This window comes from Stegodyphus dumicola, chromosome 5 (assembly GCF_044657685.1).
Source record: "Stegodyphus dumicola isolate Sdum_Otavi_A_Nest chromosome 5, ASM4465768v1".
Classification (NCBI taxonomy): domain Eukaryota; kingdom Metazoa; phylum Arthropoda; class Arachnida; order Araneae; family Eresidae; genus Stegodyphus; species Stegodyphus dumicola.
Genome location: NC_140772.1, coordinates 106892192 through 106964280, shown reverse-complemented (window position 1 = coordinate 106964280; position 72089 = coordinate 106892192). Strand labels below are relative to the sequence as shown.

Sequence of the window (72089 nt, the reverse complement as noted above, 5' to 3'; positions counted from 1 at the left end):
CAAAAAATAAGCTTCGAATAGGATGAATATTTGCACATTCTACTGAATTGTTTAGATCTGGAGAATGTCTTTTACTTCCAGATTTTTTATCTTATGTCTGCATAACCTGCATTTATTCCATTCGTCTTCCTATTACTGATAGAAAAATTACATTTTGCGTGAGGGATTTGGAATACCGAAGTTCATATGAATGTTGAATAAAGAGAACAAATCCGGCATTCTATCGTAATTGACTAATACTCTGAATAATAAAATTTTAAGAAAACATCAGTTTCATTCACGTGAATAAAATACATTTTCCAAAAACGTCCGAAAAAAATCTATCACGAGTGTCAACATAAAAGATCTACAAATATATTTTTAAGTATTTAAATAACTCATAAGCTGAAGATAAACCAAGAGAAAAAAGTATCGAGAATTCATTGGCATATACCAACAGCAAAGATAAAATAGTTTCCAACAGCAAAGAGAAAACAGTTTCGAAATGTCTAAACGTCTACTCTCAAAACGTTTGCGAAAAGACGATGACATCACAAAGACATAAATTTTATGGAATATGACATTATTTAAAAAATTTTCGTTCGAAATTTTAGTTCTGATATAGGAAAATACACATTAAGTAATTAAATGTGGGTATTCGTGTACATGTTTTTAAAAAACAAATATATAAATTTTTAGGAAAATTTTGCATATTTTTCTATTTTGGTAATAATATTTTTAAGTTAGGAAAATATTCTGTACTGAACATGTGTGTCTACGAAATTCTTTGGAAAAAGTGGAAAGTAAATAATCATTTCGATACTTCGCTAGGAATCAAGTGTTATTGTTAAAAAACGCTTTAAAAATTAACCAAGAGGACAACAAAGTACATATATAAAATATTTTGCTAATCGGTTATGAACTTTTAAATAGGATATATCCAGAATCTTCAAAATTAATAATGAAACGATCAATTTAACCCTTGAAATTTTACTAAAGAAGTCTCTGTAATGGTAAAATGCTGGTTAAAATTGTGCTAACAGAAGGAAAAATATGCTTTTTTATTAAATATTCGCATGATATGTAATAAAAATGAAAGCATGGCCCCGGTTCAGCAATGCAATACAAGGCGTTAAGGAAAAAAGTTTCTAAACTGAGTTTTTTTATCACGTACGAAGTGTATTGAAAGAGCGAAAATTAGTAATATATTAGCAGTGGATTAGGAAACAAATTTTCAAAGATAATACTGTGGTATGAAAATTAATCAAAAAGTATAATATGTAAAACTTTTTCTTCGTAATAAGTTATGAATGTTTTCGTTTCAGTGGAATGAAGTTAGAAAGTACAAATTTTGTAATGAAACACTCATTTAAGCTTTTAAGATTTTATTAAAAGATGCAATAAAACACATTCACTTTGAAATATAATGCAGTAAGGCAAAATATAACTCTGGTTCATCAATACAATATATTAGTTATGTACAATTAATTGTTCATTTCGAATATGATAAAGAAGAAACTTTTGAGTCAAAGAGAAATATATTTACAAAATAATGATTCTTATTTTATTATTAATTTAAATCAAATCTGATGTTTCTTATGAAGATGAGGTATTTTCTTAGACATGTTTCTAAAGAAATTAGTATATAAACTTTTAAGAAAGAAATATATTTCACGAGAAAAACGTCTATGACAATGCAAGTCAGTCATTGTGGTGACTTAGAGAAAATATTCCAACTCTGTATGAGCTGGGTTAAAAGTCTCTATTATCTACATACGAATACGTCAATGTCAGAGAAAATTAATCTATCCCCATAGAATACTAAGATAAAAATTACATTTCTTTTCTTAACTTCTGGTTTAGCGTGATAGTGAAGTTAAATCTTCCAAACGTGTAACAAAATTATTAAATCGAATGATATAACTATTTAGTAAAAATTTGTTCTCAAGACTTTACGAGGCACTGTAAACGATAAAAAAGGAAAATATTTGAAAATTCAATGATTTGCAGTGGCAGTAAGGTAAAAAATGGTAATATTCAAACTGTTCTAAAGGTTACCAATAGGGTGTTTCACAAAAACGGTTTATGAAAACACGAACACATCACAGCCACCCACAAATAACTTCTGTCAAAACTGAAAATTCTACACTCAAAATTTACTTTGAATTCAGGAAAAGAAACTTTAGGGAATTTCGAAATGAAGGTACTCATGTAAACTTTCCGGAATGAAATGTACAGTATTTCAGGAAATATTCATTTAACTTCTAACTTGTTCGTAATTTTGTTAAATCATATGTAATGAGCGTATGTGAGACACGAAAATGCATTCGTATGCGAAAAAATAACAAACATTTAACTATCTGACAATGAATCAAATTTCATTTGAAATGTAATGGCATGAAAAGTAGTATAATATATCTGTATGGAAAATCTTGATGATAATTTCTGGTGTGTTTTTTTCGAATAAAAAAAATAGTTAAATGCTCCTAGGTTAGTAATGAACTACTAAATTCGGTCAATTTTTATCAAAAACGCCGGAAGAAGTTCTCCGCACTGGTAAAATATTACTTAAATTCTCTAGCTTTGAGACTTCCCGCAGACACTGGCAAGACCAACGGCTGTCTGGTCAATACAGGATAACTATGTGTTTAATAGGTTACTTCAAAGCTATGAAAGAAATAACAGTTGGGTAAAAAATATGGACATTTTCAAGAAACAATTGTTCTCTTATGTCCTTTTGGCATTATAGTTATAAACAAAATGCAAAAATTTAGTAAATACGTAGATAAATCTCAGGAAAAAATGGTAAATTAGCATGAAATGTTTACTTGTTGGGTTTATATTTATTTTAACTAACATTTATTTTAAGTTTAAACTATCTTTCCTGTCAAGCCTTACTTTCCCCCTGGAATTGCCAATGCAAGAGTATGTAAATTTTAGTAGAACGCGCAAGAATTCAAATTGTCAGCGGAAGTAATCTGAGTTAAATAGAAGGGAAACGAGTTCGAAAGTGTGCTTTTCTTGCTTCACGAGCGTGGAGGTGGCTAGTTAGAAATTGAAGAACCACGCGTTTCGGCCTGTGTGCTTGCCTCGGCAGATTGTTAATCTTTCAACGCAATATTCAGAAGTTTGCTGAATTATCAGCGGTATCTTAGAACGCGGTGAGGTTAGTTACGTTTAGAGAGCCTCGTAGTTAGTCACTTGTTAGTATTCTTTTTTTTTTTTTTTTTTTTTTTTTAGTTTCTTATTTTTATTTTACCGCAGGGTCGGCGTAGTTTCTGAGCGTCAAGAGCACGCATTTGTAATTTCTAAAGTTGAATAAAAAGGGATTTAAACCCTTCTCAAGACTTTGTCTACTTTCCAGTTCTTAGCAGTCACCACTATTGTTGCGTGCAGGTTGGAAGCGCGCAACATTACATACTTAAAGTCTATGTAAAGTTGGAAAACAGTGATCGTAATACATTTGAAAAATAGTTCATATACAGTGCATTAAAATTTTGCACCCGATCTATGAATTCATGAAAATCAGCCCAAAAAGTCATTTATCACGCTCGCTTGCTTGCAGTATATTCTCTTGTCGTTTTAATCTTTTTGCTTTTGAGTTGTATTATTTCTGAATCTGAAGCTTTAAAACACAAAATCACTCTGATTTATCAACTTGCGTCTAAATGTAAAGTACAGTCAACCAAAATGGAAGATTTTAGCATAAGTAAATGTACTACAGACAAAATAAAATTAAAAATTCATCATTATTTTTCATGCTCTGTTCATGAAACTAGTCCTGACTTAAACCATTCGGAACATTTTCAGAAAACATATTCATTGTCAATGTATTGTTCATGTTTTTGCATACTCAGATACTAATTTTGTTTGAAATATGGGATATTCTTATTCCATTTTATATTTCACTGTTAAAGTCTGGCTTGGGAAAATTGTTTTCCTTGGAAATGGCATACTTGTCCTATATGTCTGTGACTGTTCTAATAAATTACATTACTAACAAGTGTGAATAAAATCCCTAGTTATACAGGAATTATCTTGAATGTTTCCTTAATCTGAAATGCAAAATGTAACCCATGTGCAAAAATAGAGCAAGTTTATCTTAAAAAAGTTCTCCACGAATACATCTTTTTCTCGGTCCTTACATGCTTTTCTGTATTTATCACTCAAGTTCATTGTGTACCTTTCTTTCATCTAATTTGTGAAGTATTCCTCTTTGAATACTAACATTTGAATTTGTTTAACTGATTTTAAAGTACATGTATATTTTGGTCAATGCGTGGGGGAAATGAGGAACTGTGGCCCTGAGTGTTCTAAGCATTCCATACTGTATTTTTCTTAAGAGTACAGCTCAGTTAAAAGAGAAATGTGTTTCGTACTTTGTGAAAATTTTATTTACTTATTATGTGTCATGCTCATGATAAATAAAGATGTTATGCATGTGCGCAGGACTGCGTGGCTCCAATGTTTAATTAAAATAATGCTTTTAAAAAAAGTGTGGTCTTTCTTATGACATATTAGAAATGCGTTAAAATTTTTAAAGTTGGTGACTATAGTAGATCATTATATGGACTTTCTGTCATTATTACCTATTTTGTATAATTATTTGTGTGTAATTTTATTTATTATCTATGAAAGTTCATTAGTAAGCAATGTCAGTTTGAAATTTCTATCTTAAAATTATTTGTGTTAGGTCTTTTATGTTAATTACTATGTTAGATCATAATTTGGAACTCTACTCAATATTTCGTGTAATGTATCATAACTATGTAGGAGTCATTTGTCAGGTATGATAAATTAAATTTCGTTCTCAAAAGGCTATAAGAGTTCAGTGCTAAATAAATTATTGACAATGGGAAATATGGGTATATTTAAGTTAAAATACAATGAATACGTTAAAAATATTCCAAATTAAAAAATTTTTATATTCCAAATTGGGAAAAAGGCGATAAAGTTTCATTTTCATGGCTGAATATTAATGCCATGTGTATTATAGACTTTAAGTTCTTCACAAAATGTGACTATAATTCAAATTTAAAATAATTCATTACAATGTGGATATTCTTCTCTCTAGTTAAAATATAATTCAATCTTCTGTACCTTGTTAAGAGAGTTAGGCTGTGATAAGTTCAAATAGAGTAGTGTTTAGAAAGTTCTGCGGTAAATGGTGGAATAATATTAAGAATCCGAGTGACGTTTTCACATGAAGGAAAAATCAAGGTTCAGTGTATGTTTCGTGGTTTAAGTAGGATGTGTGCAAGAAAATACAAGATATTTTTCGTAAAATATTTTAAAGAGTTAGCAAAATTTGTGTTAGTAGTATAAATGAATCTTACTGAATAAAAGGGAGTGTTCAGAATATATATGTATAAATGTCTGTAGAGTAAAATAAGAAGAAATGAAGTACTATTGGTATGTATCTAAACTTAACTGGGTAGAAATGCTCCATGCATTGGTTTGAGTTGGCTTCATACCATGAAAATTTATTGCTCCTTGTAAGATTTGTTTTAAAGTTAGTAAGTCTTACAATAAAGAAACATGTGTAAGTCTGTATTTATTATGGGAAAAAGGAATCAGAAATACAGCATAAATATGTTTTATAAGTTAAATATAAGGGTAAATGTGTAAATGGAAAGTGTAAAAATTACATTTGTCAGACATAGTTTGGTGAATCCTTTAAATAAAAGTAAGACGTGTAAAAGGGAATCAACAAAGTTTTGTATAGTTGGCCAAAAAAGTTAATACAGTCATTAATAGTTAGTACAATGCATTAGAAGGAAAAGTTCTGAGTATCTCCAACTTAGTAGTAAAAAAGTAAGAAATGTAGTATTCCAGTTAAACTATATAGAAAGAGCATTGTGTATATTGGCTTAATGTTACAGAAAATATTATCTAGTGAAGTTATATGCATGTAAATTCCAGCTTAAAATTTCAAAGACAGAGAAATGTAGGTAAGTTTACTTTTAGAGAAATTCAAATGTAACATCGTATTGTATTTAAAACAAGGGAAAAAGTTAAAGGTAAAATAAAAAATGTAACAAAAAAAAAAAAATTGTGTAAACAAAAAACTCAAAAAAATTAAAATTATGAAACTAAGTATTACTTTTGTAAAAAAATTAAGTTAAAAATGTAGTAACACCTTTTTTTAAAGTAAAAAGCGAAAAGGAAAATTAAATTTCTAAAAATAAATATTACTTTTGTAAAACCAAAAAAAAAAAAAAAAAAAGTTTAAACAAAAAATTAAAATAAAGTAAAGTAAAAATACGAAAAGAATAAATTTTGGAAAGAAAAAAAAAAAAAACTTTTGCAAAATAAAAAAGTGAAAAAGAAAAATTCAATTCGTAAATAAAAATATTAACTTTTGTAGAACCAAAAAGAAAATTAAATATAAAAAAAAATTAAAATAAAGTAAAGTAAAAATACGAAAAGGAAAAAATTTCGAAAAAAAAAAAACTTTTGCAAAATAAAAAAGTGAAAAGGAAAAATTCAATTTGTAAAAATATATATTAATTTTGTAAAACCAAAAAGAAAATTAAATCTAAAAAAGTAAACTTTGCAAGATAAAAAGTAAAAAGAAAATTTAAGTTCACTTTTGTGGAAGTATACGTCAATTTGCGAAAGTTAAAAATAAAATTTATGTTTGGGAAAGGAAAAAAAAAATGAAATAAAAAATTAATACGATAATAAATTAACTAAAAAAATAGTAATAAGATGAAAAATGAAAACAATTAAAAATATCTTAATAATAATAAAAAATTAAACTGTGGGAAAATCTTACATTTAAAACAGCAATGAATAAAGTAATGATTAAAAAGCCAAAAGAAATTCTAGCCGTCGTGTAAAAACAAATGAAGCGCATACTCAGACTTTCAGCCTTATGTCATCAATGGTGCAAAATGTCAAAATGCGAAAGAGGGTTTCAAATAACAAGTCTGATAAGAGGACCGGGTAGCCGAGCGGTAAAGCGCTAGACCTCCCATCCCAGAGATAGCGAGTTCGAATCTCAGCCGTGGAGGTGTTTTTAAAGTACAGGGAAAATGATACTAAATTCATTAAAAATGGATTAAAATATAATGGAATCAATTAAAACTAATTAAAACTAATGACGGATTAAATAATTAAAATGTATCGTATAAAAATGAGTAAATAATTAAAAGTAATGACGTATTAAATAATTAACCACGTATTAAATAATTAAAATCAATAAATTAAAAGTGGTGTCCTGCCAAACACGTGGTTAAGAGCTCGTTGCCATAAACATAAAAAATAGTGTCGTTGCCACAAAAAATAAAAACTTTGAAAACGTAAAATCGTTGCCACAGAATCAAAACGAAAGTTTGATGATGTCATTCCATCACGTGATACAAGATGGTGCTGGTGTCGTCACTTCCGGTTCCAGGCCCCTCTGGATACTGCCCACGCCCCTTTTCTGTGACGTCACTTCCGCCGCCCGGTTACCTGCGCTTACTACTTAGGTATTTCTTTCTTCTGATGAGGAGGAACCTTTAGCTGCCCTTGAAATTGGTTGAGTGTTTCAATATAATTACGCTAAATACAAGGTTGTTTTTACGATTTTGATTATTCTTAACATGTTTTAGAGTATTTTTATGGCAGATTCAGCATTTTAATATTATTTGAATTATTTTCTTATTACGAATATATTCTATACATTATATTACTCTAAGTGTTTTTTAGGGGGGGGCGCCAAAAAAGTATTTTGTCCCGGGCGCCAGTTATGCTCGCTACGCCACTGAATCTCTTACATTAAATTATTTCTGTTTTTTAAATTACATCCCATTATATATTTCAATTTAATTTATTAACGTGTTTGTACTAATATTTCAAAGTTCTTTGAAGTACATTTTGTGTCCTGAAAATGCCAAGTATTTCCATAAAAAAATAAACAGGCATACAGAATTCTTAATAAACAGTATTATATGATTAATTATTCGTTTAATATTTCATTTAATCGCTCTTAACTTATTTCATGTCTAAATTTTCTACACAGAAATCCTTTGTCTAAATTTTATTATCTTTTCTCGGACGAAAATTTTCAAAGAGGAATGAATTAAAGTCTTAATTTTGCAGAAAACATCTTTGAAGCTAAATGTATTCTAAGAAGTAAAAAAAATGTAAACAAGATTTCCCCCCTCCAAAATCAATCATTTCAACTATTCCAACCGTTCAGGAAAACGATAAACATTACGAATAACATTATATATACTTTAATAAAAGGAAATTTGTTCCTTCTTTTTATAAGAAAAGGAACCCATTTTCTTTTCTACACTTTTGAAAGTTGACAACGTTTAAAAAATGATAAACTACGCCCGCTTTAAAAAAAAAGATTCACTACAACAACTTAGGCATTTTGCGTACGTATAATCCATTCTTTTCGATTGGGTTCAAATGACGGATCTGACAACTCAATGTGCATGCGTGGTTAATGTTGGTGCGAATAGCTTAAGTGGCTAATCTCACCGCTGGTGCGAATAGCGTCGGCCAAAAGAAGTCCGGTTAGCAGAAATGTGACCTGTACACAAGAGTGGTGCGACTTGTAGGCCTGCGACAACAGATCTATAGACTGCGCGCTCAGCGCGAGAGCGTAAAAATCCTTAACAAACCCTTCTGGATGTCTGTTAAAATCTAAAACCTTTAAATTTTTTTGGAGTATCTAAATTTAGGGTGGGGTGGGGGCTCAAGAAAAGTTTTTGCATAGGGGTTCAAGAGTTCTAGCTACGCTACTGCCACTAATGGATACTTTTGAGAAGTAATATGAATGAAGGTGTTGCTTAGCTAATGTGTAAGTAATGAATTGAGCTGCAATTTGAATGGCCTTGATACTGAAAGATGCTAAACAAAGGTGAAAGTACCGTTTTCATTGCGACCGGAACGAATTAATGTGATAATGATATGGAAATTTATTTAGTCGAATATGGGAAAACACGTGACTTTTTTATTAGTGCAGTGTTTCTTAAGGCCCGTCCACACGAGTACGCTCACGACGTAGTTGACGCAACTTTTTGACGCTGGCGTAAATTCGCGTGACGCAGAAGACGTAAAACTGAGTTGACTGACTGACTGACTGTTCCTGTACTGCCAGAATACCGCACAGAGTGCAATGTGTCCGGCTCTATAAAATAATGCCGCAAGGGCGCATCATGTGGTATCCCCGAAGGAATCCACGTGGTCCGGGCGTAGTATCCCCGAAGGGAACTAAGCAGGTAGGAAAGAAAGGGGACCGATACATCGCTAGGTCAGAAATAATCTGATCATGGACAAATTTAGGTATACAAACAGATACCCAAATTAATTGAGATATCTAAAACGCTAAATAAACATATGTACGGTTATATACAAATATACGATGATAAGATATCACACTATGTGTTAAGTCGGAAAATTGGAGTCTTTAACGAGGTGGGCCGCTAGTGGTCACTTGTCGCAATCTTCGTTCAGAATGACATAATCGAAGGTATTAAATTTCTGCTGGTGAGTGCAGTAGAATGCCTTTGTAAAAAAATTTCTATTTACTTTCTGTAAATGTGCCTCAATTGGGTCGACTTTCAAGTCTCTATGCAATGTATCATTTCTAACAAAAAAGTGGGCATTTGCTATTATACGGAGTACCGTGTTTTGAATCACCTGGAGCCTGTGCAGATCTTTTTTTTTTTCGCTGCACTCCTAGCCGGGGAAGCATAGGAAATAATCGGCCTGATATTCATTATGTAAATGAGACGTTTTTTACGTAGGTCTAAGGTGGAAAATTTGTTTAAAAGTGGCTTCAGACTATTAATCACACCGTAAGCTTTCTTAAGAACATTGGTGATGTGGTCATTACAGTTCAGCTTATTGTTAATCATGACACCCAGGTATTTGGCCTTATTAAAATGCGGAACTTCCTCATGGAATAAATGAAGTTTTCTTTTGAGAGGCGTTTTAGTATGGTTTTTTCTGATTACTAAAAGTTGGGATTTCTGGGCATTAATGGAGATTCTCCACCTAGTACACCAATTCTCAATTTCCGGCATGATACTTTGTAGCTTCTTGACGCCGTGATTAACATTGGCGGACCTCACAGCTAAAGCTGTGTCGTCCGCGTAGCATCCTAGAAAATTGTTCCTGTCTAGGTGGGCCCTAGGGAAATCGGCAACGTAGAATAAAACTGAGTTCGCTCCTGTTAAACTTTTACGCCCAGATTAAATCTGAAATTAACCGACTCAATAAGAAAATTAAAAAACTAATTGACTTGCACAGGAATGAAATCTGGGAGGAGAAGATTTTAAGTCTCAATCCTATGGGCGGCTCACTTTGGGCTTTTATTAAAAGTCTCAAACGTAATACTAGCAGCACTAGTATTTTCACTGACGACGACATCGCTATTACGAATAAGGACAAGGCTGCGGTTCTCGCAGATTATTTAGAGCAGCAGTTCATGCCAAACAAAACTCCACGTGACATTAATTTCGTTTACGACTTTTGCTACAAAGTTAAAGATTGGCTGAACACTCCTATCGTAAGAAAACAAGTAAAATACGTCTCCCCACTGGAAATTAAAGATTTAATTAAGACACTTAAGGCCCGCAAAGCACCTGGGCATGAAACTAGTATTAGTAATATTACCATCAAGAGAGTACCCATGAACATGATTACGAAGTACACAAGTATCGTAAACGCCTGCCTCAACATCAGGGGGCTGCTTCCCCAGTTGCTGGAAGCACGCTAAAATTATATTATTGCCAAAACCAGGAAAGGATACTACCCGGCTCGAGAGCTACAGGCCCATTAGCTTACTCTCAGGGCTAGGAAAATTTTATGAACGAGTTATCCTAAATCGGCTCAAGCCCTTCTTAGATGTACTTCCGCCCGGAAAGTTCGGATTTCGCGCAAAATTATGTACTTCTAAGCAGCTGGTAAGGCTTGTGGAATTTTGTGGAGATGCCTTAAACCACAGACAAAATGTTGCCATCCTCATGCTGGACGTGGTGAAAGCTTTCGACCGCGTCTGGTATGAGGGGCTGATTTACAAGCTTATTAATTTCAATTTCGAAAGGGAATGATTGAGCTCATTATTTTATTCATCACAAATAGAAGCTTTTCTGTCTCCATCGGAAAAGACACTAGAAACACACGTCTCTGACACTAGAAAAATTAATGCTGGTATACCACAGGGCAACATTTTAGGACCAATTTTATATTTATTATATGTTGCAGACTTCCCGCGCGACCACTTGGATAGAAATAACATTTTAGGATGTTATGCAGACGACACAGCTTTAGCTGTGAAGTCTGCTAACGCAAATCATGCTTTAAAGAAGCTGCAGGACATTATGCCCAATATTGAATCCTGGTGTACTAAATGGAGGATATCGATCAATGCGCAAAAGTCGCAACTACTTGTCATTAGGAGAAAACATACACGGACCCCACTCAAAAGGAAACTTTATCTTTTCAATGAACAGGTGCCGCAAGTCACAAAAGCCAAGTACCTCGTCACTCGGGGTAGTACGGAATCAAAAACTAACTTGGAATGACCATATCACTAATGTCAGGAAAAAGGCTTTCGCTGTAATCAACAGTTTAAATCCCCTTCTTAACAAGTTTTCAAAATTAGATCTGCGTCGAAAGCGGCTTGTGTATATAATGAACATACGGCCTATCATTACATATGCTTCGTCAGCCTGGAATTCGGCTGAAATGAGAGACCTGTACATGTTGCAAGTAATTCAGAATAGAATACTTAGAATGATTACTAACGCTCATTACTACGTCAGCAACGCCACTCTACTCAGAGACTTAAAACTTAGTACAATTGAACAGCATTTGCACAAACACAATAGGAATTTCTTCGTGACAGCTCTTAACTGTGCACATTTGTCCAATTTAAACATGACATGTTCCAATTTAAACAAACATAAAATTATACAATTCTAGACGAGGACTGTGAAATTCGATCACTAGCGGCCCACCTTGCAAATGACTCTAACTTTCCTATTTTGATTAGTAGTGTGCATTATAGTGCAATACCCTGTATATAGTGTACATATTGTATATATTTTTCTGTTATATTTTTACTCTTTCTGTATTTGTATTGTACTGTTACTTTAAGACATTGTGCTTTTTCTTCAATTAACTTAGGACGTTCCACTTGCTGTCCATGATCCCGCGATATCTCGGTCTCCCCCTTTTTCCACCTCCTCCGCTCCCTCTGGAATACCACGGGCAGATAGTACCATAAGATGCGCCCATGTGGCAAATTTGATTGAGCCGGAAAAACTGCACACTGTGTGGTAGTCCGGAAATAAATTAATCAGTCAGTCGTTCAGCTTTTACGTCCGTAATGTGAACGAACAGCCAATAGCCGACCGAGTTCTTATCACGTGTCATAATTAGAAAACCTTCTTGCTTACCCGTTTCAATATGGCGTCAGAACCACACAGAGATGAGTTTTTGCTTAGAAATATCATAAATGTATACAGCAATAAAATAATCAGCATTGTTCACGCCATCTTCAGATTTCTCAAACCGTATATATCGGTATAAATTAAAAATTTTCATTAAAGGGGAAAACTGTATATTTATAAAGCAATGATCCGACCAGTATATCCATGTGCTTCACCTGTTTATAACACCCTAAGTAATAGGAACCTAAATAAATTACAGTTTCTAAGAAATCAAAGTTTCTGCCTTACAAAATTCTCCCTAATTATTATTAATATTCGCTATATCATGTGTAATAAAAAGCTCTATAAATATCCCAATATTAAATACACCAAAATCTAACTTCAGCAATATAACAACTTCTAAAATAAAGCAGTTGACTGTGAAAGAGTATTCAATAAAATACAATCACGAAATTTTGGAGGAAAATTACAACTTGGATCATACGGCAATCATTTATTGAATATGTTACATTATTTTTCAAAAACATTGCTATCACAGATAGCTGAGTGGTCAGCGCACTGCATTGCAAATGAAAAGGTGGCGAGTTCGAAGCTCACCCGTAGACAGTACATAATTCAGTTAGCTTTTCTAATTTTGAAACGTGTTGCTTATATTTAATCATGAATCCTTATATTCTTATTTTACTTTTTATTCCTATTGTTTTCATTTCTTATTTTACTCATTATTATTATTATTATTGTTCTTAATTTAGTTTTAAAATGTGCATTGCAAATAGAAACCCTTATGTAATGATATATCTGTATCTCTTTACCATATATCATCTATAAATTATCCCTTAAATTTATTTTATTGCATATTTTATCATGCACATAATTTCTCATAAACTGTCCAAAGTTTGAACCTCATTCTAAATTCAAAAATAATCAAAATCAAGTGTCATTCACTACAAGTTCACTACTATTTGAACTTGAGTGGATGAATAAAAAGTATTTTATTAACGACTGAAAATTTGAACAAGATATACGGAGAGTGTGAGCTAATAGTAGGAATTTAATAATTCCGGATATTCATTTCGCAAACGAGGCAGTAAAGGAAAAAATTCTCTTTGAACAGGTCGCTCTAAATAAATTTTTCGGATCCATTCTCGCCATTTTTTTGCGGTTTTGCCTCTGCTTAATGAAGTAAAGTTTCAGTAATAAAAAAATCATCTGATTCGGACAACCTGCCTCAAACATATAGAAGCACAGCGAAGTAATAAGATACAGCTCCGTAGACGCTATATTACAGCGCCACGTGATTTTTGCACAAAAATAATTCTATTGGTTAAACGCACTCTTCGCAAGCGTACTCGTTTGAGAGTAACCATGTACAGATCATAGCTCCTACCCTCCCGACTTACTACCCTGTAAGAGGGTCCCCTGCAGTACTCGATCTGGCTGCTTTCTATAATATTTTCTTTAGGCATGAAATTGAAGTGATACAAGATTTAGACTCTGATCACTATCCTATTTTGATAACCTTAGATGTTCAAAATCGTTACTCAAAATTACAGGAGCGAGTCTCAACAAATTGGGACGATTTTCGATTTATTTTGGAAAACACAGCACTCCCTCCCATACAAATTTCTAGCAATGCAGACTTTGACAGGCAGATTAAAATCTGGAGTCTTTACTTACAGAAGCGAGAGCTGCGGCTTCAAAACCTATTCAGCACCCTGGTGCTAGACTCCCACCTGAGACTAAATTCAAAATTAAGCAGCGGAACTACTTGCCAAGAATCTGGTAAAAGTCGCGCGAACCCAGTATCCGCGTCCAATTTCGCAAGATACAAAACGAGATAAGGACTGAAACCCGCTTATTGAAACAAGCGGAGTAGAAAAATTATATTGAGTCCCTAACGACTGTTAACCAGAGAACAGGGGCTCCATCACCTATGACATGATGTCTGCCTTACACGGATTAAAGCCTCTGCCTCCAGAAGCTATTTATTATAACTAAGCAGAATAAGTTTACAGTGGCCTACAAGGCCTTCAAGAACACAAGGACATAAGTAACATAGTCATTAATAGACCCTAAGAAAGCATGTTCCAAGTAGTACCTATAGCATTCAAACAATAAACCGAGTATACTTTCATAATTTGTACTGAAAATACGAAATACTTTCAAAACTGAGTCCAACTAATTTAAATAAAAACTATGGTACAAACAAACAAACAAAATATAATACATCCATTACTATATTATACACAATTAATTTCAAGTAGATTCACAATATCAAGAAGAACTATTCAATTTAGAAAAAATGCATAAAGATAAACTAAGACAATAATAAACTGCCAAATAAAATTTCTTCATATGGTGTATGGTGTATTTAATTACGGCAAAGCACACTAGGGCTATCTTCTTAAGGGGAGGGATGCCTTCGTGGAGTACTTTCTAAGGGAAACTGGCTCGTATACACGTTACACATGGGGAAAACCACGAAAACACCCATGCAGCCAGCCCGTTCGCGGGATTCGAACCTCGGACCGAACTACCAGTGTTCAGCGACTTTACCGCTCGGCCGCTGGTGGGCCAATTTCTTCATATGAATTCAGAATTAAGAACCAATAACTTTGATAACTGAACAATATTATCATAAAATACACTGAACCTGAGATATTATTACAATACAAAACATAAATTTGGTTTAAAAACAAAACCATTCCAAGTAATATAAAAACTCTACATCAGGTTTGCTGGCAACGCGATAGAAGTACAGTACAAGAATAATGCCAACATAAAGATATGAAAAATTTCCAGTTCAAAAACCACATTCATTCAAAAATAAGTCAAACATTCAAAAATAAGTCAAAGAAAATTATTATAAAATACTGCCTTAAATGCACATTTTACAATAGAGAACTCAAGTAAAACCAATCAAATTCACAAAAACAGGTCAACTATTCAATTCAGAAAAGTGCAAAAAGGTATACAAAATAATTATTCTAGATTAGGTTTGCTGGCATCGCTAAGACAAATGCAATACTAGAAAAATGCCGACATACAATTTTACAGAATTTCAAAATCAAATACAAAATGCATTCAAGATTAAAGTAAAGAAAATTAATATAAATTAACTATCATGAATGCAAATTTTTATAATATAATGCACAATTAATGTCTATCAAATTCACCAAAGCGAATCAATTCAATTACAAAAGAATGCATTAAAATATGCAAAATAATTAAAATTGTCACAAAAATTTTCTGTTAAATTTAATTAACAATTGCAAAACTGAACAAAATAATCATGATATATATATGATTAAGAACGATTTCAGTATCATACAACAAATACTATGTGCGTAACAAATAAAAAAACCGACTATTTGTACAATATAAGAAAGTAATAGGCTACAAGTAACCGTTACAATTTATAAGAGCATAGATGCATTCAATGTCAGATACGTTTGTTCTACGTAAAACCATTTCTAATTTTAAATCAGTAACATAAGTAGTGGAAACAACAAAACTGAACAATAATAAGCATCAAACACAAAAAGTTAAACAATTACCATTATGCAGTAAAAATCTAACAGTCGCTGAAAGTCAATTACTCACTCCCAATAGAGATGATCTGAGAGAATTATTTACAGAAAAAATTTAATTCCTAACAGAAAAGCATAATTTCCTTAAATTTCTTACTCTCACTATAGTTTTTTAATATCAATTCAGCCCATTTTGGCCTGTGTTGATCTAAAGGTTTATTCAAGTGAAGTTTTTTAGTAAATGGACAGTGAAAGATAAAGTGTTCAGTGTCTCTCAACTCCCCGCAAGAACAAAGCTCAGTCGAACGTAGTCCAAATCGAAAGAGATATGTATTAAAAAGTCCATGACCAGTGAAAGATTGAGTATAAAAATTCGATGTGCTTCTTTGACTGAGTGAAACTTTTGGGAAGAAAGAAAAGACTCGTCTTCCTGTGGAGTCATTAGTCCATCTTTCCTGCCATTTCACAAGCAGTGCATTTAAAGTCTTGCTCTTCAAGTGTGAAAAAGGCAATTTCGTTGGATTTTCAATTCCGTTGATATCATTAGCAGACCATTTAGCTAAAGTATCTGCTTCTTCGTTGCCCAGTTTGCCAACATGAGCTGGCACCCAGGTAAGAAGTGGTCTTTCAGATGAATCAAATCTTAGCAATTTCTCTTGAATAACTTGTACAATCGGATTTCTATTCGTAATGTCTAAGATAGCCTGCAGACTAGATAATGAATCACTGAAGATCTTAGTCTTGCCCGACAGATTTCTTTTAACATAAGTGAGAGCAGCGTTTATCGCTAAACATTCTGCCTGAAAAACAGTATTTCTGTTTTCAAGCCTTCGAGTCGATGTATATACCTTTTGAGTATTGTTAAATACACAAAATGCACAACCTGTTCCACGTTCAGTTTTAGAACCATCTGTAAATAGAGCAATATCGTTATCTACTGGAGCCGTATAGTATAAATCGACTGCAGATTTGAGTTTTAAAGAGGCAGGATGGCCAAGATTAGATGGAACACGTAGTTCATAATCATTTACTAGTGATGTTGGTTCCATAAATCCCCATTCAATCGTAATCGTAGGATCCGTCCTAAGAAAGAGTCTCTTTGAGTCTGCAGATCTAATGGAGGTATACCCGCCAAAATCTGCAGTGAGGCTGTCGAGGTTGTTCTATAACCTTTGGAAATAAGTAATAGCTGATGCCTCTGTATTCAATTCAGTAAGCCACTCATAGTTTTGTTCCTATCAGAACCCCAAATGGAGACTCCGTACAAAAGAACTCTTTCAGCGATTGTTTTATACCACAGCCGCAAGATTTTTGGGGAAGTACCCCAATTAAGGCCCATAGTCTTTGTCATGCCATTCGTAAGAACGGCACATCTCTGTTTAAGATGTTTCACATGTGGAAACCAAGACAGCGTATTGCTTATAACAAAGCTTAAATATTTCAAGGTGTTTGCACATTTTATGGGCCTTCCATGGATTTTTATAGACGGATTTCGACGCATTTTTCTTTTCCTACCGATAAACAAAAACAAATCGATTTGGCGTGGCCGATTACACAAACATTACTAGCTCATTCCGCTCCTTGAAACGGCCGATGGAGCACAGATGGCCTACACAGACTCAGAAAAGGCCGAAGCTATTGCTGACAGCCTTGCTACTCAATTCACACTAAACAACGACTCCTACTGTAACCGCCCGGTTACACAGGGGCGCATCCATTCACGGGTTGAAGACTTTCTATCACAACCTTTCACGCCTGACCTCAGGCTAACTGATCCAACTGAAGTCATGGTTTACATTGATAAAATTAAACCTGACAAGGCCCCTGGCATAGATTCATTTTCGAATCGCATGATCAAAAACATCCCCGTAATGTTTATTGTCTGGATTACGGTCCTTATTAATTTAATGCTCAGGAGAAGCTATTTTCCCGACTGTTGGAAAACTGCAGCAGTCGTGCCCATTCCAAAACCGGGAAAAAATTTAAACTTGCCCGTCAATTACAGACCAATTAGTCTGCTCTCGTCTCTCTCAAAAATCTAGGAGTATGTCTTGCTTGATCGCCTGAATGAATTCTGTCGAGATCAAACTTTGCTTATCCCGAAACAATTCAGCTTCCGACCTAAACATTCCACTGTACACCAGTTATTACGTGTAGTGGAATTCATTCATGAAGGCTTTCGTAAGCGAGAGAAAACTGGTATCGTCTATCTTGACGTAGCCAAAGCCTTTGATAGGGTTTGGCATGACGGACTTATCTACAAGCTCATGCGGCTTGGTTTCTCGGCTCATTTCATTAAAATTATTAACTCGTACTTGACCGGACGAAGTTTCCGTGTGCGAGTTAACCACGAATTCTCCACTCCCCGCCCAATCTATGCCGGCTGTCCACAGGTCAGTCTCGTCGGTCCCTCAGTTTTCAACCTCTACGTAAATGACATTCCTAAGGCCCCTAGTATCGATCTTGCTTTATATGCGTACGATACAGCCATCATCGCACAACATTCCAACACCTTCACGGCAATCTCTACATTACAGAGATACCTTTCAACCTTAGAACTCTGGCTCGGTTTGTATAAAATCAAAATCAATGTCACAAAATGTGCTGCTACTCTGTTCAAAGAAATATCCCCCGTTTAGATAACTTAATTCTCTTCGGTGAACCTATTCCCTGGGTTTCTTCATATAAATATCTTGGTGTATTACTTGATTCAAAATTAACTTGGCAACCTCACATTCAAAAAATCATTCCGAATGCGACGGCTGTCAAATCCAATCTGCGCCCTTTCTTCGCTTTAAATAGCGACCTGTCAATTGACAACAAGATTTTGCTCTACAAGTCTATCATAAGGCCTGTTCTGACTTATGCATGCCCCATTTGGGGCCCATCAGCACTGACTAACAGAAAACATGTCCAAACGTTTCAATCTAAATTGCTTCGGAAAATAATCAAAGCTCTGTGGTATATAAGGAAAGAAGAGATTCATAATGATCTCAAAATTATGCCCATTAATCGCTTTATACAGCGACTTTCGGAAAACTTTTTCAAAAATATTCAACATGTTGCGAATCCTTGCTGCATATGATACCTGTATAAAATATATGATCCTGCAGTCGCCTCATCTAGGAAGAGACCGAGATCGGTTCTCAACCCGTATTATGCTGCAAACCCATTTAAACGGGCAAGGTATGCTCACACTGACATGCATGTGAATAATTACTTCTCGTTCCTTCTCCTTCCCGCCTCTCGAGTCTTGAATGTTTAAGTCATTGACCAAAGGAACCCCTCCAGCTTCTTTAAGAAGAAGCTTTACAGTCGCAGGCGACTGCATTTAATTTTTAAATCTAAAGTATGTAATGTTGCGCGCTTCCAACCTGCACGCAACAATAGTGGTGACTGCTAAGAACTGGAAAGTAGACCAAAGTCTTGAGAAGGGTTTAAATCCCTTTTTATTCAACTTTAGAAATTACAAATGCGTGCTCTTGACGCTCACAAACTACGCCGACCCGGCGGTAAAATAAAAATAAGAAACTAAGAAAAGAATAGTAACAAGTGACTAACTACGAGGCTCTCTAAACGTAACTAACCTCACCGCGTTCTAAAATACCGCTGATAATTCAGCAAACTTCTGAATATTACGTTGAAAGATTAACAAACTGCCGAGGCAAGCACACAGGCCGAAACGCGTGGTTCTTCAATTTCTAACTAGCCACCTCCACGCTCGTGAAGTAAGAAAGCACACCTTCGAACTCGTTTCCCTTCTATTTAACTCAGATTACTTCCGCTGATAATTTGAATCCTTGCGCGTTCTACTAAAATTTACATACTCTGGCATTGGCAATTCCAGGGGAAAGTAAGGCTTGACAGGAAAGATAGTTTAAACTTAAAATAAATGTTAGTTAAAATAAATATAAACCTTACATTTGCCGCTGCAAGAATTTGGTAAACTTGGAAGCAGGTCCTAAAAACGACCTGTTGAAAAGTTTCCACAATTCTGAACTAAATTTTAAGAGCCTCGTTTACACAAAAAAAATCTGTTATCTCACAAAAGGTAGAATAAATTTCTGTAGATACTTATTTTAATTCTCTCTTCTTACAGCAACCTTTCCTGGACTTCAGCAATCAATCTGTTCTCTTCCTTCCAGCATCTGGAAGGAATAAGTATCAATATCTTTCTAAATACATTATAATTTACACTTTCTTGACACTGAATAAGATTTTGTTTTTGAACGATTTATTTTCCTTAGTTACTGCTTAATTCACATTCATTCAAGTATTCAAACATGAATTTAACTTTACTCTGGCTCTCCACCATGTGTGATGTCAAACGGGAATATTCGTGTTTTAGTATTGCAACACAATGAATTGTTAGAATTCAACGATCAAATAGACACAACTTACTCGACATTCTAACACTCGATGAGCTACTTTAACATTCTTAAAATTCAAGTGTAGGTGGAGAACCCTACAAAACACATTCATTCTAAATTCGAACTCATTCATCTTTAGACATGCAGGCTTTCGCTCTAAAGCATGGTTTTATCTACAGTTTAATACTTAAATTTGAATTCATTGCTTTTGAGCATTTACTTTTAGCATCTAAAATTTTATGCTTCTGGACTAAATTCTACTTTTACATAACTTTCAAGTATTTACGTATATTTACAAAATTCTAATACATATGATTTTTACAATTTACCATAAAATGAATAAGAGAAAAATAAATTTTTACTTTACTCATTCTTCGCCAAGCTGGCGGCACTGAAACTAAAGTTCTTATTAATACAGGAATACGAAGTTATTTTTATCTTCGGCCAAATTTTGGCTTTAACATAACAGAATTAGTCTTTCGACCAACAGAAACTGCTTGTTCTTAGATTTTATACTTAAAGAAAATAATACTTTTGCCTTAGCTAAATAAAGTAAAAGAAAACTAAGTCTCAACCGAGACACATGGACTTCCGTCAAAACATAGAACTTCGTATTTACGCATAACATTTCGGAACAAAAGAAAAAAATTTTATAGAAGATTTTAACTTATCTTTGAGTTTTCGATGATTGGAACTCCGCCATCCTCTTCTGGCAGAACTGCTCGCACGTTATAGGTTTCATCGACGTCAGTCTTCTCCTTAGTGTCCTCCGAGTGTCGTCCACGTTGCTTTTTCTTTTTCGCCCTCTGCATGCTGGCCTCTTGGAGTGGTAGTCGTCGGGTTGCTGTCTTTTCCGTTTTTTCCCTGGACGGCTGGTCTTGGCGTCCTCCGGTCTGGACTCATGCTTGAATTTCTTCTGTTGGTTGTGGTCTTTTCGTTCCTCCTGCTGTCTTTTCGTTCTCGGGAACGGCGGCTTTGTTTGCACCTGACTCTCTGGACCTGGAAGCGTTCTCCTCGATGTAGAATTTCTACTGCGATACGTTGTAAGTGGTGTTTTCCTCTTTACCAAGGTTTCTTTACGCGGCGGCTTTGCTTTCTTGTATTTCTTAAATGCTGGAGTCTGAAAGTTTTCATTTCTTCTTTTCGGTACCGTTGCATGGGTTGTAGAAGGGCTAGGTTTCTCTTCAGTTCTCTGCTTCTTGGATGGTGGAACGGGTGACGTTACTTCTGGACCTTCTACTTCTTTTACGCTTGAGTCCTGCAAGAAACTTTTAAGGATTTCAAAATCATTTTGATTATAATATTTTTTCACCTGGTCGGGACTTGCTTTACAGATTTCCCCTCTCTCGTTTTTAAGGTACAATACGACTCCCTTGATTTCCTGAATTACATAGGGGCCTTCAAATTTTGGAGCTAACTTTGCAGTAAAATTGTCTGGGGCACTTGATAAAGAAAATTTCCTCTTCAACACTTTATCCCCAACTTTAAAATCTGCTTCACGGCGTTTTCTATCATAATATAACTTTTGTTTATTTCTTGCCGTATCCGAGCCTTTAATCGCCTGGTCAATAAGTGTTTGCACTTCTTTCTGTTTAAATTCTTGCTCTCTTTGTTGCACAAAGAATAATTTATCTACTGGCGTGATTAACTTCCGTTCTAAAATAATTCTGCTGGGGTTTTTCCAGTAGTATCGTGATTTGCCGTTCTTAAAGCATAAGCTAACTTATTTATGTAGCCATCCCAGCGCTTGTGATGTGTGCTAACATAACTTCGAATTATTTTTACAATGTTTTTATTAACTCTTTCTGCTATGTTTGCCTGTGGTCTATACGGAACCATTTTGATATGGCGTATGCCAAGTCCAGTGCATATGTTTTCAAATATTTGACTAATGAATTGTTTACCGTTATCGCTAATGACTTTTATCGGTGCACCGTATTTTAAAATGTATCTGTGTAAGAATGCATCTGCGACTGTTTTGGCTGAAGCGCGTTTAAGTGGAACAATTTCTGTCCATTTTGAAAAATGATGTACAATTACTAAAAGAAAACGATTTTTATTTAACTCACTCTGGGGAAAAGGACCAAGAAGATCTATGCCTAAAATTTCATTCGGAAATGTAGCGCAAATGCTATTTAAGTACCCGGCCGGGCTGTAATTAATATCATTTATTAACTGATATTGATTGCAGGACCTGACATACGCAGTTACTATTTTGTATAATTGCGGGAAATATACCGCCTCGCGTACCCTTTTTAAAGTCTTTCTGACCCCTAAATAACCCGCTGTTTTCGCGTCGTGTAATTCCTTCAAAATGCTTAATCGAAGCGAGGCTGGGATGACTGGTTTGTACTCGAGATTTTCGTTTGTTGTTTTCGTATAAAATAATAAATTATCTAATATTTCAAAGTTTTCTGCTCTATTTCTTATCGCACCGATATCTGTGTGCTCAAAGCTTTCGGGGTATTTCAAATATGCATAGATACTTCCAAATTCAGGATCAGCTTTAAATTCAGCAATAATTGTGTCACTAGAATCTAAAATTTTTGAAGTCAACACAGCGCATTTAAGTTCATTGCCTTCATCGTCCAGTTTTATACGAGAAAGTGCGTCAGCTACATTGTTTTCCTTACCCGGTTTATATTTGATTATTAGATTATATTCTTGGAGTTTTAAAGCAAATCTTATTAACCTGGGCGTTAGGTTTTTCCCCGAGTAAAGTCTACCAACAGCCACATGATCCGAAAAGACTGTTACTGGCGCTTTGCCGAAATAAACTCAAAATTTTTGTACAGCCATTAATACGGCTAATGTTTCTCTCTCTGTAGCTGTATAATTCCTTTGTGTATGATTCAAAGTTTTACTAAAAAATGCCAAAGGATGGCCATTTTGCAGAAGAACCGCACCCATAGCATAGTCCGACGTATCTGTAATTTCCAGGTTTTCGTCCCCCTCCTGGAATTTCAAAACAGGGGCATTGATGAGCGCTTCTTTTTAACCTTTCAAAAGCAGTATTTGCTTCTGCTGTCCACGTGAATTAACTTTTCTTTCTTTTAATTACTAACAAGGGTTCAACAATATTAGCAAAATCTTTTATGAATGACCGATAACAAGAACATAACCCTAGGAAAGAAGAAAGTTTCTTGGCGGTGTTGGGAAGTGGGAAAAACTTGATTGCTTTTATTTTTGAATCTTGAGTTTCTATACCCTTTTGCGAAATTTTACAACCCAGATATTTAAGTTCTTTAGTTGCGAACTTGCATTTTGAGGCGTTAATTGTAAGACCGATCTCTTTTAATAATTTAAAAACTTCTTCTAGATCTTTAATATGTTGTTTCAACGTACTACTCCTTAAAATTATATCATCTAGATAGATTAAAGTCGATTTTCCTAGGACAGGCTTTAGAACAATGTCCATAGCTCTCTGGAATGTTTATGGGGGCCCCACACAACCCAAAGAGCATGCGTAAAAATGCATAAGTGCCCGAATTTGTTATAAACGCGGTTTTATGTATGTCTTCGGGTCTCATAGCTATTTGATAGTAGCTAGACGTTAAGTCCAAAGTAGTCATGTATCTTGTAGATTTAATCTTTCTAATAATTTCCTCTATAACCGGCAAAGGGTAAACTGGGAATTTAGTAATACTATTCAGTTTTCTGTAATCGATAGCAAACCTTCAAGCCCTTTTATCCGAAGGAGGAAACTCGTTCTTTTTCCTACATAGTATGACTGGACTCGCGTACTCACTATTTATGGGCATTATTATTTTGTTCTTTAAAATTTCCTGAATATGTTCTTCTATGATTAGCTCTTTCTGTTTATCATAGCGATAAGGTTTAGTCCTACAGGGTTTGTCGGCAGTTAACTGTATCTCATGCGTAACTATTTGACAGCTACCAGGCCGTTCTGAAAACAAGTTTGAAAAAGTACTCACCACTTGCTGGATGGCTTGACTTTCATGGTCATTCAAATGGCTAAGGTCGACTTGCGGTTGTCCACTGGTTCCACCACCCTCCGGTCCATCTCCAGCACAATAGAACTGTCCTGAAAATTGAGTTTGGCCTTCGCGACCCTTAAAAACTCCATACCTAAAATAAGTGGATTTTGAAAATTTTTTACTATAAAAATTAATACTTTAAGTCTTTCGTTTTGAAGTTGTATTTTTAAAGATAGTTTTCCGATACATTGACAAGTTTGTCCTTGCGCTGCTATGATTTCTGTGTTTTTATTTTTAAATAATCGTAACCTATTAAAGTTCTTCTTAAAAAATATCACTCATAAAATTACCTTCTGCTCCTGTATCGATGAGGGCTTCTACTGGTACATCGCCAACCAGGACTTGTATAATTGGTAGCTGTGAATTCTTTACGATGACCGTATTTAAGTGTCTTCTTCAGGGTTTTTTCAAAACTTCCGGGGTCTGGACCCTCGCTTTCACAGGCCCCTCTACTCGTTTAAAGCTTTCCTTTCAACTTCTGCCTTCTGGGTACGCGGACGTTTGTTTTCAAATTTCCTTTTTGGGCCTTGACCTTCGAGCTTCGATGAGTTAGCTTGATAGCTCTTTCCCCCATAAGAGCGGTTTGCATTTCTGGTCTGCTCATTTGGAGATTGCCTTCGGATACTTTGAGAATACGATGGCCCTCTAGCTTTTTCAGCTATTCAGCGATTTTGAAACTTAACCGCCAATTCGAAGAGCTCCTGCAATGTGCTTGGGTTTCTAATTTCGAAGTAGTCTTGAATAACAGGTAACAATCTTGGTAAGATTATTTCAATTATCTCCGCGTCGGGTTTCTTCCCATACAGCATATCCGTCAGCTTAATTTTTCGCAGAATAAAGTCCGTCAACTCTTCTATATTCCGTTGATAAAAACTATGTAGTTCGGCTTCTAGCCTTGCTCGATCTTTCACTATGGGGAAGGCCTTTAATAACGATTTTTTGAAATTTTCAAATGTATATGTCTGGCCTCCGAATTCCCCTAATAAAAATTTGCCTATATTCTTCCACCATAGCGCGGCCTGTCCTCTTAGTGCAGATGTGGTGATGGCAACTTTTTGTCTTTCAAGCACAGGGTAGAGCTGGAAGTGATTGTCTAGGCCTTCTCGAAATATCGTCACCGAATTTTTTCCGTCGAAATTGACGTTTGGCTTAATTGACGCTCTCATCGTCTGGACCAGGTATCCAAATCCTTCCAATTGACTTGCCATTTCTTTTTGTTGTCCAGCAACTTCCATCCAGTTTTCGGCCATTTCAGTTCGACAAATGTTCGGGCGCCAATGTAATGTTGCGCGCTTCCAACCTGCACGCAACAATAGTGGTGACTGCTAAGAACTGGAAAGTAGACCAAAGTCTTGAGAAGGGTTTAAATCCCTTTTTATTCAACTTTAGAAATTACAAATGCGTGCTCTTGACGCTCACAAACTACGCCGACCCGGCGGTAAAATAAAAAATAAGAAACTAAGAAAAGAATAGTAACAAGTGACTAACTACGAGGCTCTCTAAACGTAACTAACCTCACCGCGTTCTAAAATACCGCTGATAATTCAGCAAACTTCTGAATATTACGTTGAAAGATTAACAAACTGCCGAGGCAAGCACACAGGCCGAAACGCGTGGTTCTTCAATTTCTAACTAGCCACCTCCACGCTCGTGAAGTAAGAAAGCACACCTTCGAACTCGTTTCCCTTCTATTTAACTCAGATTACTTCCGCTGATAATTTGAATCCTTGCGCGTTCTACTAAAATTTACATACTCTGGCATTGGCAATTCCAGGGAAAAGTAAGGCTTGACAGGAAAGATAGTTTAAACTTAAAATAAATGTTAGTTAAAATAAATATAAACCCTACAAGTAAATTGACTATTTCTCTAATTCAAAATAGCTCTTTGAACCCTTCTAAAAGGGCCTTTTACTTGCTTTTAGCACCCCCTTAAGAGGTGTCAATCATTTGGCCTTAAAGACCGCATTGAATAGCGGGCGGAAATGAAACTGTTCCCTCCGTCAGCTGACCAACTGACACAATCAAGATCAAGGAAGTTAATTTACGGAGTGCGCTAGGCTAGGCCTTTGACTCCACATCATCAGAGATAAAATAATTACATCAAAAGAGGGGTTCACATAATAAGGGAAAATTTTGAAGCCTAATTATAAAAATAAAAGCTTTTCAGATAATGCCTCCCGCATGAGAAAGAAAAAAAAAAAAAAAAAAAAGGAAAACTCTTAGAAAGTCTTAAAATTAAATTTCGTGTCTAAAAAGGGCCAGGAATAAATTTTGAGAGACGAGTCAACATTCAAAAAGTTTTGAAAAGAATAAAAAGGTGTGATACATTTCCTTGATTCTTGATATCAACAGTAAAATAAAATCCTTAGGACAAGCAATCCGGAGAGTTGGGCAAAAAGGGCTGGGGTCGAAACCCGTTGGGCGGGTTCTAGTAGCAGTTCAACGTGATACAGCTGATGGAGGAGAAGAAAATTTTTGTTCGCTATTTAGTGCGACGTTAAAAGGCCTCCTTAGGGGGGTCGAAAGCATCCCGTTTCCAACTGACACAGCAACTTTTTCGACGCGTAAGCGCGTCCCCCTCCCTCTCCTCCGCGAGCATATTTCACAAGTGCACATCAGCGTAGCGACTGAGGGAGGGGTTTCGAAAATGGACCAATGAGCTTCTATTGCTTTTGTGACGTTAAATGTTCAAGCCTGTGAGCGTATGTTGTTTACGTTTTAATTTGCATTTGCGTCGCAGTTATAAATATATGGCGTAATAGTAGAAAATCTTGTAGTGCTTTCGTTTTATGAGTTTAATTAATCGCTGACACTTCACTTTCGCGATTTTTATCACGCATTAATATTTGGATTGATGTTCACGGCATATTATCGCTCATTACATTGACAAAATGACTCAAGTTACAATAAGCCTCGAATATTATGCATTTACTAACACCTGTGGATTAAGAGAATTCAAGTGTACAATTTTTTTTTTTAATTCTGCTGAGAAGGACTGGAAGTGTTACAATGAATCTAGAGTTTCTTATTTCAGTGCTTGCATTTTTTTTGATTTTTAAAGTGTAAGATTCAGAATAATATTGCGTATGATCTGATTACATCCATTGTTAACATTAAAAGTTAATATGTGAGTAAATTGAATATATTCGTTGTGAATAAGATAAATTCGTTCAGTTTGATGAGTATTTCTTGTGTAGACAGTACATGTAAGAGTGAGCAGTTATTAAATGTGAAATTTAACACACTAAATATATAGGAATACAAATTAGTAAAGTTCACTTTGAATAAAATTCTGCATTGGTTATTACAACCTCTTTTTCATATAGACTGCAATAAAAATCAGAGACTTGTATTTACATATATAATTGGTATAAATATTTTTCTCTTGTGCTTAGTTTTATGTAAAGAGAGCATTTGGGCTCAGATATTATCACATATTTCTTTCTTCATCTTATTTACCATTTATTAAGTAATATTTCACATGGATATTTTTGCGGAGTATCTGACATTTGTTTGTATTTATTTCAAATTCCATCAACCAGGCAGTGAAATCTTCACAATTGCTTATATTTGATCCAATTTCACACTGAAAAGTTTCAGAAGAAATCGACGATGCTTTAATTATTTTGTACAGAAAATTGCGTGGTAGAATATTTTCAACCATCTTGCTTAAATCTTAAAGCACACGAAAGGTCATGTGACATGACAGAAATATTACTGGATGCCCATTGGTCTATCCTAGAAACCACTCCCTCGGTGGCTACACAGATGTGCACTTGTGAAGTATGCCCTCCGCGAAGTTGACGTTCGCAAAGAAAGATCAAGTATCAAGGAAACACCTGCTTTTATTTTCTAGTCTTTAGCAAAAATTTTGTCTAAGATGACTGTCCCTATCTTATTTATTCTGGCCCTTTTTTTGGCGCAAAATTAGATCTTCTGAGATTTTATATTTGTTTTTAGTGTGAAGGCACTTACTCTTAAAAGCTTTTTTCGGCTTAACAAAATTTTTACCGTATTAGAAAATTCCATCTTTTGATGATGACATTTTATTCTTCAGATGTTGTGGAGGTAAAGGCGTTTATGCCTAAGAACTCCGTAACACGAACTTCCTTGATCCTTCATCCGTACTCGTTTGGACGCTTTTACGCTGGTAACATAAAAGCGCGTTCGTCAGCTACGTTTCGAGCGTACTCGTGTGGACTGGCCTTTAAGTGCTGGAACTGCGGAGTTGAAGGTCACATACGAAGAAACTGCAGAACACCCCGAGGTACGGAAAATAAGACCATTTCCCAGCAACGACGCAGTAAACAAATTAGTAACCATATCGAGGAACGGAGGTTGCCAGATAATGAAAAACCTTGTTTTAAAGCGCTTAAAATTTATACATTGAGTGGCAACAATAATGGAATGTCCATTAATGGGAAAATATCGATGGAGTTCTTTGCAATATGATCATTGACACAGGAGCTAATGTTACCATCATTAGGAAAGATTTAGCTGAACAGTTTAAAGATAAACTTATTTGGACGCCATCCTGTGTTACCCTTCAGACTGCGTCTGGTGATAAGATCGACATAACTGGGAAGTTAAACGTAAGCATCACGTTTGGAAGTGCCGCCTACCATCACACGGCTTATGTGGCGGGTATCACAGATCCATGCATACTAGGATTGGACTTTTTAAGGAAATTTTCCTTAGACTTGAAAAACAACAAACTGCTTTCATCATCTGATGGCATGACTATCCATCATCAAAAGGGATCCTCGAATGGAAACGTCGACGCCTTGTCCGAAAGATCCAGCTCGGGAAGCTGCCGAAATCATACTAGGGTTGAAAAGAAACGCAAGACTACCAGCTATTCTCCATCCCAGATGCTCTTCGGTCGAGACCTTCGTCTGCCTTGTGACCGCCTGTTTGATCGCCATACGGATGCGTCTTCATCGCCTGAGGAACACATCCATGTCCAGGCCCGTTTTGAAGTGATGCACCGTTCCGTACGAAAGCGAGTGATTTTGGTCACGGAGAAAGTGAAGACCAGATACAATACGAGAGCTACTGGCACAAAGGAGACAAGGTGTGGTTGTGGAACCCGATTCAACGAAAAGGACTCAGGCCGAAATTACAGTCACCTTGGGATGGTCCCCACACGGACCTAAACAGGCTGAATGACCTCCTAGTTCGAATCCGTAAGTCTTCGAACTCTGATCCTAAAGTCGTTCTCTACGACAGGTTAGCTCATTACTATGGCCATAGTACGTAATGTAAATAATTGTAGATAGTATAAGACCATGGTCCTTTTTGTTTTTAAATATGTATTTGATTTGATTTGTATTTAGTATTTGATTTGCATTTAGTATTTGATTTTCATTTAGTATTTGATTTTCATTTAGTATTTGATTTGTATTTGATAGCATTTGATTTGTTTTATTTATTGCATTTATTGTTCATGTTGTTTATTATTGTAATGTAATGCTTATTAATGCATTTACGCCACAGTTGTAAGTTTGGCTTCCTGTCCAGGAACTGTACTGCCCGGGACGTGCAGTCCTTGGGAAGGAGGCAGTGTTACGAATTTGGTATTTAAAAAGCTAATGTTAGTTCAGTTATAAATTAAATGGTTTTATTTCTCGCGCAGTGCAGCGCGTGACGAATATTAGAAGAAAGTTAAGCCGAAAAATTGAAAATACAAGAGCGCGTGCATTAAATAAATAAATATCTCTTTTTGATTTCGAGAAAGTACTGGAAAATTCTAGCGCGTGATTTTAAAATGTTATAAAAGGAGGAAAACATCTCAGTTTGTAGTAGTTGCTTAGTTTGTTGTTGTTTAGAAAACTGCTCTTGTTGATTGTAGCGAATTCGCGGATTAGCTTTCTTTAGCTGTTTTGAATTACGTTCTATTGGACATTTGAGTAGTTAAAAGATAACTACTGTGAGATATTGTAATGCTGCATGATAATTTGAGAAAATTTAAGCATTTTTGTTGTGATAATAATAAATTTTTGTTCATTTTTCATCGGACTTGTGCATTCATTTCATAAAGAACCCTTACGCACGCAACAATATCGTAGTTTCATCACTCCATATAACTTGTGACCACTGATCATCTGTCCAATTAATGTGTTCCTTCGCCCACTGTAGTCTTTTTTTTTTTCGTTGCTGAAAATTCAGATAAGGCTTTTTTCGTAGAATTCTACATCTCGGTCGAACATCTGTTAATCTTCTCCTGATTGTTCTTAAAGTGACAGAAACACCAGCATCATTCAGATCTTTTCTGATGGCCACTGATGACATTTTTCTATCTTGGAGACATAGTCTTTTTATTCTTCTCTCATCAGTAGATGTGGTGCACCTTTTTCGGCCTTTGCCTTCCTTTTTTTTATATTGAATTTGTCTCCTGATATCGTAAACAAAACTTTCGGACTCCAGATGTAGTCACTAAACCACCCACCTGTCTTGCAATTTCAGCATAGGAACGACCACTTTCTCGTAACACAATAATATTACATCTCTTTCTAGGTGTCCAATCTACTCTTTTATTTGATATCATTGCTTCTTGACTAAATATTAAAAATTTTTACAAAAGTTACTACTTGTAATTGCAGTGTATAAGAAACAGGTCCTCCTTCTACAGAACAAAGCAAAATAATAAGTGTAAACATGATGTCAGCTTCTACTGGCAGTTACTAACATTTGATTGGTTCTCAGAACAAGAACAGTGATTGGCCAGGAAAGCTAGACATTAAAAACCGCTTCATAACTGTGTTTTTTATTTATATTAAAGTACATATAACTTTTTTGTATTGCAAATAATTGAAATAAGGATTTGTAGTGAATTCAGGAATAAATTCTCTTTAAAATGATATTGTTGCATGCTTACGGGTTCGTCACGAAATGAATGCACAAGTCCGATGAAAAATGAACACAATTTATTATTATCACAACAAATATACTTAAATTTCCTCAAATTATCGTGCAGTATTACAATATCTCACAGAAGTTATCTTTTAACTACTCAAACGTTCAAGAGAACTTAATTCAAAACAGCTAAAGAAAGCTAATCCGCGAATTCGCTGCAATCAACAAGAGCAGTTTTCTATACAACAACAAACCAAGTAACTACTAATGAACTGACTGACTGACTGTTTGTATATTGCCAGAATGCAGCACATGGCCGCTTGTCCGGCTCCATAAATTGCCATGAAGGCACATCGCAGTAGTACAATCATCAGTTTAGAGAGGTAGGTGGTAATAAGGGGGGCCAACATCGCAGACCAAGCAAGGAGACGATCATGGACAGACGGGTAGTGTGAAAGTCATCAGTATGAAATAACAAAATACATAAATAAATACAAAAACTTTTATAATAAAGATACAATCATAAAGTAAAAATATAAAATACAAGATGCTTTACAAATATTTACAATTCTTGATTATGTTGGAAAATTAGAGTCGTGAGTGAGGTGAGCCGTGAGAGGTCTCAATTTTTCGTCGTCAGAAAGGATGCTATAATTAAAAGTATCAAATATAGCAAGATGGTCACAGTTCAGTGCTTTATTGAAAAATTGTGAATTCAGCTTGTGCAGGTGTTCTTTAATTGAATGCAGTTGAAAGTCGTGATGCAACGTGACGTTACTAACGTACATGTGCGCATTAGTCATTTGTCTGAGCATTTTATTCTGTATAATCTGTAACTGTTTAATTTCATTATCTTTTGCAGTGGCCCATGCAGGCGACGCATAAGTTAAAATAGGCCTGATCATAGTAATATACAGAAGTCTTTTCCTGCGCAGATCAAGGCTAGAATATTTGCCAAGTAAAGGCCTGAGGCAGTTAATAATGCTGTAAGCTTTTCTCTTAAGGTTTTTAATGTGATTCTTCCAGGTGAGTTGTCTGTTAAATACGACTCCTAAGTAAGTGGCTTCTTCAACATGCGGGACTGTTTCCCCAAACAGTTTAATATTTTCATTTAATTGAATAAGTCTGCGTTTCTTCCTAATCATTAATAGGTTCGATTTTTGTGCATTAATAGAGATACGCCATCTTTGGCACCATTCTTCAATGTCAGGCATGCGTTGCTGTAGCTTGAAAATAGCATGTTTGGCGCTAGCGGACTTAACAGCTAAAGCCGTGTCGTCCGCGTAGCAACCAAGAAAATAATTAGGATCATTGTCAACATTAGGGAAGTCTGCGACGTATAGGAGATATAAAATGGGTCCCAAAATAGATCCTTGGGGGACTCCAGCATTAATTGGTTTGACACAAGAGGAGTCATCTCCTATGGAAACTGAAAAAGTCCTGTTGGAGATGAAAGAGACGATGAGCAAGATGATCTCTCTGTCAAGATTGTGATGAATTAATTTGTAGATAAGTCCTTCATGCCAGAGGCGATCGAAAGCTTTCGCCACGTCCAGCATGAGGAGAGCCACATTTTGATTTTTGTGCAGTGCGTCACCGCAAAACTCGACCAATCTAATCAGTTGCTTGGTGGTGGTAAGTTGGCTGCGAAACCCGAACTGCTCAGGTGGAAGTACAGATAAGTAGGGTCTTAATCTGGTAAGTATAATTCGTTCAAATATTTTTGCAAAACCGGCCAGCAGACTAATGGGCCGATAACCATCCGGTTTTGTGATGTCTTTTCCGGGCTTTGGAATTAAAATCATCTTTGCATGCTTCCATGCGATGGGAAAATAGCTCATATTCAAACATGCGTTAAGGATGCTTGTATATTTAGTGACACAGTTATCAGGTAGGTTTTTGATAGCGTTGTTGCTAATAGTATCATAACCTGGTGCTTTCTTAGCTTTAAGTCTTTTAATAACTTCTTTAACCTCAATAGGCGAAGTGAACTTGGTAAGATTCCTAGCGGTCGGTGCATTTAGCCAGTCTCTAATGAAATAGGAAACTTCATAAGTAAAATTGATGTTTCTGGGTTCTCTGTTCGGCATAAATTGTTGTTCAAAATGATTAGCAAAGATCTGTGCTTTCTCACTATTGGTGGTGGCAACGTAGTTGTCCGAGTAAATGGGTCTGTTGCTGCAAGGCTTACGTTTTAAGTTTTTAGCAAATTTCCAAATAGAGCCGTCAGCAGGGTTGAGATTGAGAAGTTTCTCTTCCCAAACTTCGTTACGGTATTCAGCAATTTTCTTTTTAATATCTCTGTTTAATTTATTCCATTCTCTTTTAACATGGGGACTCCAGGTCAGATGCCATCTTTTGCGTAATTTATTCCGTTCAGAAATAAGATCCCTAATGCTGCGGGGGAGAAAATTGGCGAATTGTTCTCTGCTGATTTCTTTTGAGGCATTATTAATGGCAGATTTGACGCCATTAGTCAAGTTTTCAATTGCAACGTCAACATCTTTTCTAGTTTTGAGTGGACCGATTTTCGGGGGATTTATCTGAAGAATATCTCTATAGAGGTTCCAGTCAGTGAGTTTAATTTTATTTGTATTTGCATTTTTATCCCGGGCAACTCCTAGTGTGACAACCACTGGCAAATGATCAGAAGTGAGTTCGTGTAGAACTTCAATGATCATGGGAAAGGAAGTATTAGTAAGAAGGAGATCTAGAATCTCTGCTCTGCGAGGATCATTTGGCCGGTAAGTGTATTCAGCCGGCGCCTCTAATGCAATGGGGTGATTCGTAATAAAATCATGTAGAATTTTTCCATTTTTGTTTGTCTGCCCTGCTAAAAATGCCCCGTAGAAACCCATAAAATGTTTTACAGGGAATTGGCCTACGGGTACCCGTACAGCTCTGCGGGTACCCGTAGGCCAAATCCCCGTAAAAACCCATAGAAAGAAACCCGTACGGTTGTACGGGTACCCGTAGGACAAATCCCCGTAAAAACCCATAGAAAGAAACCCGTACGTTTGTACGGGTACCCGTAGGCCAAATTCCCGTAAAAACCCATAGAAAGAAACCTGCACGGCTGTATAGGTACCTGTAGGCCAAATACCCGTAAAAAAACCTGTAAACAGAAACCCGTACGACTGTACGGATACGAGTAGGCCAAATCTCTGTAGAAACCTGTAGAACTGTAGGCACTATAAACAAAATCCCAGTAAAAACCCATAGCCAAAAATCAAAACTTTATATGCATATCCATTGGCCAAATTTCCATAAAAAAAATGGATATTCCGTAGGTCTATGCCTTGTAAAAACCAGTAAACAAAAGCATGTACACCTATACAGGCACCCATATGCCAAATCCTGTAAAAACCACTACACAAAAATCCACAGACCAATAAAGGTACCTCTTGGAAAAATCGCTGCACAAAACCCATAAACAGAACCAATAGCATTATACTATAGTGGAGTATCCATATACAGAATCCCTATAAAAAAACAATACACAAAAATAGAACTGTAAATCAAATTTCCATAAAAACATAAACCAGCAGAAGTACATAATTAGCATTGAACAGAACTAAATTGCGGAGAAAGCATGTAAAGTAATTTTAAATAAAACTCAATGCGAATAAATAAAAATTTTAAAATATCTAGAAGCCTACGAGCTTGTCCTTAATGCACGTCAATATCTATAAACATATTACAAAATTTTAAACTACCTTTATATAATTCTGAAAATAAAATGAATAGAAAGATAATAACCAAAGTCATGATTCACAACCATCGAATGATATATGTACATGTATATATGTAAGAAAAATAAGGAATATGCAAAAGATTAAATTAGCAGCGTAAAATTAATTTTCCTTCTCTATTCTAAAAACAGTTTCTTTCTGCACTGCATCATTTCGAGATTAATTCATGTCATATGACTCTTACATAATTTGATGTTGTAAAAGAAACTAAAACTCAAACAGCCAATTGTAATTTTAGAGCAGTATTAACTATCAAATACGAGTAAAAATGCATCGAAAACCAAAATTAACTCGGTCTTAATTAAGATTTCACCCTTAACATAACGCATTTGCGTTTTATGCTTTGTATTTGCTGGATTGCAGTCATTGTTTCTTACTACACATTTATCAAAAATGTTAATTTTTGTAATAGGCATAAATAATGTGCCAACTTGTTTGTGGCTGCAACATATTTGCTGAAAGAAAAGTTGAATTAAATCTACCTCAACTGCCAAATTTCTTATTCATTGCGGATTAGAGTTTCAACATCTCTAAGCCATCAAAATTCTTGCTGTTCATTACGGATTCAGCTGCTTGTATTCGACTACAGAATCCATTACATATATATATAATATCATTTCATTTGATGGTTGCGAATCATTACTTTGACTGTATATATATTATTCATTTCATTATAAATATATACATATAGTACTGTACCTCACTGCATATATTTGTATTTCAGTTCTTTAATTGGGAAATTAAACAATTGTATTTAATCACATCAGCTTGTTTAACAATTTGATACCTAATGAGAAATGTATTGCCAAAGGATGGTACTTTCTAGCATCTGCTTAAATTTTAAGTTACCTACAATGCACTAAACCAAATTAAAAAACAAAACTAGAAGAAACCCAAATTTTCAGGAAGAGAAACATTATTAACAAGCAAGCAAAAAGAATACGGGACTTGCAAATTAGAAACTTAACATAGAGTTCAAATTTAGCATACTTGCTATCCCCTTAAAGCTCGCTTACCAATGATAGTAACACCCTGCAGCTTATTATGACATGCATACACATAGATGTTTTGCGTGGAAGAAAGGATGAATCCAAGAATATAATGTAGTGAAGAACTAATAATATACAAACACTGTGTCGACCCCTTATTACAATACTTTGAATGTTACCTGTATCTCTCAAAAAATAAATGAAACATGAAGATAACATATAATAAACTTAATAGTACCCAAAGTACAATAAATTATATTGTAACAAAATGAATTTTAAAAAATTTACAAGTTTCAACAAATACCAATTCTTAACGCACAGTTCGGGAATTAAGAATATATCTCATAGCGTATAATGTTTTATTCCGTATCTCACTTTTAGTGCTATATAATCTTCCACAAATTTTATATAAATAAAATCTATAACATAATGGGTATTTATAGTATATATAGTTCTTGATGTAAAAAAGATTAACTTTCATACTGTAAAAATTCCATCTATGCGAATAAGTGTGAATATACTCATATACACATAATTATACTAAATAACTAATTTAATGAAACTAAATTCCTATAGAAAAATGGGGAAAGTGTAGAATCGCCCACTGCTTGGAGTGTTTTTAAGAATTGCACATACTCGGTATCCATGTACACATCGACATATTTTCACTTAAAAAAACATCCCAGAATTGCACAAAAATGCCATTGTGCACTCTTTTGACTTTATTCATGTACACATCGACCTATTTTCACTTAAAAAGTCAAAAGAAAATTGACAAAAATCCAATTTCTTTTACTTTTGTACAAAGTGCCAAATATATAAGTGGGCGATTCTGCACTTTACCCGATAAAATATATAAAAATACCATTTACCTATATATATTAATAATTTATTATTACACAAGGTTTTTCATATATCATCTCAAAGGAACATAAATTTAATTAAAGCGATGCATTATTGGAATAAGTTTGAGTCAGTGTTTTAGGTGCAAGTTATTTAGATTTCTATTGTAGAAAGAATACTTGAAATAATGTATAGAAATATTATTTTGAACCATAAAAATTCTCAATAGTAAAATTTAAAGTACTGAAAAGGTAGCTATTGTTTTTGACAGTAGATTATATAATATAAAAATACCTCATGCTGAACATTTTCTGAAATTACAATGCCAAATGAAATTGATATAGTGCAGTATTTAGCAATAACTTTTTGTAAACAAATGTAGCTATATTCGCTTAATTGTAATGACAGTAATTTTAACTGCATTTGTATAAGGCTGTACAGAAGATTTATTTATATGGGTTTTTCATACGCAGAGAACAACCGGATTTCCTGTGGAAGTGCTTCCGAAAAAAATGTTTAAATATTACTCTAACTATATTTGAAAGCAATGCTATAACAGCGCCCTTATAAGACTCATGATCCGAAAAGCTTTGGTTTTAAATGTCTCGTAAAAACGTTCAATTACTTCTGCAAAATTCATACCCACGTAAACATTACTACACCGAAGTCAATTGATTATACAGCAAAAGTTCCTAAAACAATCAACTCCACAATTCGAGATAATGCCAGTTTCCTGTAGCCTGACAAAACTATGAATGATTTTTTAAGTTCTGTTATTTAATTATTGTCCTGACAAATGTGCCATTATCAGAGGTGGTCATTTAAGAAAATAACCACTATATGAGGTTTCAACTTAATGTAATTTTTTTCAAATAAATAATTCACTTTTTATACTCCCAAGACTAGTACATTTAATATTACATAAATCTTATTCACAAATCTATTTCTATTTCAAAAGCAATTTATGAAAAACACATTTGAAATTTTCTTCATCAAACTAATAATAATGAAAATTAAAGTATGCATAAAAATGATTATATGTGTTTTAACAAAATAGCACAAAATATTTAATGTAAAAATTTTTTAATCAAATAAATAAGCATATTTAGTAAAAACCCTCTCTAAAACGACCACCTGCGCTTCCAGATTACTCTGGTGGTCTTAAAGAGATCATATTTTCATTCTGTTAATTTTATTGTTTACAAGTATATTAACGTCAGATAAAAAAATAGCATAAATCCATATAAACCAACAGAAGATTTATTATTATATTGATACCAGTAAGAAAACCAGTAAAAGTCAATATAAACCTATACAAACCAGTACAAAGTTCTGCCATTGAATGTTGGTTGTATGGGTGTCAATTGATACCAGTAAGAAAAACCCACAGAGATCAATAGAAACCAGTAAAAGTCAATAGAGACCATCAAAAATTCTATAGGTACCAGTAGAAAGTTTTACTGGTTTCTATGGGTCATTTTGAAACCAGTAAAAAAAACCCACAAAAACCAACAGAAACCAGTAAAAGTCAATAAAAACCCATAAAATCTTATGGGTACCCATAAAAAGTTTTACTGGTTTCTATGGGGCATTTTTAGTAGGGTGTCTGCATCCCCATTCTTTATTTTTTGAATTAAAGTCCCCAGCAACGATAAACTGATGATTGTCAGGGCAAATACTTTTCAGTATATCTTCATTAAGCTCAACATAGGGTGGGTTGTAAAAAGCACTAAAATAAACAGTCCCTATGTAAGGTAGTAATATTGAAACTGTGACCATTTCATTTGTGGAGTTTCTTTTATCGGAAATAAAACAAGATTGCAGAGAGTTTCGTACATAAATTGCGACTCCCCCACCTCTTTGACTCAAGAGATCACATCTATATGTGCGATAATTATTAATATTTATGTTCTTACACGGAGTGGCGTAAGTCTCAGAAATTAAAGCGATGTCAATCTCATGAGTAGTGAGGAAATTGTGTAGTTCCGTGATTTTATTAAGAATGCTGTGAGCATTTCAAAAAACTGCTCGAATGGGGGCCTTATTAATGTTGTGATTGGCCATTATGGTCTCCGGAATGATGAGTTTCTTGAATTACTGCTTTGGTCTGTTGAATTTGCTGTGAAAGCAAAACGCCTGAGCTTTTAATTACATTAACAAGTTCAGCCAAGTCGGCGAACACCTTTTTCGCTTCACTAATCGTGTCAGAATATATTCCAGTAGAGAGAGCTTGTGCGTAACTTTTGCTTTCCACTACTCTGCTTGTGTAGGCTTTCACTTTCTCTTGTTTTTTCTTAGGGAATTTGTCACATCCTCGAAAATTCGATGTATGTTCCTGAAGGCAATTGGCACATTTCGGTGGTTTTTCTTTATTTTTATTGGGGCAAAGATATGATAAATGTTCTTCAGCGCACCGAACACATTTGGGCGCAAAGTAACAACCTGCTTGGGTGTGGTGGAACCCCTGACAACGGTAACATTGTAGGGGCCCAGCTCTACCTTTATAATCTTCAATTCTTACTCTAAGCCCGCATAGGTTAGTGATATTATGTATTTCCTTCGATTTATCCTTTCTGGGTAGTGAAACAAGGAATAGAGGTAATTTAATTACCTCACCATTTCTCCTGCTAGTCATTTGTTTGATAGAACTAACGACTAAATTTTTAAATTTTAATTTCCTTGATTTCGGTATCATGAAGTAGTCCCCTTATGACTACTTTAATATCTTTATCTTGTGGCAAGATAAATGAGTGATGTTCTATTTTTGCGGCCTGAAGCAGCTTAACTATCACCCTATAGTCTTCGTCATCTTTAGTCATAATTCTAATGCCTTTAGGGGTTTGACGGCTATCGACTTCAATATTACGCTCTTGAAAGGTTTTCCTGATATTATTCCAAACCTTGTTAGTCACTTTAATGGTAATAGGTGGAATTTTATATTTTCTGACAAAGTTTGTGTCAGTTATCTCATTTTCGTCTTTATTTTGTGAGTTTGTTTCGGTTTGAGCTTGTTCCGTTTCCGGAGCAGTGGTATCCATTGTATCATTTTCGGCTTCAGCAGTAGTGGGTAATCCCTGTTTGTGTTTGTTATTTTGTGTTAACTCATGTTGTTTTTCTTTTGATTGTGTGTCGTCATTAGATTTCTTATCAATAATATCAGAGTTAAATGTGCTTAGTGGCGCGTGGTAAGTCATTTTGTTTTTGCTTTTTCGCCGGCGGTTTAGTCGATCTGGTGCGAACTGTCTGGTCGCCTCTTCGTTTAGTATAAAATTCCTCGTCGGAACTAGTTTCCTGATCAAGTGTAATTTCTTTTTCGGAGTTTGTACGGTCATTATCATTAAATGTTAGTGGGCTGCGTGATCGTTCGTTGTCGCTATTTTTATCAGCAGCATCGGTTTTTTGTGTGTGTTTCATTTTGTTTGTATTGCTATTTTTGTCAGCTAAATATGCATTAATGCAAGTGAGCATGTGCACGTAGAATTTGTAGTCACGTTCATCTTCGCAAGTAAGCGCACCATCATCGCAACGCTTATGTTCTAGCTCTTCAATGAGCTGCTCGAAAACAAGGCTAATTCTGTCCATGATCGGTCCGAAAAATCCAAAAATCCAAAAAATCGCAGCGCCCAAGAACGCAGAAGAACCCGCGCCCTGGAACCGGGCCCGCTCAACGGCGTCCCGGCAGACAGATGGGCGGGTGGAAACTCACAAGGCTCCTGACAATCACCTGACAGTGAGAGCTAGGGAGTAACTATGTGAGTTGAAAATCCAGCAAGGAAATAAGCAAATAGCAGTAAACACTCAGCAATTAGGCGTGATAGCAAGAATATGGCAAGATAAGCAAGGCATAATCATAATCCGAGTAACCGTCACTGCGTTAGCACGTGGCCGTGCTCATCGAAGCGTGAAAACGGCGATTCGGATTTGGCGGAACTCCCCAAGATTACGTCCTTCGCAAGCGAAGGCAACCCTGAGAATGAAAAATGTGGCTAACAAACTGAGAAGTTTTCCTCCTTTTATAAGATTTTAAAATCGCGCGCGAGAATTTTCTGGTACTTTCTCGAAATCAAAAAGGCGAAATTTATTAAATGTTACATGCACGCGCTCTTGTATTTTCAATTTTCCGGCTCAGCTTTCTTTTAATATTCGTCACGCGCTGCACTGAAACGTCACGCGCGGGAAATATAACAATTTAATTTACAATTCAACTAACATAAGCTATTTAAATGCCAAATCCGTAACAATATATACAAGTTTGCATTTTTCGAAACGTAACGTTTTCTATAAGCATACAAAGTTCAAAAACATAAAAATTTCCAAAATTGTCCACAATTTTGGCCACCACTGTAATAATCGAAGCAAAGTAAAAAAGAGAACTGTATCATCAATCACACGCTACCACAGCAGTGCAAAGAGTAAGAGTAAACAACAGTAAATACGAGACGCCTTCAGGAAAATGACGCCATGCGCAGTAATCTGCGCAGATGTTCAGGGAGGAACCGGGAGGAAACTAGCGTCTGATGGGCTAGACGCTTGTCGCCGTAGTAGTCCAAAGTGGGATACACTATCTTCTATTTGCCAGTATCTTCTATTTGCCAGTAGTTTGCTAGAGTTCCGTGACGTCAAAATTCCGAGAAGTGGGGTAGGGTTTGGAAATACGCCTCCGAAATGTGTAATGGCAAACTGCACATTCAGTTGATCAATGTTAAACGAATTTCGCATACTGCGCATGCCCAGAAGAGAATTCGCCGTAATTACGACTTTAAATACGGTGTGTGGTTGATATTCTGTTATCTGGGAGTAAACAGTTCGGGGTTTTAAAACTTGTTAGGTTTTAAGTTCCTTTATTACTTAGAGGGTAACTATCGATGTCTCAAAGTTTCATTTAAGAATGATTACATAACAGGCAGCATTACAGGATATATTAGCTGAATCTTTATTGAATATACTTGTGAGGAATAAAAGAAATTGCGTATGGTAAATAACTATATGTTCCATTCGTATATACTTTTGCAAATTAAAAAATAAATCCAGTTTAAATTGCTAAATTAAAGTCAAGGAAATTATTATAAATAACTGATATTAAATATAACGTTTATGAACAAAATTAACCAAAATGAAATGAAACAGTAGCAAATGCATTAAGCAGAAATAAATTTTTGTTGTATTGTAATTGTAAATAGTCGATAAGACCTACATGATGAACAGGCTTGTGTAATGGTTGCTTATGCTTAGTCGCCAGTATTTCCTGCCACGCCAACGGTACACCGCTGAGCATGCGCAGTAAACGAAATTCGTTAACATTGATCAGCTCAATGTGCGGTTTGCCATTACGCCGTTCGAAACCGAGCTATGATCAAAAGGGATTCTTGGGGTCTAGATGCTTGTGACGTGTGTGTACTTTGACTGATAAAGCGAAACTAGCGAGGAAACGGAAATCAGTGGAATGTGTGTACGTCTTAAACGACCTCATTATCTATCTTATTTATTGCGATTTTCCATTTAGCAGCACTTCGTTAGTATTGCTAACACCGTTTTATATTTATTGATATGTATTATGGTTTTTATTTGTGTAATATTGAAACAATGAATGAACATCATGTTTTGTAACAAATTAATACGGCGTTTTGTTGCTGTATGGCGAAATTCTAGTAGGTTAGTTTAGAAATTGTGTACTGTGAAGCCTGAAAACTATTTAGGTCTTTTAAATAAAATATTAAGCATTAGTTAACTAACAACTTAATCAAAATTTCATGTAATGGATGTGTGTATGTTTGACGTAATTGCATAAATTTTTCTGTGAAATATCTTTTAGTAAGTGTCCCTGGAAGTCAAAGCATGCATTTATCAAAGATCCTACTAAGTCACATCATGATGTGTATTAAATTGGAGTAAAGCATCCAGCAAATTTCAGTTCACTAACCCGTTTTACATCCAGACGTAGCTTGAACATTGTCCTGAAGTATGTAGTCTATAATTATCTGTATAGAGAAGAAATTCATGTCTAGACATATGTAACAAATCTTTTGGAAGAAGCTGTCTTTTAAAACAGCACATGGATGCCCATACAGGAGAAAAACCTCCCGTGTATGACTTATGTAATCAATCTCTCATGCAAAAGGGAATTTTAAACAAGCATGTGATTTTTCATAGAAAAGAGAAATCTCATGTGTGTGAAGTATGTGAAAAGTCATTTGGACAGAAGGGAGTTTTAAACATGCATATGCTCATTCACACAGGAGAGAAACCTTATGTGTGTGAAGTATGTAAGAAGTCATTTAGACATAAGGATAATTTAAACAAGCATCTGCTAATTCATACAGGAGAGAAACCTCATGTGTGTGAGGTATGTCAGAAGTCATTTATTCAAAAGTGTAATTTAATCAGGCATAGGCTTATTCACACAGGAGAGAAACCTCATACCTGTGAAGTATGTCAGAAGTCATTTATTCAAAAATATAATTTGATCAAGCATATGCTTATTCACACAGGAGAAAAACCTCATGTGTGTGAAGTATGTAAGCAGTCATTTAGTCACAAGCGTTGTTTAAATAGGCATATGCTCATTCACACGGGAGAGAAACCTTATGTGTGTGAAGTATGTAAAAAATCATTTAGAGATAAGGCTTGTTTAAACAAGCACTTGCTTATTCACGCAGGAGAGAAATGTTACATGTGTGAAGTATGTAAGGAGTCATTTACTCAAAAGGTTCATTTAAATGAACATATATTTATTCACACAGGAGAGAAAGCTCATATGTGTGAAGTATGTAAGAAATCATTTAGTCGAAAGCGTTGTTTAAAAGAGCATATGCGTATTCATACAGGAGAAAAACCTCATGAATGTGAAATATGTAAGAAGTCATTTAGTAAAAAGGGTCAATTAGATGTTCATATGCTTATTCATTTAGGAAAGAAACCTCATGTGTGTGAAATATGTAAGAAGTCATTTATTCAAAAATGGAATTTAATCAAGCATATGCTTATTCACACAGGAGAGAAACCTCATACCTGTGAAGTATGTCAGAAGTCATTTAGTCAAAAGTGCAATTTAATCAAGCATATGCTTATTCACACAGGAGAGAAACCTCATGTGTGTGAAGTATGTAAGCAGTCATTTAGTCATAAGCATTGCTTAAATAGGCATATCGTTGTTCACACAAAAGAAAAATTTTGTATGTGAGGTATGCAAAAGGTTGTTTGTACTGAAGAGCGATTTAAATATGCTTGTCCACATAATAGAGAAATCTGAGTTATATTTGTAAGAAATCACTTAGAGAAAAAAAGGATTTGAAGAAATGTAATTTTTTCTGTACAAAAGAGAAACTTCATGTCTCTTGAGGAGTTGTAATGTTAATAACATCTTTACTTATCAATGCAATAAGGACTTTTTAATGCAGCAAAGAAACCTGGTTATGTGACGTCAAGGCTGGTGCAATCATGGACAGAATTTAAGGGTGGAAAAGTTTTTAAAATTTAGAAAGGCACTTATTGGCAGATTTTAGTATTTTCAGAAATTAAACCAGATGGTATAAAGCTTACTACTGCCCCTGTGGAAGGTACGTAAATTTTTATTTGATCAAAATAAATAATAAACCATTTCTTGGTTAGAATAGACTGGAGGGTACCCCTTGTATTATCGCAAAGTTGTTTCATTTATTGCCAAGTAAAGGGAGTGTGCAATGCCAAGTTTGTGCAATTCTTTGATGTTTTTTAAAGTGAAAATAGGTCGACGTGTACGTGGATAAAGTGAAGGGAGTGTGCAATGCCTAGTTTGCGCATTGTGATGTTTTTTGAAGTGAAAATGAGAGTTGCACAAGCTTGGTATCCATGAAAAAATCTCCAATTTTCTCCAAGGGGTACCCATAAATATACTTTTACCAATTACTTTGTTTCTAAAATAGAAAGAAACTTTATTTAAGGAAGGGAAATCTTATATCATTTTAATGAAACACTGACTTAAAGCAACATCTCTTGATTCATCAAGTCTTCTAATGAGAGAGACATAAAGCAGCATATGCCTAGGCTAATAGAAAAGGCTTAGACTGTTTCTGTTGTACAAATTCAAACTCTTATAGGTTTTGCTTTCACTCTAACCATTCCCGTATTGCAATCTTCTATGCTAGATCACATTTTCCTCAACATTTTGTAAACAGCACAAAGATGGGAAATAAACTGTCTATGATACATCTTTAGCAACTGCATGATTAAAATTTTAATTTTTATAGTTAATTTTATTAATTTAAATTTTTATGGTTAATTTTATAAATTTAATTTTAGGTTAATCTTTCGATTATGGTAACTTAGCGATTTTTTGGCGACAAACTCTGCTACAGCAACCCTCTATTTTTTTTCGCCCCCATTTTGTCTTCACGAAGTAAAGACATGTTTCTTTTTATTTACTCAACACTTTTTCCAACAATCTGCTAGCCGAATTACACTTATGCTAGAAGTTTTATGGAACAAAACTGCTTAATCATGACAAATATTAACTGCAAAATTTGGAAAAGGTGCAGAATCGCAAACTCCTTGCCACGCTTTTCAGAATCGCACATACACAGTAACCATGTACACGTCTACTTATTTTTACTTAAAAAAAATTCCAGAATTGCACAAAAATGGCATTGCGCACACTCTTGACTTTATCCATCTACACTGCTATTTTCTCATAAATTGCAAAAATTTGCAGGAAAATTTTGTGAATCTTTAAATTTGGTAAAAAGGACGGAAGCACTTCCGCAAAGGATCCGTTAAATGTAAACATCGCCAAAAATGGCAATAAACGTTCAAAGCTGGTAACCCGCTGGCCAACGGATCCTCTGCGGAAGAAAACCCAAAACGACATATATGAAATTACCTGATCCTGAAAAAGTATATACCCTTTCCAAGCATGAACATTTGCACGTATTAAATAAATAAAATATCCAAAAACTTTTACCCTTTAAATTATCTATTATAAACGTCACCAACGAATTTATAACGCGAACATTAAAAATGGTTGCAAATACTTAGTGTCAAATATTTAAATTATTTCCATGCACGTTTACTTCCACTGAAACGTATACCAAATTGCTACAAACATATAATTCACAAAATAACTATCATTTAATTAAAATATAATTAAATTAAAAAAAACACTACTTAAAATATAAATAAGCACATACATTAAATTAATAAAAATTAGCTTACAATCCTAATTACTTTAAACTAAATCATTGCTAATAACAATTTTCCAATAATACCATATTAATTTATTTACTCCTTACATTTAGAACAATGCATAAAAATAATATCCTCAAATAATTAAAAATACTAACTTACCTAATCTTCTTCAGAATCTTGATTACGTGGCAGATAAACTTTTCTTATTTCCTCCGCTAAATAAAAAGCAAAATTCTCTTTATCATAATGCTTCGGAATGGGCTTTTTATAGCACTCCATGTGCCCTCTATTGTATTCGTATGTGCGCCTGTTTCAGGATCTTTAAAATCATACTTATGGTTCACAGCAAGATGTTGAAAACCTTCATCCTCCAAACAGACATGCGACTTCCAGCTATCAGATATTATTATTGTACCAGGTAGAATATTCTGCTTAATAAAACTTAAGAAGCAATCTTTACTTCTATATCACACAACCGTAAAAAAACACTTATTACTACCCCTTTCAATCCTACTAAATACCCATTTCGAATTCACTTTAGATAGGGCCATGGGATCCAAAAATTAACCAACACTGTTTCACACAACACAGAATGAAGCTAAATACAAAATACTATAAAGTACAGCAGATATTTTTCCAGATTCCCCCCCCCCTTTTTCCGATTAAAGAACTATAATTCGTCCATTAATGTCACATGACATATCTCATGATCTCTCATTTCCCTCACACAAAATAATGCATAATCGGAACTGAGTACTTCTCACATTATTCCCAAAGTTCTAGGTAGTAACCTTTATCGCCTACCAAAATGTCGCCAAACTACTTGTTACCATATTCCAAAGATTAGCCAAATTTTCCTTTCCTTCTCAAAACTGAACCTTCCATGTAACTGTGTCTTAAGTGTTGAGAATGACCAGAAATGAGACATCAAGTCTGAGTAATGCATGCAGTTTCTAAGTTTGAAAGATAATGTCAAATCAGTTTCAATTTTTATTACCAATGCCCCAGCTACACTATGGCTCCATGCAAATAATTTTCAAAGTATTTTTACATAATTGTCAGTGTACTCTCTATCCATAACTGTTCAATGTTTAGATTTGTTGCCTGCCAAACTGTACTGTGCAGAATGTATACATATGTGCTTTTCTTGTAATACCAAAATACTTCTAATACTGAAATTCTGAAGCATGGCTTAATGATTCATTATCATATAATGTGGTTAATGACAGTAGTGTATATCTCGTGCCCATCATGAACTAACATATTTAAACTTATTAAAATGATATATTTAACATATTCACATTATTATTCACTTTGCAACTGAGGTTTCCTGATATATACTGTACTTCCTGACATACTCCCTTCCCTAGCTTTTCGCCCCTAGGTTCTAAAAATTAAAAAAAAAAAAAAAATGTTTTCATCATTTTTTAACTTCTCTATTGTTCACAATTTTCTCCTTTATTGGTAAATTTTATTTCCTTAATTATTTTTATTCAGTGTATTCAGTTTGTATTTGCATTTTGTTCAGTTAATTTTCCTTTGCATTTATTAATTGAAATACATTTTCTGAAGATTTTATTTTTCATTAAACTATCTACATATGAGAGGTGTTTTCACACTCAAGAAAGTTTCCAAATATGTGATTTTAGCTAATTTCTGTTTTTTATGTTGCATCTCATTGTAGCCTTATCTGCTTGTGATGTGTTCGATTTCTGGAAATGTGGGCCTTTTGTTTACCTCTTTCACCTTCATTCCTGTTGCCCCTCTTGGGAACTGCAGTCAAGACTCATTCATGTGAGGTGTCCCTGGTACTTTAGAAGGTAACTGAAGCAGATTTGTTGAACAGTGGCTGAATTAGTGTCAGGTATTTTAATGTTCATATTACTATGTTATCTGATTAGAATATAGGCTACTTTTAAAGAAATTATATAGTCATAATTACCAGTAATTTATCCAACTTTTCCATTTGCTATATTCTTACTGTAACTGTGTTCTTTAGAAATGAAAGGATTCATATAATTTTTTCCTCTCGATTTTCGGATGATTACCGAATTATGGATTAGATAACCAAAATAATATTCATCCTGAAATCAGAAAAAGGATTATTGCTGCAGATCGTTCCTTCTTTGGTTTAAGACCTCTTCTGAAATCTCATCTAATAAAAAGAACAAATCTGCTGTTATACAAGGTATTAATAAAATCAGTCTTAATCTGTATGCATCAGAGACATGGACTGTAAGGCGAAGAAAAAGCCTTGCTGATCTTTAAAAGGAAGATTCTAAGAAGTATTTGGCATTAAAAATCTCTTCAGTTACTAAAATTGGTTTTTGTGTATTATCCTGTTGACCGTTTATATTGTCTGCCATCAAGCCCTGATGGTTGACAGAGATACTGCCGAAGTTCTGGCATTTGTTCATGTAGGATTCTGATGGATCTGACTCTTCCTTAATAATCGGTATTCAACCCACTTCATTCTTGCTCTTCATAAAAAGGTTTCCATTGATTTCTACTGTTAGGTTAGAACCTCAAATGTTTCTTCTCTGGTAATATTTCCAGTCTATTACTGTTTTGTCGATCAAGTCAATCAACTTTGAATCCACTGCTTGCTGTCGTATAGAATGCAGGTTCCAAATTTTAATAATTTTTTGGTTAATCTTTGGATTATGGTAACTTGGCGATTTTTTGGCGAAAATTTGGCAACCAACCCTGCTACAACAACTTTCTAGTTTTGCTGTCACGAAGTAAAGGCATGCTTTTTTTTTTTTTTTTTACTCAACATTTTTTCCAACATTTATACTAGAACTTTTATGGAACAAAAATGCTTAATCGTGACGAAGATTGGGTGCGAAATTGGGAGAAAGTGCAGAATCGCAAACTGCTTGCCGCATTTTTAAGAATTGCACATACATGGTATCATCCATGTACACATCAACCTATTTTCACTTAAAAAAATCCCAGAATTGCACAAAAAATGGCATTGCGCATACTCTTGACTTTATCCATGTACACTACTAGAGTCCTAGCTAGTAACTTTTATCGCCTTACCAAAATATCGCCAAACTACCTGTTACCATATTCCAAAGATTAGCCAATTTTTTAAACAAATAATAATAAAAAAAAAATACAGCAATAACAGTTAATTTATATCCGTATGTATGAAATCAAAGGTGGCTTAATTTATATCCTTGTTTATGAAAACAAAGGTGGATTATCTAGAATCAATTGGTATTATGTCATATGAAAGTCCAGATATTAAGAGTATGTTGTTATGCCATGCTTATCCATAACTGGTGTTAAACCATGCTGCTTTGTAACGGTTTTTATGGTCGATGGAGTAATGTATAACTATCGCTAAATCTTTCCAGAGAACATTTGTTCCAAGATTCTGAAATATTCTGGTTAGTTGAATACGAGATAGTTAGGTTTTTACTGTATTCAATGTATAGTACACATTTTAGAAAAATGTATGTCTTTTCACTTTACTTGAAAAATTTGTTTACTGAACATTATTTCAGTTTTCCTAGTGTGAATCAAATAGTGATATTTTGAGTAAATGGTGTTGAGGTAGATGAATGTGATATAATTAACACATCTGACAAAAGTAGTGAAGAAATTGATTTACCATATTTAGTTTTATTTTTGTTTGTCTTGCACAAAAAAAAAAAAAAAAAAAAAAAAAAAAAAGTTGCAGTTTAAATTACACACTTTAAATTATATATATTGTACCATCTGTTGTAATATCTAATTTTGTGCAATAGTTTATTAATATTTTATACTAAATTTGGGGGTTGATCTTTACAATATGGTAACTGGTACAGGCGACATTTTGGAGGCGATAAAGGTTACTACCTGGGACTTTGGTAATAATGTGAGCAGTACTCAGTTCCGATTACGCATTATTTTGTGTGAGGGAAATGAGAGATCATGGGATATGTCATGTGATATTAATGGACGAATTACGGTTCTTTAATCGGAAAAGGGGGGAAATCGGGAAAAAATCTGGAAATTTTGTATTTGGCTTTATTCTGTGTTGTGTGAAACAGTGTTGGTTAATTTTTGGATCCCATGGCCGTAACTAAAGTGAATTCGAAATGGGTATTTAGTGGTATTGAAAAGGGTAGTAATAAATGTTTGTTTAAGGTTGTGCGAGATAGAAATAAAGATGTTTTATTAAGTTATTTATTTTACCTGGTACCTTATTGTGAAATATAAGTATGATTTTAAAGGTCCTGAAACAGAAAGCAGAAAAGTTTATCGGACACGTAATCAAGATTCTGAAGAAGATTAGGTAAGTTAGTATTTTTAATTATTTGAGGATATTATTTTTATGCATTGTTCTAAATGTAAGGTGGAAGTAAAGTAATTTGGTATTATTGGGAAAATTGTTATTAGCAATGATTTAGTTTAAAGTAATTAGGATTGTAAGGTAATTTTTATTAATTTAATGTATGTGCTCATTTATATTTTAAGTAGTGTTTTTGAATTTAATTATATTTTAATGAAATGATAGTTATTTTGTGAATTTTATGTTTGTAGGAATTTGGTATACGTTTTAGTTGAAGTAAATGTGCATGGAAATAATTTAAATATTTGATACTAAGTATTTGTAATGCTTGCGGTATGAATTCGTTGGTGACGTGTATAATGTACTAGATGATTTAGAGGTAAAAGTTTGTGGATATTTTATTTATTTTATATGTGGAAATGTTCATATTTGGAAAGGGTAAATACTTTTTCGCGATCAGGTAATTTGATATATGTTCTTTTTACCGGGTTTAAAGATTGAGAAAATTGTCATGTATTTTCATGAAATTTTTCTAATTTATGAGAAAAAAGCAGTGTACATGGATATAGTGAAGAGTGTGCGCAATGCCATTTTTGTGCAATTCTGGGATGTTTTTTTAAGTAAAAATAAGTCGACGTGTACATGGTTTAGTGATATTTTAATTAAATGATAGTTATTTTGTGAATTTTATGTTTGTAGGAATTTGGTACACGTTTAAGTTGAAGTAAACGTGCATGGAAATAATTTAAATATTTGATACTAAGTATTTTTAATGCTTGCGGTATGAATTCGTTGGTGACGTGAATAATGTAATAGATGATTTAGAGGTAAAAGTTTGTGGATATTTTATTTATTTTATATGTGGAAATGTTCATATTTGGAAAGGGTAAATACTTTTTCGCGATCAGGTAATTTCATATATGTTCTTTTTACCGGGTTTAAAGATTGAGAAAATTGTCATGTATTTTCATGAAATTTTTCTAATTTATGAGAAAAAAGCAGTGTACATGGATATAGTGAAGAGTGTGCGCAATGCCATTTTTGTGCAATTCTGGGATGTTTTTTTAAGTAAAAATAAGTCGACGTGTACATGGTTTAGTGATATTTTAATTAAATGATAGTTATTTTGTGAATTTTATGTTTGTAGGAATTTGGTACACGTTTAAGTTGAAGTAAACGTGCATGGAAATAATTTAAATATTTGATACTAAGTATTTGTAATGCTTGCGGTATGAATTCGTTGGTGACGTGTATAATGTAATAGATGATTTAGAGGTAAAAGTTTGTGGATATTTTATTTATTTTATATGTGGAAATGTTCATATTTGGAAAGGGTAAATACTTTTTTGCGATCAGGTAATTTCATATATGTTCTTTTTACCGGGTTTAAAGATTGAGAAAATTGTCATGTATTTTCGTGAAATTTTTATAATTTATGAGAAAAAAGCAGTGTACATGGATATAGTGAAGAGTGTGCGCAATGCCATTTTTGTGCAATTCTGGTATGTTTTTTTAAGTAAAAATAAGTCGGCATGTACATGGCTTATGTGTATGTGTTATTTTGAAAAACGTGTAAGGAGTATGGTATTGTGCACTTTTCCCAATTTTGCAGTGAATATTTGTCATGATTAAGCAGTTTTGTTTGATAAAATTTCTAGCATAAGTGTAATTCGGCTAGTAGATTGTTGGAAGAAGTGTTCAGCAGATAAAAAGAAAAGAAACATGTCTTTACTTCGTGAAGACAAAATGGCGGCGGGGAAAAAAAAATAGAGGGTTGCTGTAGGAGAGTTTGTTGCGAAATTTTCGCCAAAAAATCGCCAAGTTACCATAATGTAAAGATCAACCAATTTGGGAATTTAAATATTAACTGAAATTTTGTTACTTAGGTGTAACAGAGAAAATTAAAAAAGAGTGAATAGTTGCCAACTTTGGCACCAAAACACAAATTCATTACTATCGCAACCATATAACAGTGCTAAGTTTTAGGTATGCATATAAGCCACAGTTTTAAGAACAGAGTTTCCCCCTTCCCGGAGTTCATAGTTTGATCATGGATCTGTGGGGTCTACCATACAATGAAGATGTTGTTAGTAGTTTCTTACAAAAATATATTATATTGCCAAGTAACTGTCAGTGTTCCAGTTTGTATGAAATGAAGTTTTATTCCAGTCAACTGAAGATCTTATGGTATCCTTGAAATAATAAGTAATTGTTTGGAATGCAAGATGGCAGTTGGTTTGCAGGAAGTAGATTACCATTTATTACTGCCCTCAGATCATCTACAGTCAAAAGTCTTTAATCCGGGCGTCCATAATCCGGAATAATCTATAATCCTTACCTCAAAGCTACAAACTTTCTGTGTATGCGTTAACGCATGCGCATAATACCTTTATGCATGCACATAATACGTTTACGCATGCGCGTTTAATGATAACGGATGGTATAAGCTAAGCTAAAATTATCTAATTATCTATTTCCGTTAATGTTACAGATTGTGTTGTTCCTTAATCTTCTAATTGGATCCGGCTTATTATTTTTTGCAGGCTTTTAGAGCAGTTTTATAAAAGTAAGCTTGAACTTTCGATTATGTCAAAAAGAATTTACGATTCTGGAGCTACCAAAGGATCTACAAAGCGAAAGCATGTTCCAATGCCCATCAAACAAAAAGTGGAATTGCTGCAAAAAATGGATAAAGGCATATCCTTTGATTCTCTAATCATTCCGAAATATGTTTATCAATTTCGCGCTGCTCTGCGAGAGGGGGGAAGACGCGGCACGCAATGAACTGGAAGTTGATCTGTCAGCACTATCCTTATCTTCAGGGCAGATGTTTTTATTTTATTCGGCTTATAATTCCTTACTAAATGTAGTATTTCATCTCGATGTACTCCGTCTTTGATATGATTTAAATCGAATTCCTCGTCATTATAAATATCATGAATACACATCAAATAGTTTTCTGATTGCAATTTTCTAATTTTGACTATGCGTAATGTATGCTTCACGCATGTGCACGTTGAAAGAAATGTTTAATAAAGTAAACAAATAAATATTAAGCTTTTTTTTTGTAAATTTTGATACCCTTTCGATCATAATTGCTCTTTGTTTCATATATTATTTCATATATCATTTGTCATATTTTTAATTTTATAATTTCTACATGCCATCTTACCAGATTTAAACTGATGATCTATAATCCAGAAAAACTGATAATCCGGAATCACTGAAGTCCCAACGAGTCCGGATTAAAGACGTTTGACTATATTACTGGTATAAGGAAATAACATAAATAAAATTTTGCATGAAGAAACTCAACATGGTTGATACTACTCTTATAAAGTGGGATTATAATTTGAGAGAAATATGAATCTGTAAGATACAGAATTATGAAAATTAAAAATAAGGTAGTGAAGGAAATAGGAATCGTAGATATAGAAGAAAATGTGTCCACGAAAAAACAAGTGTGGCTGTGTTCTGTCACCTCAATGGATTTTTGGCAGTATTTGCAGTAAAGAAATCTTTCTTGTTACAGTGCCTGACCAAATGCTGTCAGACTTTTTAAATGCAGTCAAAGAAAATGTCAAAAAAGGCATGACCATTTATCCCATTTTCTGGGTTGCCTATAAAACAGAAGAATTCCAGAAAGCTGGTTTTAAGCTTTTGAGAGTGAACCAACCATAAGTTCAATCGTGTGAATCCACATTCTGGAGTTTATATACCAAATACTGAGTAGGTATAGAGTTCTTCAAACGTAGGGGTACAGCAAGATATCATTCGAAATCATTCTTATTGGCGTTCATGCAGCAGCAGAAAGTTGTAGCTCGGGTTAAAAAACACTTTGAAGCTATTTTATGAGATAAAATTTTTACACCCAAAATGGGAAATGAAAACTAATACGTAGGTAAGTTGAAAAATAAGTTTCCCCTGTCGACTGTGGTCAGAGTTGTGTATGAAAGTCAAAAAATATAATGAGACATTAAAGATATGACATACCTTTATTTTATTATTCTCGTACGAGTACATTGAGACATTTGTCATATCGCTTGATAAGCTTCAAAAAGTCCTCCAAGAAAAATTTACGCTTTGCATATGGAAGAAGTGTTGAACGGCTATGGGTGAAAGGCGACACAGCAGGAAAACGCGCAAGTCACCGATACACCATTGGGTAGAGGTCGCTGCAAAGCAAGCAGATGGCGCTGTTGCATTGCCTGCGCAAAGCGGAGACCATCCTCTCATTTGAGCCTCGGTAGGTATGGAGAGAAGGTGCATTTTGAATTCGTGGTCAAAGGAGGAAGTGAGAGCGGTTATCCGCTATGAATGGGCACGTGGAGTATCAGGAACAGAAATTCATAACCGCCTCGTGGAAGTCTATGGGCCAGGTGTGATGTCGAAGCAAATGGTGCGGAGATGGTGTCGCACATTTAGTGATGGACGTCAGCAAGTGGAGGACATACCGAGATCTGGACGGACGCGCACGGGCACTGCAGATGCAAATGTCAGGAAGGTGGATGACATGATTAGAGTGAACCAGCGTATCACCATCGATGAAGTAGCGGAAGAACTTGGAATCTCACATGAGCGAGCTCAAAACATCATCCACGACATTCTTCGATACAGAAAAGTGTCAGCACGATGGGTGCCCCGACAATTGACCTTGACACACAAGGAACAATGCATGGGGGTCAGCCTGGAACATCTCATGCATTACCATGAAGATGGCAATGACTTTCTATTTCGGATTGTGACGGGGGATGAAACGTGGGTCCACCATTTCACGCCAGAATCGAAAGCTGCATCTATGGAGTGGAAACATCCGTCATCACCTGTCCGAAAGAAGTTCAAGACAACTCCCTCTGCAGGTAAAGTGCTCCTCACAGTTTTCTGGGACGCCCAAGGAGTTTTGTTGCTGGTCTTTTTTGGAGGTTGGAACCATCAATGCTACTCTCTACTGTGACACCCTGTCGAAATTGAAAGAGGCAATTCGGAAAAAGCGGCCTGGCCTTCTCACATCTGGCGTTCTGCTGTTGGATGACAATGCCAGACCACATTCGGCGACGGCAACGCAAAATCATATTGCAACTCTTGGTTGGGAGCGCCTACACCATCCGCCATACAGTCCTGATCTCGCACCAAGTGACTTCCATCTGTTTCCAACTTTGAAGAAAAATCTCGGGGGAAGGCGCTTTGGAAGCAATAGTGAAGTGAAACAAGCCGTTCAACGCTTCTTCCATATGCAAAGCTCTGATTTTTTCCTGGAGGGCTTTTTGAAGCTTATCAAGCGATATGACAAATGTCTCAATGTACTTGGTACCTATGTGGAAAAATAAAGGTATGTCATATCTTTAATGTCTCATTCTATTTTTTGACTTTCATACACAACTCTAACCACAGTCGAGAGGGGAAACTTATTTTTCAACTTACCCTCGTAGTATCAAATCAGCCAATAATTCACTGTTAAAAATTTTGGCCAAAATTAGCCAATAATTCACTGTTAACATATAAGTACCATAATTTTTATTAGTCAGAAAATTATTCATATAATTCATTAAAATGAAATTTTATTCAACATTCAATACCAGTGCGCCCACCAGCGACCGAGTGGTAAAGTCGCTGAATACTAATATTTCGGTCCGAGGTTCAAATCCCGCAAACAGGCTGGCTGCATGGGCGTTTTCATGGTTTTGTCCATGTGTAACGTGTATATGAGCCAGTTTCCCATAAAAAGTCCTCCACGAAGGCATCCCTCCCCTTAGGCAGAGCTCTAGTGTGCTTTGCTATAATCAGAGACCTTGTTATTAGTAACTTATTGAAAAAAATCAAATGCGTTATATGGTCAATTTAGCTCTTCATTATGAGCAATAAAATGTCTTTCAGGTACTTTCTCATTATTTACACCCCAGGAAAAGTTGTCAACTTTTGATTATTTTGTGAATTGTTGAAAAACATTTGTTTGGCTATATTTATGACTTGTAGGTATTCTTAATGTCATAAAAGATAAAGAAGCATTTTAAATCATGCAAGAAATTTTATTAGAAAAAAGAATAATCTATGTAGTTAATATTCACATTTGTACAGCCAACGGCTATTTTTTTAGCAAAATGAAATATGAATTGCACACTCAAGCATGCATGTGATATGTGTATGTGGGAGTTATATTCTAAAAGCTGAGACAAGGAATGAGGTGTAGATAATCAGCAAGTACCATATATAATTATACAGAAATATGATTTTGACTTCTAGAACAACTATATAAATTGTATATTCCGGTGTATAACGCACACTTTCAATCCAAAAAATTAAGATAGAAATTTATGGGTGCGTGTCATACCAAAGCCCCCTGAAGATAACAAGGCCTCCCAACAAGCCCCTCCCTCAGGTGTGACGTCACACATGTTCGGGATAGACGAGACATGCTACCTCATGGCTCCTCATTTGCCATCATGTTGTCATCATTTAAAATTCAAGGTAATGAGATATTCGACACACCTCTTGCAGAGTTTTTTAAAATTAAACTAATAATCTACAATAACAGATACAGTCAAAAGTCGTTAATCCGGACTCGTCAGGACTTCGGCGATTCCAGATTATCGATTTGTTTGGATTATATAGATTATCAGTTTAAATCTGGTAAGATGGCATGCAGAAATTATAAAATTAAAAATATGAAACCGTAATTTATGAAATAAAGAACAATTATGATCTAAAGGGTATCAAAATTTACAAAAAAAAAAAAAACAATATTTATTTATTTACTTTATTAAACATTTCTTTCAATGTAAGTTATTTAAGTTGCTTCGTTTTATGTAATAATACTTTCTCTTTAATTCTATAAACAGACATAATTTCTTGTTCAGTTACAGAGTTCTGCTGTTAAAGTCCTATAATTGCTGTGTCGAGAATACCGACTAATTTGTCAATCGAAATTTTTTCGTTTTCTATAACCTCTGTGTCACTTTCTTCGCTATCGGAAGTGAATTATAATGACGAGGAATTTTATTTAAATCATATCAAAAATGGAGTACATCAAGATGAAATACTACATTTAGTAAGGAATTATAAGCCGAATAAAATAAAAACATCTGCCCTGAAGATAAGGATAGTGCTGACAGATCAACTTCCAATTTATAGCGGCGCGGCATCCCCCCTCCCCGCCACCGCAGAGCAGCGTGAAATTTATATAAACAGATTTCGAAATGGTTAGAGAAACAAAGGATATGTCTTTATCCATTTTTTGCAGCAATTCCACTCTTTGTTTGATGGACATCGAAACATGCTTTCGCTTTGTAGATCCTTTGGCAGCTCCAGAATCGGAAACTCTTTTTGACAGAATCGAAAGTTCAAGCTTACTTTTATAAGATTGCTCTAACAGTCTGCAAAAAATAATAAGCCGGATCCAATTGAAGATTAAGGAACAACACAATTTGCAACATTAACTGAAATAGATAATTAGATAATTGTAGCTTATACCGTCCGTTATACATTAAACGCGCATGCGCAGCCGTAAAGGTCTTACCCGCATGCACATAACGCGTGCGCAGAAAATTTGTAGCTTTGATGTCCGGATTATAGGTCATTCCGGATTATGGGTGTCCGAATTAACGACTTTTGACTGTATTTGAAATCGCATAACAGGCGGGATTTCAAATATCTGCATTTTTAATAAACTGTATTTATCAAAGATACAAGTTTCCATGCAAGGATGCTTTAACACATTGTTTCTTTGCCTGAAAAAGCCGAAAGATAAAATATACAATATTAATTTTTCAGTCGACCTTTAAATAGAGCAAAATAATGCTAATAAAATGTGCTGGAAGGTTATACATAATGATAATTTCAATTATCCCAGAATTATAATTCTGCTATGATCAGTTTCCAAAATAAAAATAGTGAAAATTTTACTAAGTTGTATTAAAAAGTCATCATTATAAAGAAAAGGCTGCAAATTGGGTTTCTGATTTAAATCAAGATTGTAATTTTAAAATCTAAATTAACTTTTTGCTTTTAAATCAATATTTTTATAAAATGTGTAACTCAAGTTAGTTTTAATTATTAGAATATTGTTGCAAGTTGTAGTAGTTATATATTTTATTTTACAGAAAGTGATATTAGTACACACATAAAAAACATGATTAAGAGCAAATAAAGTACAAAAAATGAGAACTATGTAACATATAGTGTGGAAATTGGTGGTCTGAAGATCTTTTGACTTGATAAATTGAAGGTCCTTGTTATTACTAGTTCATTTCATTACATTTAAATTTTATTAGATGAAATTAAACAGACCATTCTTAGCTTCTAAAAAGTTATAATTTTATTTTAAGTTGCGTAACTATACAAATATAAACACTCAACGTTACAAATATTCTAAAATTGCCCTTCATTTCATACCCTTAAAATTTCAGAATTATTTATGCATTTTAAACAGTCACTGAAAGAATTAAAATTATATCTAGTTTCATACTCTTTTTTTGATATTTAATACTTTCAGCGATAGCAGCTTCTATATGTCTTTGATCAGTCTAGTGTTGTCTAGTCAGCAGGCTCTCGCACTGCTGGGATAGACGATATATACACTGGTTATCATAAATTAAAGAAAAGTCACAAAAATAGTGATAACTCCCTCAAAAATAAGCCAAACCGTGTAAAATTTGGATATGTTGCCAAGTAAGAGTAGCTGAGTAAAACTCCAATATGCAAATTAGTGGCGCTGCACTCGGAATACGTCATCTGCGAGAAGCATAAAAGTTCATGTTTGAGAGCAAGCCCACATATTTCACTCTGATAGTGACATCAGAAATCTGAGATAGCCGATTTGCAACAACTTCAAGCATCATTTGCCTGCAGAACTACGATAGAAAGCCATTGGGAGACTAGAGGCAGGACAAAGTCAAACAGAAGTGGCCAGATGGCTAAATGGGTGTCCTTCTGTGGTTCGTAGACTTTGGAGGCAATTTCAAATCACAGATTCGTCACCTAGGAGGTTCAGCCAAGGACGGCCAACTGCTACGATGAGTGCCAATGACCGATATTTGACATTATGTGCACTCAAGAATAGAACTGCTACTCCGACTCTTCTTAGATCCTTCCTTGCTGTAGCAACTGGTGTCAACGTCAACTGTGCGTAGAAGGCTTCACGAAGGTAGTCTGTTTGCAACGCGAACAACCATTTGCGTGCTGTTTAAGTCACGCCATAGCAGGGACTGTTTGCAGTGGGCATGACAACATGTCCACTGGACGCCCGAGCAATGGAGGGCTATTCTCTTTACGAATGATTCCAGGTTTAGTCTAGAATGCGATAGTAGGCGTTATTTGATATGGAGAGAACCTGGAACTCGTTATCATCCGTCAAACATCCATGAAAGAGATGCATACGGAAGAGGCAGTGTCTGTGTTTGGGGTGGTATCTCTTTGGGTGGATGCACACACCTCCATGTTTTTCCAAGGGGAACCGTGAATGCTCATGTTTATAGAGATGACATCCTTGATGCTTATGTGCACCCATATGCCGGGACAATAGGTGATGCTTTCCTGTTGCAGGACGACAATGCAAGACCACACAGGGCTCGCATTGTATATGATTATCTTCAACAGGAAGCAATTATGCGCGTGGAGTGGCCAGCTCGATCCCCGGACTTTAATCCTATCGAGCACGTTTGGGATGCTTTAGGGAGACGTCTAGCTGCTCTCAATCCGCCCCCTTAGACCCTTGCCGCGCTTGCAACTGCTTTGCAAGAGCAATGGCCTCACTTCCTATGGAACTGATAGACCGCATAATTCAAAGCATCACATATCACTGAATGTGCTGTATTGCTTCTAGAGGTGATTATATTCCATATTGAAGGTACTTTTACTATAGTAAACTGATATCTTCAATCTGTTCATTTTATTCATGTGCTAATTTCTATATTACCATAATTGTCTGGTAATTTCTTTTTATTTTATTTGATACCTTACTATGTGTTGTATGTTGTGGGTAAGTTTCATAAAATTCTACATTCAACTTTTTCAGTAATCGTGATATTTGTGATTTTTCCTTAATTTATGATAACCAGTGTACTTTGGGCAATTGGGAAAAAAAAAATAGGAACAGCATCCTTCTGCAAATGAGGTTGTTTTAATTTTACTTCTATAGTTTTCATTGTTTTTTCATCAAATGCTTGAGCAGTGCATCTGATGAAAGCATCAGCAAAATGAAGTTCATATACCTAAAATATCATATAAGTTTACTTTTACAACGAAAAGTTTGTATTAACTTTTATCATTAACTTAAAATTTTTTTTGCTCATTTCAGCTTTGGTTTCAATTTTTATGATGTTCGAATATGTTTCATTAAGCAGCGGAAAATAAAATAAAAAAAAAATTCAATTACATAGCATTCTACTCCCTAACATATTTCAACAATTTAAATGATCATGCATAAAAAGTGATAATTAGCAAATTTACGTTATCCAAATCTACTTTAATGTCAATTAGTTACATTGGCTGAAAGGAAATTAATCCCATTATACGCTGCCAATTTCAGAGCACATAATATAGTTCTGACTTTTTGAGTTTGTATATTTGATTTGTTGGTTAATTAAAGGCTATCCGCCCAAGAGACGAGATGTTTTCGTGGAGCACTTCCAAACGAAAACTGATTCATGTTTATATAGTACAAAAAGGGAAAAATCGCAAAAGCACTCATTCAACTAATCTGTACATTGCCATTTTAATGCATTTTGTAAAGGAAAAGTGTTTTTGCTATCCAAATAGCCTTACATAAAGGAGAATAATATGACCTGTTTTTCATTAAGGTAATTAATAGAATAATTTAGTAGTTTACCTCTTGTTAAATCTACTTAAATGCATTTATTTTCAATGTAAATTTAAGGGATAATTAATCTAAACTTATACTCTTTTATGGGATAAATTATCTGAACTTTCACTCTTTTCTGAATTTTTGTTTAAAAGTATATAAATGACATCAATGATTTATTTCTCATAAAATTATGACATTTTTAGGACCGGTGTAAATAGTCATAACTAAAGACAACAGATATATTTACAAATATGGGATTTCATTCTTTTTACTACAGTTATTTATTATAAACTGACTTATGTGAAATTAATTTATTTGAAGAATAGCAAATATAAATAAAAACTAATTTAAATTACTTATTATTCTTGTAGCGTCTTTGAATAAGTAATAATTTGTTATGCCAAAGTATTAATGCTATGTCATAAAATTGCAATTCTTTACTTATTTAATTATTATTTAAAATTTAATAGCAATTCAAGACTAATACCATATTTGAAAGGTGAAATAAAAGAGAAAAATCTTTTAAATAAAATTCAAACTTACCTTGGAATAAGGTGATGGCTCAAAATGTCGCGGTATCTTTGCTAACCACTTTTCTTTCAGTTTAGGACATTTTGGAAAGCTAAACACTGATACAATTGGACCATTTGGATAATTGCCCTTACAATTCGGAATATAGCATGTATTCACCACATTTTGCTAAAATATTCCGAGAGAATTATCAGGTTGTTGATAATCAAACAATTACCAGAAGAGCACGAATACACAGTAGAAGATAGTAGTGACTGCTTGACCAAGCATTCTGAGGACACTAAGCATGGTGGGTCATTGGAATGGCGACGAACTGTTTCCCCAACTTGCGTGATGTCACAGTTTGTTTGGAAGCCTTCTATTTCAGACGACTTTGGTTATACACTTGGTATAAAAATGATAGATTTAAAAATAAAGAGTGAGCAAAAAATAAATTAGATTTCTATATGTACCTAAATGCTGTTTGTTTAAAAGCAATGACATACCTTATGAACTTGAAAATTTTCATTATTGGATAACATGAAAAGTTCATCATATTCGTCTTTCTGTTTATATCTTCAGGCACATCATCGAATTCTGTTTCATCTTCACAATCACTATTACTCTGAAAATAGGAAGTCATCTTTCATTCCATCTAGATTATGAGATATACTACACTTTTCAAATTACTTGAATTATGTTGCGTGTAATTTCATTCCATGCTTGTATTATCCACTGGGTACTATTCTGTTATCAGGACCAGGTCCAGAAATGTATGCATGAATGGATGTGTTCATGTATGCATATATATTCAGTACCCGACATTGAAAATGCAACACCAAGAAGGAGTAGCCAGAACGTGATAAAACTGGGCAAACAGAGAGAGACAGCAACAAACAATAAGTTATCTTTATTTTGAAATGATATGCATAATACAGATAATAGCATCAGCTCAGTAGATTGTAGGACCACTTTGGACAGCAATACACAAAACAACACGTCTAGGTACAGAGTCAGTGATACTATGGATGGTGTCTTGAGGAATGCCTGTCTATTCCCTGTCAACCATTTGCCACAGTTCATCGTCTGAACCAGGACTGTGGAGTCGGAATCGGAGTTGGGCAGATTTTGGGATAAAAGGAGTTGGAGTTGCTAAAAACAAATCGAATCCAACTCCAGTTTTTGTTGGACAGTTTGAATTTGAAATGAAATTAAAATGAATTGAAAAAAAATTAATGACAAGCTGAGTTATTATTTTTATTTATGAACTGTATGCATTAATAGATATTTTCTATTTTAGTGACATATTAATAAATAAATATAAGGGAGGAGGATGTAATATTTGCCATTAGTGATTAAACTGATTCATTTAGTTACAAATCTCACTGGTAAATCTAGGTAAGCAGCAATAGCAACAAGAACTCCCAAAATTAATGCCATTCTTAGGAAGTGAGCAGGAAAAGGAGCAATTATTGATTAAGCAACATGATAAAGAAGTACACATTTGATGATAAAAAGGCTTTTAGAATTAAGGACTTTTTTAGAAGATGTAGGTAACCCTAATGATTCACTAACAAAAAGACTGTGAAATGGTCTTGCAGAATTGGAAACTCTTCTTTCTATACCATATATAGCCACAAAAAAGTTGCAATATGAAGAATTGACAGGAGGCTAGATTGGAAGAATGTGATGTTTGTTCTTTCTGAAGTGGAGGGTTTATTGCACAAGGAATAATTTGTTCAATGAAGAAAAGAGAAACTAGTTTGCTAAACAATGAGATCTTGCTGGGTTCAATATATGGAGATCCGAAACACCAAATTTTCTTGGATGATGAACAAATTAAAAAGGCAAAAAAAGTCATCTATGAACTTTCATTAAGAACGAAATTATTCTCAGAACAATTAGAGAATTCTAATCAGGACAGTCAAGCTGCAGACATTGCTCTATTACCCCTTTTTAGTGATGAATTAGATTTTGAGAAATATTTTTGGATAATATTGAAAAGACTAAGGCGAAGCGAATGAAAATAAAGAAACAAGAGCCTTTAGATATAAAAATGAAAAAATACAAACAAGATTTCTACACCGTCTTTGAAGAAACAGAGGAATATGATTTTGCTTGTAAGACACCTATTGTAGAACTTATAAAAGTCTATCATAAAAAGTTAAAAGAAGTAGCCCTAACGGTAACAGCTCTTCCTCCTACTCAAGTTAATGTGGAAAGACTCTTCTCAGCTCTGAAGTTTATCAGATCAGGTCTATGGCCCTCCAACAAAGAAAGTCTTCCCAAAGCTATACTGTTTCTTAGAAATAAGTAATGCCATTTTTCCATTTCATAATAAATACTAATTAATATAAATAATTTGCTATATCATCAATTTTTTTCCTGTAGCATCTATTACTTGTTTTATATTAAAAAAATAAGCTGTAACTCATGTGTATATGTTTATATATATACAGTCAAAAGTCTTTAATTCGGACTCGTCGGGCCTTCGGCGATTCCGGATTATCGATTCTTCCGGATTATAGATCATCAGTTTAAATCTGGTAAGATGGCATGCAGAAATTATAAAATTAAAAATATGAAACCATAATTTATAAAATAATGAGCAATTATGATCTAAAGGGTATCAAAATTTACAAAAAAAGAAGCTTAATATTTATTTGTTAACTTTATTAAACATTTCTTGCATTGCGCGCATGCGTAAAGCATACCTTACGCATAGCCGAAATTAGAAAATTGCAACCAGAAAACTATTTGATTTGTATTCGTGATATTTATAATGACGAGGAATTTGATTTAAATCATATCAAAGACGGAGTACATCGAGATTAAATAGTACATTTAGTAAGGAATTATAAGCAGAATAAAATAAAAACATCTGCCCTGAAGACAACGATAGTGCTGACAGATCAACTTCCAGTTCAATGCGCGCCACGACGTCCCCCCCCCCCTCGCGCAGAGCAGCGTGAAATTGATAAAAAGATTTCGGAACGGTTAGATAAACAAAGGATATACTTTTATGCATTTTTTTTTTGATGGACATCAAAACATACTTTCGTTTTCTAGATCCTTTCGGAGCTCCAGCATTGGAAATTTTATTTGACATAATCGAAAGTTCAAGCTTACTTTTATAAAATTGCTCTTACAGTCTGCAAAAAATAATAAGCCGAATCCAATTCGAAGATTAAGGAACAACGCAATCATCAACATTAACTGAAATAGATAATTAGATAATTTTAGCTTATACCGTCCGTTATACATTAAACGCACACGCGAAAACGTATTCTGCGCTTGTGCAGACGCATATGCACAGTCGTAAATGTCTTGCGCGCACGTGTAAAACGCCTATGAGCATGCGTCAACGCGGCGCATGCGCAGAAAGATTTTAGCTTTGAGGTCCGGATTATAGATCATTCCGGATTATGGGTGTCCGAATTAACGACTTTTGACTGTATATATGTATGAAGGAGTCGGAGTCATTAAAATTCCAGGAGTTATTTTCCCTACCGACTCCACAGCCCTGGTCTGAATGTGGCAATGGCAGAGTCTGCAGATGGTGTCCAATCATATCCCAAATGTGTTTGGTGAGTGATCAGGAAAGAACGGTGGCCAGAGAAGCATCTCTACAGCCTGCAGAGCATGTTGGCTTATGCGAACAGTGTATCATCGAGCGTTATCCTGCCGATAAGGGGCATTTGGTACTCCATGAAGCTAGGGCAGTGTCATCAATTGCAGCACATCATCCATGATGGGAACATCCAGGGTGGCTTGAATATGCTGCAGAATGGAGGTAGAAGTGGCTTGTGTGTGCGCCACCTCTTGTCGATGGATGAGTCGATCCATGCGTGCTGATGTCACTCTCGCTGCACCAGCACCCCTTGAACTTGCCATATTTCCTTGTTCCAACCATCATCGTTACAGCCGGTATACTGTGGGCTCATCCAGCTGTGTATCACCTGATATTTGTGGTGTGGACCAACGTGTTCTTCTCAGTCTGATCACCATGCCCCTTGTAAAATCGTCTGTCTGTGGGAACTGCCTCCGTTGATGACAGCCTGGCATTCTGTGTTATTGCACACATCCTCTGAGACCAGAAACAATTTTCTACCATAATTTCCCTAGCGTTAATAATGACACGAAAAGGGAACATTCTGCAGGTTCCTTCCCTTATATCTTCTTCAACGTGTGCTAGAAATTTGCACATTTCATATCATTCGCATAACTCAGTGACATTCATCTACCCTGAAATTTGCATAATTCCTGGGCCACTCCTTCTTGGTGTTGCATTTTCAATGTTTGATAGGGTATGTACATACATATGAATCTCTGTGTGTACACATGATACATACATGCACATACATACATGTCATAATAAGAGCACAACAAGGAAAAGCCGGAGCAGTGTCGATGCGTGATGAGATAAAAGCACAAGGAAAGACGGAACACTGTCGATGCGTGATTAGACCCATACTGAAGAAGAATTTGATTGCGTAGTATGCTAGTAATGCTAACTTGGTAATATCTAAAGAACTTGGCAGTTTTAATTCCATTTTTTATTTCCAATTGATATTTGTGGCCACAATCACTTGGCACTAGTCGTGCCTTTCCACACAAGATTTACATTTTTGATATTGTTGGGATAGCAAGCAAGCCAGCGAAATTACATCTTAGCAGAGTAAAGAGCAAAGCTGAAGTGCGTAGTTATGAAAGATGGAAGCACGCGAAGAGAAAAGTTTTGGTTTACAAGGTCAGTTTCAGTTCTTAATTATTACGTCATCAGAGTTGCGTGGCCCATAGAGTGATCTAGAAATGACGCAATGCAGAGAAGTTATTACGATTTTGGAATAAAGAGGAAGAATTAATGTTTTTAGTTATTCTGATTCATATAATTTTATCTTACATACATACACTTCTGAATTCAGTCCTGATAACAGAAGAGTACCATCCACCCACACACTATATTTCTAAACTGGCATGATGCATTTAGCTTCCTTTTGTAAATGTTTTTTCGCTTTCTAACATCCACGTATTCCACTGTCGTTTAAAATTTTCTTTGAATGATTTATTGATATACACATCTAAAGGCTGAACTAATGGCGTTAATTTGCCTGGAATAACTTCCATATCTGCATTATGCTATTTCAATAATTTCTTCATGTTACCCATTAGATGAGATCTGAATATGCCCCAGACTAAAAGACTTTCTGGATTCTTTAAAGCCAAAAGACGCTTTTGCCAAACATTTCTTTTCCGCAGTTTCACACCCTCTTCATCCATCTATTCTTTCTCATGAACATGAATGAAGTACCACTTGGGAAATTGCATTTTGGCATCATGTTTCTTTAAAAATATAATTATGGTTTTTAATTTTGAAATGTCTGCTAAGCAGGAAAGCACTATGGTGAAGTGAGATTTTCTTGACCTGTTGTTTTTATGTGAACTGTTTTTATTCCTTTCACATCAATTGTTTTATTTCCTGTCATATCAAACCTCACCATATTTTCAATATGTGATAGTAAATACTTTTTTTCCTTTACGGCTTAATAATATACTTCTGAAAACTAATAAATTTATCATTTAAATCTTTCAAAAGCCTTTGTGAAAGTTTTGTTTTTTTCTTGTAGAACTAAATTATTCCATGCCATAAATCTACTACACCAACTCAAAGTTGTTTTAAAGTTTTCGTTTTCACTTGCATTGTTTTTGGCCCACTTTATGGCAAATAAAAGTACAATTGTTACAATTAATCCATTCTGGCAATTTTCCATGACCCAGTTTACAACTCTAATTTAGGAAAGGCCATTTCATTACTCCTCTATGCAAAGCACATTTATTCTTTGGGATATTAATTATTGTGATTTCATTTTTCTTCCACTCATGTATTGAGCTTCCACCAACACCAAATGTCCTTGCTGCAGCACAATTTCCATTTTCTTTTGCAGAATGAATGGCTTTGCATTTGAAACCAGCATTGTGTTGGTTTCTTTTCATGGGAACCATATTTACTGCTAAAAGGAACACCAATCAACTGTATTTCTACTAAAGCAAATGCGATTTACTAAAGCTTTCAATTTTCACTTCAAAATCACGGGTTCAAATGACTACACAGAGAGAAAACATCTAACTCCTAATTCCACAAATTCATTCAGGTTGGAAGTGTATTTGTACTCCAAATTTTACGCTCCTTCTCTTGAAATCCTACAATAGCATTCTTTTGGACAGCTGCATTGCATACAATCCACCATCTTTGCAGGATTATTTACTCCCCTCAAGTATATATATTGTTCCCCTTAACACTTGTCAGTTTAGTATACCGTCGTTCGAAAGGCTAGGACAAAGCTTTGAATAAGTGACCATATCTTTTAAGTGACCTTACCTTTAAGACCATTGCACATATATCTTTTTGGATTCTTTGCAAAGAATTGGGTGCATGTCATATGGTGAATGTATCTAAAAATTATAGATTCTCATTATACACTGTTGCACATTATATGCTGGAAAATACAGTATATAAATGAATGCTTGTTTGTGTTTTATAACAATCTGCAGTTGAATTCTGATCTTCATGGAACTTACCACACTCTACCTTAAAAATAAGAGGAAGGTCACAGTCTACGTATGATTTCTCAAAAGCCAGCCTGTATGGTCCGCACTCTTTGTATGCATATATTTTATGCAAATTTAATGAACTTCTAATTAAAAACTCAACAATTTAAAAGCTTTGTGTTGCCACTTTGCAAAGCATAATATATATATATATATATATATGTTTCAAATTTAATCAGAAAACTCAGCAATATAAAAAAATTATGTTGCTGCTCGAGAGAATACAATTATTGTCTTGAATTTAATTAACAGACTTAGCTATTTAAGAGAAATATATTGCCACTGCCCAAATTAAAATATTTTAAAGTGTGTTATTCTTCAGCAAAGTGTAAAATATTTAATTTTTCACATATTAAGCTGCATGCATTAACATATGTCTTTGCATCACATGCATTTTCTTCGCTTTTCGAAAATGAATTTTTAATAGTCATCACATGTGTTTTTTTTTTTTTGCTTTTCAAAAATGAATTTGTAATAGTCATCACAAAACATTACATTTGCGATGAAATCAATTATGTCACCGAAACGTAAACTGTTTGACCAATCTACACCTCAAGCACATACACACACACACACACACACACACACACACACAAAAAAAAAAAAAAGGCATTATGAGCTTTAGAAACAAAGAAGCAACAGAAAGCAAGATTGGAAATCATTTGGGTACTTGCTGCTCAAGCCTATTCATATGAAACAGCCAAATAATGGGAAGCAATACTGGAAAATGTTTGAGTACACACTGCTCTAGCCTGTTTGTTTGGATTAGATGAGTAATAGGAAGCAAGACTGGAAAACGTTTTAGTACGCACTGCTCAATCCAGATGAACACTGTACATTGATTTAAATCTTGGTGCATTCCATTAGGATGCTAATTATGATTAAAGTTTTCATCTAAGTGTGGTTGTTGGAAAGACAGATGAATTATGTATATATTGCAGACCCCTCAAATTTAAGAAACACCAGGAATATGCTGTGCAAGTGAAAAAGTGAAATTGCCAGAATTAAATTCACCACCTGAACCATTATGAACCTTTGAATGAACTGAAAAAATAAACAGAATTAAAACACAAACACTTTGCTTTCCTTAAAGAGCATTGCAGTGCATGTTGAGTAATAGGTAGTATTTAATATAAACAATAAGAAAACATAATGTATGACTTTAGGTATTCATTACAATTTGATTTTGAATGAAAATATTTAAATTACAAAAATCTTTCATTTAATTAAATGCAACTCCTATGATATTAAAGTGATATTAAATAATTTATCTTAAATGTTTTGATTCAACATTTTCTCTTTTTATACTTTTTTAAAAATCTAGATATCTATATGGCTAATCTCTATTCAAACTTCTCTGTCATATCACTAAACATCCTTAAACTGCATAATTCTGTTTAATTGCACTGACCTTAATAAATTTTAATTTATCCAGATAATTTAGGTTTCAAAAATTAATTAAAAATATGTTTACACTGATTTAGATTATTCCTTGATTACCTGTGTATGGTGTGTTTGGTTTTGAAAATTTAGATAAAACTTTAAAAGTTAAAAAAAATATTCTAATACTTATATTCTCCTAAAAATGATGTTATTTTAAAGTTCTAGGCATATTCTTGTTTTTATTTACAGTTTGCAAGAAATAGCATCATGGTGATTAATGCAAAGAAGTGTTTCAAGCATTGAAGTACTATCACAGAAACAGCAGGTCTCGGTGCAGTTCTTATGGACATGGAACATTTTAAGATAGAATTTAAGAATAATAAGAATTTCAAGATAGAATTTAAGAACATAAGAATTTCATCTTATAAAGGCAGAATTTCTTGACTAATTATTTTTTTTTTCCCTAAGCAACATCTAAATAAAGGTCTATTTGTCTTTTAATTATCTCTATATTTAATTTGTAATATGAACTCATTTGTCAGAAAATGCTAGAGCTAGGCTGAATTATGTGTTATCTGGAATTACTTTTAATTACTAATTGACTGACTTTTCTGTTTCCGGTACTTCATGATCACACACAGTTGGACTACACTGACTCATTGCAACACCTACCAACACCTACTGTATGCAGTTCCTGAACAATTATATGTCTTTTAAAACAGCATAATTTATAGATAATAGGGATTAGGACTTGTATAGTTATTATGTATATTTCTCTTTTCTAGGATCTCTGTTTAGTTCAATCTTTAAACTTGCATTACTTTACAATCTTTTGCTTTACATGTAATACATGCTTGGGTCTGATTTAAAACCGTATTTATTTTTTACAAATCTAAAATATTTAACAGATACAATTAAAATGTTTGTATTATTTGCTAATGCATAATAGTCACAAACCACATAAAACATATGAGAGTTATCATTTAGATGAAATTTTAATATTTGGAGAATGAAAAATGAAAATTTCTCCTTTGCATTTTCCGCTGATGGTGTAACAGTGTTGCAAAAGATGAATTACTGTAATATGGCACTGAGAGGGAAAAAAAAAAAAAAAGAAAGACACAGTATGAATATTTTTTATTAAAACTGTGCATGGTTTGAAGCTGCATGAATTCCAGTATGAAATTTCTGCCTCAAACTGTTTATTTGCTCTCTCTTCTGCTTCTTGATTTATGAGATTTCAAACAAATAAATTTGGATATTTTTTAAGGGGGGGAGAGAGAATTTTATTTTGAAAAAACAAGCAAATAATTGTGTGCCATACTAAGACCTTCTGCATCCTGATTAAATATGAAGGACTTAATAGCAGAAGACATAGATGTGCAAAGGGTAACTTTTAATCAGAATTTTATCTGATCTTAACCATGTTTGTTGAAACAAGTGAAAATGGAGTGAAGAATGTGGGATTTAACTGGTAGCCTGCTTTTTGTGCAATTTTAGGCAGTCAGCTATTTTAGCAAACTCTGAGAGTCTTCAAATGCCAGTTATTTGAAAGTGTCATATACGTTGTTCGATTTAATTTAGTTAGCTGGGTGGTTCTAATTTATTATTGTCCCATCACTTCCACAAAGAATAATGTCTGGTAAGATAAATGTTCGTTGTTTTTATCATTTAGAGTGGAAGGGTGAGAAAACTATTATTGATTGGTGATAATTAAGATTTAATTAGTTTTTAGTATGAATGCCCAGTTTGTATAAAATATATCCATCTAGTCGAGCGTAAGGATCAATCGGATGGCAAGTGGTCTTATCCTGAGGGGAAGGGGTTGTTCGATATGAGAAATCAAAGCTGTTAGTCTGTTTGAAGAATGTGATTGATTCATTTCAATAAACAATTACATTTAGCTATCTATAATTTTTGGGAGAAGCAAATGTTATATGAGATTAATAGTAAGAGAAAAGTTTCATACATTAAATGTTGCAATGTTTAGTTTCTTATGTGAAGATGAAAAAATTAACTAATCAGTTATAATTCAAGTTACTAGGAGTTTTGATTGCCATTTGATGATTTTAATTGATATTTATAAGTTGTAAAAGAGGTGTATGTTACTAACAATATTTAGCATGCACTGTAAAAACTATCATTCTTAATTCATTGTTTTTGTTTTTTATAGTTAAAAACAGCTACCTTCCCAGATATACTTTGTGTTAAAAGAATTCTAAATCTTTCATAATATCAATGATTATTAAATATTTCAAAAATATATATGTGGTTATTTGAAGATTTTAATTTAAAGGCAAGTGAATATTTATTATTGTACAGTCAGGAAAGAGAACAAAAGATTTAAAAACATGTAAATTTTTATTAATGTATATTCAAGAAAGAGAATTATAAATTATTCAAGTTTCATGCAAATAAGGCTATAAAGAAATTGAAATAACTTCTTATTTAATTTTTGAAATATTTAAGCACATTATGCATATGTGTGTGAATGTCAGTTAACTTCTAAAAGTCAGAAAGTTAAGTATGCATTTATAAGTTACACATCATGAAAGCACATTTTCTCATAAATTTATGCGAGATGCTTGATAAAAGAATATTTCAACATACTATGCATTTAATACAAAT

The 72089-nt window shown here is 34.4% G+C and overlaps 1 protein-coding gene across 5 annotated transcripts; it reads left to right on the top strand.

Annotated features, from left to right (window-relative positions):
* Window positions 1–42235: 42235 nt before the first annotated feature.
* On the top strand, window positions 42236–69962 carry LOC118179821 (uncharacterized). Of its 5 annotated transcripts, none has more exons than XM_085816959.1 (4): window positions 42236–44273; window positions 47561–47740; window positions 62052–63782; window positions 69711–69962. In XM_085816959.1, exon 1 carries the CDS (start codon window positions 42770–42772, stop codon window positions 43895–43897), a length of 1128 nt encoding a protein of 375 aa, XP_085673085.1. In that variant the 5' UTR covers window positions 42236–42769; the 3' UTR covers window positions 43898–44273; window positions 47561–47740; window positions 62052–63782; window positions 69711–69962. The 5 variants fall into 5 exon arrangements, with proteins under 5 accessions (XP_085673085.1, XP_085673086.1, XP_035204874.2 ...); XM_085816960.1 differs by lacking the exon at window positions 62052–63782 and adding an exon at window positions 50103–50164; XM_035348983.2 differs by lacking the exon at window positions 62052–63782.
* The last annotated feature ends 2127 nt before the right edge of the window (window positions 69963–72089 follow it).

Coding starts and splice junctions, on each gene's coding strand:
- LOC118179821 (XM_035348985.2), top strand. CDS start 42,770: ATGGATGCCCATACAGGAGAAAAACCTCCCGTGTATGACTTATGTAAT.